Here is a 59,846-nt window from a genome sequence, read left to right as displayed (position 1 = left end):
AGAGCCTAGTCCCCAGCAGCTGGGATCCAAATCTCCAGTGAGTGCTACTTCATCAGTTTCATCACCAACCACAGCTCCATCTAAGCCACAATCACTAACCAAAGCACCTTTGAAGCCTAAATCTCCAGCTCCGGCCACGTCTCCATTGTCATCTCCACTGGCTTCGGGTCCTGTGAAAAAATCGGCGACACCAACTCCATCGAAGCCGACTGCGCCAGCTCCAACGGCTAAACCTTTAGCGTCATGGCCTCTTGCAGCCACTCCATGAGCTTACCACCGGCTCCAATTCCAGTCAGCTCTACGCCTCTACCTGCACCGAAGAAGTCTCCTTCGTCACCTGTGCCGGAGACCGAGTCTAGATCTACAAAAGGTCAAGACTGGAACCAACCGGGTCTGAGTGCACCAAATTTCTCTTAATGGAGGAGGGGCAAAATGGTCTCGATGCAGCCTTAAAATGTTATGTGCAACGCACGTGACCTTGTTTCTATCCAAAGAGATGAACAACATGGACGGAATGTATTATTTACCAAAGTTGGCTAGATTAGGGGGATCTACTACCGATTTTTGAACATTTGACGCCAAAATGCAAATGGGTGGATACTTCAGGGGGGTAAATTGTACTTTCCTCTTTATTTTTAAAGATGATTTTATAGACATGTAACTTTTGTATACAGTACTTATGACTTAGTATGAAGTTAATTTTAAGACTTGTCTGCTTTTATTTTACACGCATGCACACATATATTTATTTAGGTTCGAACCCCCCACCAAAAAATTCTTCGCTCTGCCCCTTTGCGTTCCGAATTTCGGGAGTGTGTCACCCTTTTAACGTAAGAAGCATATTGAAAACAGTCACTTGATGCTTGTCATGTGGTGGACTTAGAGACAAGTCAAATATTTTTCATATAATGGAGTGTTTGAGTGGGTCGTTATGTAGAATGGAGCTTAGGCTTTGGGATTTAAGCAATATATTTATTGTCCCACCAGTTGCTCTGCATTCCCATGTTTGACAAGTTTAAATGGTCGTTAGACACTATGAATATGATTTTGCTAACATTTTTTTTTTCTTGTGAAGCGAATGTTGATGACTCCCGACTCAGAAGCAGTTCGGGGAGGCACCCTTTGGAAAGCTTAAGGGCTTGTTTGGGTATACGATTTTTTTTTGGGGATAATTACATCATTGATCCTTATGGTTGGCCTAAATTATAAACCACTCTATGTGGTACAAAAAGTTTATAGAAGGTCCCTCTAGTAAACTATAATTACGAATCACTCCCTGAACCTGTTTTCCGTCCACCAAGTTAACAGATTCCGTTAGTTTGTCACGTCATACCTAATAGGAAATTGACACGTGTCCACCCCAGGCCTAGGGGAGGCCGTGCGTCACCCCTCAGACATGGCTGGGCCACCCCCGGCAATCACCCCTTTGCTATTTTCTATGTTTTAAAAAAAAAAATAAGTTTTATTTTTTTATATTTTTTATTATAATGGACACATGTCGATTTTTTATTAGGTATGACGTGGCAAACTAACAGAATCTGTTAACTTGGTGGATGAAAACAGGTTCAGGGAGTGATTCGTAATTATAGTTTACCACATGGACCCTCCATGAACTTTTTATACCACAATGAGTGATTTGTAATTTAAGCCAACCCCAAGGACCAATGGTGCAATTATCCCCTCTTTTCTTTGAAAAATATTCAAAATTGTGAATACTGAAAGAATTTGTTTTTTGAAATTATGTTTAGATGATTTAGAAAACCTGAGACAAAATTAGAAAAAGTTGGATAACATTTGAGTAGAATTTAAATTCTAAAAAATAGTATTTGAAAAATGCATGATACCCAAACATGCCCTAAGCATCCAAGTATGAACTTGCTAGGAGAGGGTCTGAGGGAGATTCTCTTGACAAGGTTCTAAATTGTTTTTCACAAAAATGATTTGCGAGTTATTCTTTTAGGAATGTGATCTTCCTTAGAAATTATCCAAGGAAGAGTCCCCATGGAATCTCGGGCCTCTCAGAATGCCATGTCTAATGTGGGCTGACCTTTGATTAGGGTGTTTTGTAGCCTTCTTCGAAGTAGGCATGTACAAGCGGTTACGGTCAGCGGTTATTAGCTCTAACCACTAACCGCAACTGCCTAAGGCGGTTATTGGATTTTAACAACCACAACTTAAGCAGATAGCGGTTATTTTATAACAAGTGGTTAGTGGTTTTTAAAACCTATAACCAACCGTTGATAATCGATTTTCATATATGGGCCTTTTAACCTATTCATGGGCTTTTAGGCTAGTTTTTGAGCTTATTTTAATTTATTTATAAAAATAAAAAATAAAATAAAATAAATAAAGAAGAAAAAGAAAAAAGAAAGGGCTTATTTTGGGCAAGTGTGCAAGAAATAAGGGTTGGAAAAATCAAGCCATTTCCTAAAAGGCTGAAACCAAATTCTAGGTTCTAATTGTAGGAAGCCAAATCCAAATAAACGCCAACATCCAACATTAGGAAATCCAAATACTAATCCAAAATATTACAAATCTAAAATAAATCCAAAAAACACCAACATTTCAAATCCAAACATACAAAAATATAATGCTATGTGAAAGATCAATGTATAGCTTACCATGTTTGGTAGTATTTAATGAATTGCAGTCAAATGGAAAGAAATAGCTAAAGAGAAAGCCTTTGTTTTCTTCTGAGAGAGAACAAATCAGCAAGAGAATGGGTCTGAGCTCTGCATCAAAGAGAGAGAGCCCTTTATCGCCAACCCCAAGCTCGACGACGTTGTACAAGCTCAAAGTGGAAGTAGATATCATCCTCATTGCATCCCTCGAGGTCCCTCTTCGATGGGTCCGAGCTCTGTAAGCACAAATTTTCTAGGCTTTCCGATTTTCTCTACCATTGACGGTCATCAAGTAGGAGGCACGAGAGATCGAGAGAGAGAGAGAGAGAGAGAGAGAGAGAGGGATGAGAGAAGACGAAGTTGAATGGATGGCAACGATGTGGTGAAGAAGAGAATGAGATTTGGAAAATATGATGAAATGAAACCTTATTCTATGTAGTAAATGTTGTGGAAAACCTACATAAAACGAGGTCCTTTTGACATTATTTTTTATATTAAATATTTCTCTTATTTATATATAAGGGTAGGCAGTTGACAGTTATTAATTGCCTACCCTTACTCCTAAAACGGCTAACCGCTTCACCCTAGGCGGTTAGCGATTTTTTATAACAGCATTCAAAAGCGGTTATGTTGTTAGTGAGGGGTACGCAGCCCAACAGTCTTTCATTTCATGGTGCCCAAGGGTAAGCAGCCCAATGGTCTTTCATTTCATAGTGTCAAAGGGTACTTAGCCCAATAGTCTTGTTACATGGTGCCCAGGGGTACACAGCCCAAGAGTCTTTAGTTCAGTGTTTTGTTCCATGTACATGCTTGTGCTTTTGTGACTTACATAATACGTGTTCATGCTCTCTTAAAATACTCTATACCTAGAACTATGAGGAATGTGCCTAAAAAAATGAATCTGAGTGTGACACTTAGATTAATGTCTTAATTGATCAAGTCACACTCATCAACTTGAGACTGGATGAATTACCTTGTTCATCCTCTGAGAACTCTAAAGTCCTTGTCGGTGATGAGAGTTGTTCTCATATGGCTTTACTCTTTTCAATGAGTACAGGGGTGTCAGTGTCAAATTTGGACATGGAAAAAGGTCACGAACCAGTGAAAAGGGCTCTGTTGAAATCAAAGGTCTCTCAGAACTTCGTGAAGTTCTTTATGTCAAAAATCTGAAAGCCTACCTTCTCTACATTAGCTAGATTTGTGATGATTTCTCGATTGTTTAGTTCTCGAAGAAAAAATGCAATATCTTCAACAAAGAAGGAAAATGGATTATTGGTGGCCAAAGGACTTCCGAAAATTGTTATGGCATTGGACTAAATATTTCCTTGAGGTGTAATACTGCTAAACTTGATGAAGTTGAGCTATGGCATCAATGGTTGGGTCACTTAAATTTCAAGGATCTATTTAGAGCTTTCAAGAAGGAACTCATCCTTGGTCTACCCAAAATGGGAAAACTTGAAAAGCCAATTTATAGGCCTTGTCAAGTGAGAAAAGAGTTTGAAAACTCTGCTTTTGAAGAATATTGTGATGATGTTGGAATCAAGGAGGAGTTCTTTGCTCCAATTACTCCTCAAAAAAATGGAGTTGTAGAAAGGAACAATAGAGTGATACAAGATATGGCACGTGCTATGATACATGGGAAGGGTCTGACCACACACGTTTGGGGTGAAGTTGTTAACATTTCCTATTATGTCATTAACCGGGAATACCTAAGATCAAGGAAAGAAAAAATTCCATATGAAATATGGAACAATAAGAAGCCAACAGCAAAGCATTTCCATGTATTTGGAAGCAAATGCTATATTCTTCAAGATAGTGAGAATTTAGGCAAATTTGATATAAAAAGTGATACAGGAATCTTTATGGAGTATTCCATTCCTAATCATGCTTTTAGAGTCTACAACAAAGAAGGGAGATTGTGATGGAATCTGTGAATGTTGTTGTTGATAATGATACCACATAAGCTCACATAAGCTCGCAGCAATGTAGAGGTAGTTGAAGTTGCAGAAGATATGGGAGTAGAATCTGATGCAAAGTCATATAGTAGAGAATCGCCAGCTCCCAAACTAAAAGTATTGTCAAATATAACATGACTTTTAGAATTACCATTGAATCAAAATCAAATAGTGATCCATCTCAAATTTAATGGTAATTTTAAAAGTCATGTCACATTTGGGGGGGATAAAATGGGGATAGGAGTCTGACTCTTACATATAGCATTACTCATTTTTTTTAATCTTGTCCCTATGCACTAAAATTCTAACTTTGCCATTGGTTAAAGGTCTATTCCAACAAAAGCGAGTGGGTCGAGTCGATAAATGAGTGAATGTGCATTTGATTGAGGGAATGGGTAGAACTTTGAATTTGTGGCATATGTTTGTTTGGTTTGATAGTAATTGGAGGCAAGTTATAGGGTGTTTGTTTTGGCGATGATACATTGTGGAGATGGATTATGGGGGTTGACAAAGGGGTTTGGACCAAAATTTCTTACAAACTATGTTGTAGGAAAATTTCTCTAACCTAATATCTAAAAGTGTCATGTGTCCCTTAAAATTTGAGAAACACATAAAATCCAGTTTGTAAGAAATTTTATATCAAGGGGTTTTACTACTAACGACATTAGGGTTCTTTTTTATTTTATCAAACATTGTTCTAGGGTTTTCACAAGGATTGATTGATGATGTTCTAAAAACCCTCTCAAACTAAAACTACCCAAAGTTTGCAATGTACCCCTTTTTGTCCCGCAAAGGACAAAAATGGCCATAAAAATTTTCAATGAGACACAAATGCCCCTCTAAAAAAAAAAACATGTTTGGATCAACGTTACTCGATTCAAAGTCACTGGAATTTCTGTTGACTATTTTGGGCATAGGTGAAATAGATGATATTTCACCCATGTGTATATAGAGCACCACCAATCTTTAAAACTGCTAAACAATCAACCACTCCAAATTGAGGGAAGGGCTACAAAGTTCGAAGTATACAATAAAAAGCGAAGTTATTGGGTATAATCTTTAAACTCTAGCTTTTAATTATTTGCTTATTTAGAATTTTAAATACGCTGTTATAATATCTGCTTAGCTTTTACATAGTGACATAAATTAGTATAGTGTTGTTATAATACATCGGTGCGTTTCTCGGTTTTGGTGAATGGCACCCCTTCTGGTTTTTTTAGCAGCTCTCGTGGTCTTAGACAGGGTGATCCTTTGTCACCTCTCTTATTTGTCATTGTGATGAAGGCCTTTAGTAAGTTGTTCTCTATTACTGTTCAAAGGGGCTTTCTCTCTGGCTTCTCTGTGGGCTCTAGTAGCAATGGAGTGATTAACATTTCTCATCTATTTTTCGCAGACGATACTTTAGTTTTTTGCGGGGCTAGTCCTGATCATCTTCTCTATCTTCGTATGTTATTACTGTCCTTTGAAGCTGTTTCAGGTCTGAAGATTAATTTGGATAAGTCAGTTTTGGTTCCTGTGGGTCTTGTGGATAATATGGATGATCTTGCTGGCATTTTGGGTTGTGGAGTCTCTTCTCTTCCTTTAAAGTACCTTGGTCTTCCGTTGGGGTCCCCTTTTAAGGCTAAGTCTAGCTGGGATGAGGTAGTTGGTAAGATTGAGAGACGGCTGGCTAGCTGGAAGCGGTTGTATTTGTCGAAGGGTGGCAAAGTAACCCTTATAAAAAGCACTCTCTCTAATCTTCCTACGTACTTTCTTTCTCTACTCCCTATTCCTTCCAGTGTTGCTAGTCGTATAGAGAAGTTGCATCGAGATTTCTTGTGGGGTGGCATAGGTGAAGAATTTAAATTTCATCTGGTTAATTGGTCCAAGGTTTGTTCTCCTATTTCAAGTGGTGGTTTGGGCATCAGAATTTGAGGATTTTCAATAAGGTTCTTTTAGGGAAGTGGCTGTGGCGCTATGCCCATGAGAGAGAGGCTTGGTGGAAATCTGTTGTGGATGCAAAGTACGGTTTTACTTGGGATGGTTGGTGTTCTTTAGACCCCCCTGGGTCACAAGGAGTGGGGCTTTGGAAGAATATTAGGAAGGGGTGGAGTTTGCTTTGCAGCCATACCAGACTTATCCTGGGAAATGGATCTAGGATCTGTTTTTGGGATGATGTGTGGTGTGGTGAGGTGCCTATTAAGGAAGCTTTCCCAGTTTTGTATGACATTGTGTGTGACAAGGATGCACATGTTGCAGACCATTTGGTTGTGGTCAGCGGGTCCTATCAGTGGGATGTTAGTTTCTTCCGAGTGGCCCACGACTGGGAGGTGGATGTTTTGGCCTCATTCTTCTCTTTGCTATACTCAACCAGAGTGAATTGTGATGGGGAAGATTAGCTCTGGTGGTCTCCTTCTCACAAAGGGAAATTTGATGTTAGATCTTTCTATAAGGCTCTTGCTTGCAAAAAGGCTATTCATTTTCCCTGGAAAAGTATTTGGCGGACCAAGGTTCCCTTGAAAGTGGCTTTCTTAATTTGTTTGGACGGCAGCGCAAGGAAAGATCCTCACCTTGGACAATCTCAGAAAGAAGCGTGTCATTGTGATTGATAGATGTTGCATGTGCAAAATGAATGGAGAGTCGATGGATCACCTTCTTCTCCATTGCAAGTTGCACGCGCTCTATGAAATGCCATCTTTAGTCGCTTCAGTCTGTCTTGGGTTATGCCTCTTTGGGTGGTAGATTTATTTGCTTACTGGTGGACGGGTGGTCGTCATCGAAGTGCAGCCGTGTGGAAGATGGTCCCTTGTTGCCTTTTGTGGTGCTTGTAGAGGGAACACAATGATAGGCAGTTTGAGGACAAAGAAAGAACCATTGAGGATCTCATTTTCTTTTTCTTTCATTCTTTGTACTCTTGGTCGGTTGCGTTCCTCGCATCTTTAGCGTTTAGTTTTAATGATTTCCTTGTATTGTTTTCTATTTCTTCTTAAATGCCTTTCTTGTATACTTCTTGTGTACTTGATTGCGCTTTGCGCTTTTTTAATGATATTTCTCTTACTTATCAAAAAAAAAATAGTCAAATATTATTATAATGCCATAGTAATACCTATATAAATTCATATGTGAAAAATGCTACATTGTTGTTATAATGCTCAAGTATAATATTTAAATACAAGTAGTTACGCTATAAATATTGTGTTAATATTGTGATAACCACGATATGGATAATATTATTTTGAGTTGTGGTAGGATAGTTTTTGAGGTGTTATTTTATAAAGGAAAAATTGCACCATCGGTCCTTGTGGTTGGCCTAAATTACAAATCACTTCCTCTAGTATTAAAATTAATTCAGATATCTTTGTGGTAGGCTTAATTTAGAAATTGTTCCCTAAAATCAAATTCCGTTAAAAATTTTAACAGATTTCGTTAGGCGTCACATTAGCGCAAATAAAACAAATAAATAAATATATTAAACAAATAAATACATAAAACTTAAAAAACTATTTTTTTTTTAAAAAAAAAATGAAAAGAGAAAAGGGGAGGCTGTCGGTTAGGCAGCCAACCCCAGCCAACGGGGGTGGGATAGGGGTGGCCGTGCGACTACCCCCGCACGCCACCCCAAGATGCTTGAGGGTTGGCCCCGCCCCACCCCCGCAACTACCTCTGGAGGTGGCCAGGCCACCCCTTTTCTATTTTCAATTTTTTAAAATAATAATATTAATAATTTTTTAAGTTTTCTTTATTTATATTTTTTTATTATGATCGTCATCTTATTGGTGCTGACGTGGCGCCTAATAGAATCTGTCAAAATTTTAACGGAATTTGACTCGAGAAAGCGATTTGTAAATTAAGCAACCAAAGAGATCTCTAAATTAATTTTGATACCAGAATGAACGATTTATAATTTACGCCAACCACAGGGACCGATGGTGCAATTTTTCTTTTTGCAAAACTAAGTGAGAAGGGGGTACACATGCAATTTTGTTGTGCAAGTAAACACATCGTTGTGCTGCCAAATCTCTTGCATAGAATATGAGAAATGAAGAGTTTTTTAAGAAACTAGGGTTTCTAAATAAAATATAGGTAGTTCCACTTAAAAAAGTTAAATTTTTACATGCCTAGATGTTTCATAAAGACTATAAAGGACTAAGGAGGGGTTCGGGTAGTGTTAGTAATAAAGTCATAAAGAATTTTTAAGAAAAATGACTTCTCTGCTAGATATCTGTACGGACCTGGTAAGGGACCGTCCGGACGCAATATATTAAAGGACAAAAGTCGTTCGGTACACCCGTCCGGACAAGATGCAACTAGTGTCTCGTTCGGAGTACCATCCAAACGAGCTGCCAGTAAAATGAATAAAAATAAATTGAAGTAGAACAATAGGATTTGCGCATTCTAAGAGTCGAGAATATTATAGACTAATGTGTAAATACGGTAATAACTGCAAAGAGAGTAAGAAATCAAAATATTCATTTCTAGAGATTAAACCAAAGATGTAAGCATAAACTTAATGACCCTTCAGTATTCTATAAAAGCATGTTATATATTATTTCGTTGAATCCTCTTATTTTACAAATGAGTTTATGGTGTAAAAAATAAAAAATAATAATAATAATAATATTTCCGCTACGAGATGTACTGTTATTATTTAGCAGCATCACGTGAAAAAATCAGATATTTTTCACTTGCGACTTGTTTAACACTCGGGATGTTACATCTTTAATAGTCACTGTTTATTCAAGTATTTTGACTCCTGTTCACACAAGCAACATAAAATGATGGTGTATCACTGGTTTCCTTAATTTAAAATACAAATTTACAATACAAAACATTTGTTTGTACATTTCTCTATAAATATTGAAATTTTTTAGTAAACAGGGAGTACAAAAGTGTGAAGCTATACAGAAAATCCTAACAAAAGAAAGAAAGCCGTCCGTCAGCTTCAAGAGTTTCAATCCTAAATCACACATTCTACACAAGAAATCTACAAACCGACAAGAGTACTTTAAGAGGAAGAAGACTGCTCATCAAAAACCAATTTCCGAATGCTGAAGTTGTTTTCAACGAAGGTACCTAGGCCGAAGCCCAGCTGGGAACTCTGATAAATATCATACTAGCAAGCTAAAGCTCCCTACAGTAAGGATGTACTCTTGGGATTTGCAAAGAAATGGTCACGAAAAACAGATTTTGTAATGCTGAGCTTGCTCCCAAGGAGAGTACCAAGAATGGCAGGGGGCGGCGCATCGGATGTTGTTTGATGCATCTTCTTTACATGGAGGTGTTTATCCAGAATCATCAACTCCAACAATTTTCTACAGCTCTGTAAGAAATTTAGTACTTTACATTAGCATTTATTCACAAGGAACGAGCAGGTAGTAGTCCATAGGTAGGCAAATTCACAAAGGGCGAGGGGCTCATGTTTTTTAACATCTATTGCATAATAGGATAGCTTAAGCTCTCTAGACTTTATACTTTCATTGTGCACCTTTAAAAATAAGGAATTCAAAAGTTTACCTGAGGGTTCAATATATCCATCTGACGAATAATGTCATCCTAACAAAATAGATGGAAAAAAACAAAGTGAGAAAACATCAACAGATTGTCTAATGCCTCTCAAAAGAAGCTGCTCAAGCTTGGCAGAACGAGTGAGACCAAAATAGTCTCAATTTCTTAATGGGAGAACTACCTATTTCTAACTTAAACTGCATTTGAAAAATACACCCAACTTCCCAGGAAATGTATGATATGCGGTGGTATACGTGACTAATGTCAGTCATGGCTAAAGCAAACCACCCCCTGAACCGGTGGCTCACTTTTTCTAAGTAATGGGAAAGAGGACCGAAACATGCCACTGAAAGACTACTGAGACAAAGATGGGCTACTTAGATGCTTTCAGCAGTTATCCTCCGAATTCCAGTTGGCCTGACCTTTGCTTTAGCCATGACTCCCATTGTCCACTCAGTCAGCACAGCCACTCAACTCCTTTTGGTTCTTTGTTTTTTTTCCTCTTTGAGGACCAAAGAAATGAAATCCAATAAGCACTGCCAAAGAACCTTATTGCTGCAGCCACAACTCAGCAGCACCATCACAAAGCCTTTTCATTTGAAGCAATTTGCAAAAAAAACAATTTGTTGGGCAAGATTCTTTTGAAATTAAAATTTTTGTGACAACATCATTGCTCCACTCAGCACCTCCACCACAAAGCTCTTTCAAAATTGAAGCAATTTGCAAAAACACAATTTGTTCTGCAAGATACTTTTGAAACTAAAAAGTTTGTAAAAACATCATTTGCTAGTTTAAAACTTTGAAGCTTACTCATAAGCAACCAAATAAAAAATTAAAAATTAAAAAAAAAAAAAAAAAAAAAAAAACTTCACTTATAACCCCTAATCTTTCATCACTTTTGAAAAAACGTCCCCTCTTTAAAAAGTATTAATTTAGAGTATCCATTTTTAAATTTTTTTCAATTTCAACCTTCCGTTAGAATTTCCCGTTAAATCCTATCAAAATTCTCAAAATACCCATGTTTATTTTTATTTTTTAAAAAAAAAAAATTATAAATTTAAAAAGATTCAGGCATAAGTATTTTTGCAAATTCTGTTAAATTCTAACCAACAACTAAATCCTAGCAATTTTTTTCTTTTTTTCCTAAAAAAATGGTGTGGTATTTTGGGAATTTTAACAGAATTTAATGGAAAATTATAACGGATGGTTGAAATTGAAAAAAATTGAAAGATGGATACCCTAAATAGACATTTTTTAAAGTTTGGATACCTTTTTTCAAAACTGATGAAAGTTCAGGAGTTATAAATGAAGTTTTTCCTTAAAAAAAAAAAAAACAAACAAACAAACAAAAAAACCAAGAGCTTTCTGCTGAGTTGAACTATATCTTTTTGTTGGGGCCACCTGTTGAAAGAAAGATTTTGCAAACTACGAAGCATTTTTGAAAAACACATGCATGAATTGAAAAAGGCATGTACCTCTAATATCCCTGGATTTTGCATCACAAGTCCAAGAACACGGCGTCTAAGTCCCTTGTAAACAATTTTGTTAATGGTCCCATCTCCATTTATCCATGGCAATATGGGCATACAAACTTCACCAGAACAGATTAAAAAGGTTTCATCCTCATTATCTCCTGCAGGTAAAACAGTTTTGCCCTGCATACAACCTTCAAGTGAATTGTTTGTTTGATTTTCATTTGAGGGCTCAGAGACCACCTCGGGAAGATTAAGGATTGTAACTTTGTGCAGATTGCCCTCACTCAAGTTAATTTTTCTCTGTGAATTAGCATTATCAATAAGACGATTTTCTGGCAGGAGGATCAAATGGCTGTCATCAGTTCCACCCAAGGACCTCATTGATGAAGGTAGTTTGAGATCTTGAGAAAAATCAGACATCGAGGTCAAAAGATACTTGGAACGATATAGAGAATCAACAACATGAACAGAGTCATAAGCATTGACCTGTATAAAGCAAAAACACATTTGAACCAATTGCAAATACAAGGTTTAACTCAGATATGTGATTAAAGTATCAAAATCTCATGTATGAACATCTTCAGGTAAAACTTCAAATTTGCTAAGCTAACCCTAACATTCCATGTTGAAACTTAAGACTCTAAGAAGTCATTTTCTGACAAAATTCTTCTGATGTTCTACGATTCCTCTTGCACCAAAAAGCTCATAAACGGCTTGCTACTGGAAATAAATTCAACCACACCTAAACAAGAACCATTACTCATAAACTCTAATTTTAGCACCCAGCTGTGAGTGAACTTCCAGTTCTAATAACGTTAAACAGGGCAATAACAAAACATAGAGCACACATGAAATGTCGACATTCAACATGCCATGTGGGGTGTAAGAAGGTAGGATCAAAGCATGAATGTGGCAGTGTATAACAGCACTGCAGGTACACCATCATAGCAGTTTTTCAAGATTAATATATATTTCCAATGGCTAACACATTAGAAAATCTAACCTTGAAGGCTTGGTGAAATGCTTGTAGCACGTCAATGATAAGTTCAGGGATCTTTTTATCTAAAAAGGAACAAGAAGAAAATAATTAATCCAGTGAAACATACACATGAATATCATTCTTCCTGAAACTGAAAGCAGAAACGTACACTCATTAAAACACAAAAGATATAGCATTTCTACCTGGTATATTTATGGATTGGGAAACTTCTTCAATGCTCAAACCTTGGTCACCAGCCTTCTTAATGGCAGCAGAAACAGTCCTAAAAACCTCAGGATGGATGGGACTTACTTGTTCTTGATCAGAAGGTTTTGACATCAAACGTTCAGCAAAGCCTGCCATAGATTCCCAAGGTGACTCACTATGATGCCTGGCTACAGAGACAAAGGCATCTGAATTAAGAATTTCCTTCATATGTTCAGTATGCAGGGAGCTACTGCTCTGACCCAAAGCAATGCTGGATGGATTATTCCTATCAAGAAAAAGTTGTTCACAAGTACTGCTACTCTCATCTTTGAACAATTCTACAGCATCGGCTATCGCAATTGTTGCATGACGTACAGATACTATGATGCCAGGAAAACCTTTTTCCCGGCGAGAAACAATTTCACCCTCACTTGCCACTAAGGTTTTCAGTTTCTTAGCCTTATCACTAACACAAGATTCATTATTATCATGTTTACGTTTCAAGCTTCTCAGGTCTTCAGCCTCTCCAACACCTTCATCTGGCAAGTGTGGAGAAATGGACAGTTCACCTGAAGAAACTAGAGCAAACAAATGGAAAATGTCACCACAATGTAAATCTTCAGGAAGATTTATACCCCTCTCCATAAGATCTTTTTCCTTTTCATGGAGCCAACTAGTAAATTTAGCTGCTCTCTTTCCAGTATCAATTGGAAATTTCGACTTAGAAACACCATGCAAGAACTGTTGTGAAAGTTCAAATGGTTGAGTACTGTTACCCCCGACCTACCAAAATTTGAAAGTTCGGGATAAGAAGGCAATTTACATAGAAATTCATATTAGATGAATAGAACTGTAAGATGGATATAGAAGCTACAAAAAAAGGAAGTCATATGAACAGAACCACTAATTATTTTTATAAGTAATTTAAATTCATTGAAAGCGCAAAGGGGCACAACACTAGTACACAGGAAGTATACAAAAAAAACCCTAAAGAATAGAAAAAGAACAAAATTTCAAAAACTCAAAAAAATTAGAAACAGGCAAACATTCCATTCAACTCTCCATGTATAAAGGGATTGTAACATCAGATAACAGAAGACCAGAAATATAATATAGACCCTCTTATTTAATTTATAAGGCAAGTGAAGAAATAATATACTAAACTCCAATGCTGTTTCCAATATGTGTGAGACAGAACAAAGCAATACACTGCTCTGAAGTAATATGACCCACTAACAACAGATGGACAATTCATTCCACAGAGAAACACATCAACTTCCAACACCTAGAAAACCTTCTTTTTGTAGCTCTCAAACCAGGCATTTAAAGCATCAGCAACAAAGCTTCTTAGAAGCCAATCATTTAGAAAGGAAAAAGCTACTTGAAGACTAGAACTGCAGATCTTACTGATGAAAAGTCTGGAGAATGTGGAGCTTAGAATTAATTTGAGCTGAATGTAGTCCTTTAATTCTATTTCCATTGCAAGTAAAAACCTCGTATAAGAAAAAAAAAATTATAAAAAGGGTCAAGGCTGCAGCATTACATTGTCGACATGATGCTCAAGGAGGTCCAGAACATGGTTGCCTACAATCTCAGTACTGATGTACCAAATGGTTCCAACAATAAATGTTTTTTTTTTTGTTCCAACAATAAATGTTCTAATTACAGAATCAAGTGATTACCAAATCAATAATCATAACAGACTGAATAGCCGACTCAATCAAAGAAAGCATGCATAAAACCCAAGATTATGATGTGTTTGGATATCAGTTGGCAAGGGAACATGTCAACATCAGGACCCCTACACTTAAAGATGGGGGACATCCTAATGACAAAGGTGCAGATCAGCAGGCTATGCCACTGAAAAACCACGTAGCAAACAGGCGGTACTTACGATATTTCAGCTTGAGATGCATTTTATGTGGCAGTTTTCTGGATGTTAAATACCATTGGATGGGTTACATTTTATTGGCATTGGAAGCACATCACATTATCACACAATAATGTTTAACAGTTGATGAATCTTCTGCTTCTATGATGGAATAGTTAGGAGATTATCTGCAAATAAACTCTTCAGAACTTATAAATGGAAATAACCCTTTTGGCATATTGTTTATGAGTTTGGGCGTGGGTAATTATTTCGGCATCTTGTTTCAGCTACTACATCTTTACAAACCAAAATTTGTCTAAGACCAGTGAGTTTATACGACATATATGCAGGTTTATTACACAGTTAGACACAAGTAGTATTGAAACTGTCCGAGATTTTTTATTTTATTGGTAAGTTACGCATGCATCCAGTTGGTTTCATAACCATGACCACACCCTCTTAACTCCTTTCTTATAGGGGAAGCAGTTGTCATTTGAGTAAGAGGTCATTAGCTTGAAACAAATTGAAAGTTGGAATCACATTCTCTTACTTATGAGAACCAGTCTAACCTGGCAGTCGGACCAGCTGAACTCTGAGCTAGACGCTTTCAATTCAATATTCTTACAACCAGATCTATACGTGAACAGTCAAATCCAGGCCTAGCCTGGTTGAAAAGGCAGGTTTGACATTAAACAGGTTACAAACTGATTGGTATGACTGGGGCATCAGAAATCGTGACATGAAGCATGAAGTGCAAGGTTGGTACAGGATGGTGGTGCACATGTCTGCGCTGCCTTCTTTTATTTTACACTTAAATCTTTATTATGCACAACACAAAAATAAATATCTATCAACCAGTGGTTAACTCAGTGATTGGAAAACAACTCCCTTGGCTGATTTAACATCCAATATGGTTTTGATTACTATGCACATCGCATGAATCTAGATTTAAGACACGGACACAGTGGTGCAGGAGTGCTTGATAATAGCCAAATAAGCTACAAGGACAAAAAGAAGACCCAAAAGAACATGAGTTTAATTAAATATATGATTTTAAGAGGATGAGACTGCATGCTTATCTCCCAGTACCACAAAATTGACTTGACAATGTACCATACTAGGACCTGAATCCATTTGCATAGCCAATCACCATGGAATGCATGCAATCAAAGAACTAGAAAAAAAAAAAAAGAACTAACCATGATTTTATTCTCTCTAAGGTAGTTAAAAGCTGCAAAAAGATCATGCTGTGAGTAACGCCGTAAAATTTCTGCCAGCAGATTCGGTACTGCCGATGCTGCTGAGGTGCTCAAAAAGACAAGCTTAAATAGCTCTACAGCATTGGAAACAGCCAATGATTCATATACTCGTCTACTAACATTAACCCCTTCATTCAAAAGCTTAATAAACTTCTGATGAAGGCGATGACGTGATTTTTGGACAAAATTTTTCTGTAGTATCCCACCACGGTTCTGAACATCCTGATGAGTATCTGATGCAACCAATTCAGATTCCTGCAAGAGAAAATATATGTTATAGCCAGTCAGGCATTCAAAAGCACGAATATAAAAAGCATATATTTCATGCTCAGCCCCACCCGGGGAGTGGGTAACTGGCAGATGATAAAACAATATTGCACTTCATCATCAATGTGCACGCACATTATGGTGAGGCTTGATTAATGAGGAGGCTCCTCATAACCTAGTACTTACTGGGGTTAAATTGACAATGACAGAGATTGAGAGAGAACAACCAGTTTGATACATTCAATCACATTGATTGAACACTAGAGCTAATTAATTGCATCAACCTATTCTGAGTCTTGTCTCAAATTAACTTTCTTTCTTTTTTTTCTTTTTTTCTTTTTTATGGCGAGGAACCCCTATAAGGTAGGGTCACTTCGTGTACCCACACCTATTAAGTAAACATCGGACCCGTGTAAAGCGCCCCCTTCACACAGATCAGGTAATACTCCGGTTCCGCCAGCGAGCTAACCCCAAGGAATTGTTTGCACCTAAAGAAATTTGTTTTCTTTTTTCTAAGTAATAATACTAAAAAGAAGCTCCAAATGGGGTGCAATCCAAGTAGTTAGGTTGTACTCTCAAATAAAATATTTCGGAAGTAATAGACACCAAATATTTATGAAAGAGAAAGTTGGGGGCATTTACATATTTTTCATCATTCCTGCTTAGATCCGACCACTCCTCATATGCAGATCCAACTTTTTTGGAGGTCTCCAGCTTAGCCATCCTCTTGTACCAAATAACCTCATCAAGGGCTGTTTTTATGCTTTTGTCATCAATATCATACCATGGCTTTTCCTCCAAACCCATCTCTTGAATATGTTCCTCACCATTGGAAAAATTCCTGTTGAGACCTTCCACCAGTGAACTTCGCACAAGCAGTCTGCAATCATCTTTATTTAGTGAGCTGTTCTGGGCTTTTTCTAGATGTTTAGCATACCGTTCAGTGAGCATGTTACAGAGCCTCATTAGGGCTTTTCTAAATTTTCTGTTGCTGTTCAGTAATGCCATTCTTTTCTTACAGGTACTTGGAGGTGCTGGAAGGTCACCAAGCGAAGCCCAATCTGTGCGATGATATTTTGCCCCAAGAGCTGCACGGTATCTTACATACTGGATCACCAATTGCCTGAAAGAAAGATACTATTTTAGGTGAAATACAAAGTGATAAAAATCAATAACATTCTTTACCGAATAGATCATCGAATAGATCAAATAGACAATCGACCCCAAGCATAGAAGTAAATGTATGGCATACACGCAAAAGATGAAGTTCTACCGTCAGGTAGTTTTGACAAATCAATATAATTATGATGTTCTTAATCTTCCGAACAACTATACTACTTGGCCAACTTGGCATGGAATTTTATAAATGAGCCCGTTATGAAATGATCCCAACGATATTTTGTACATTTTCTTTACCTGTCAGCTTCATCTGTCCATGAAAACCTTCTTTGACGAGTTGGATTATTTTTCGAAAAGGCACACCGACTGATAAAGGAATGATACTCATCGTCACTTGGCCCTGGATCCCCCGTTTCTAGATGATCATCCTCTTGAATTGTTTGCAAATTAATGTCATGCTCTCCTGAATGAGTGGCCAAAAGATTTTTTTCTTCCATAAATTGGTTAACAGTATCAGGTGATCTATCAAATCTCTGCTTGTCCAACTGTTCAGTTTCTGTGTCAACTCTGGTGAGCTTTATTGACCTCACTTTGGGAGATCTTTCCCTGCTACGAGAAGATGAACTGCGTTTTCTTTTGACTGGTTGGAACTCATCCCCTTTACCCTGAAATCTATTAAGACGTTGTTGGCGCTTATCATAATACACACGAAGCACCTGCAAGTGGCATTTAAAGAGGCAAACAGGCTTCATGTTAAAATAAGGGGGGGAAAAATACATGGTATATATTATATTCATATTGGACTAGAAAACCTATCGATCAAAGTGACACAGAAGCAGTGCAAAAACAAGCAAATGAATAGAATAATCAAACTGTGTTTTGTACAAGCACAAGACAGAAAAAGGTGAACTTAGGGTCTGAATAGGGCAAGAACAGAAAGTGCTCAAACTGGAAACCGAAAGAAATTCAGCTGTCTACTAAAAATTCCAGTTATCAAGCAGAATGTAATTCCATTGAACTCCCTCTTTGACATGCCCATCAGTAGGCTAAAAGAGCATGCTCTAAGATATTATGACTATAAATTAGAGTACAATTTTCATTTAAATGATAAATAATGGTAAATATAGTCACATTTGACTTCAATTTATTAAGAACTGCAGGAAGGGCATTCAAAGGGATTGGGATAGGTATCCAGTCCAAATTTTATAGCTGATGACATCAATGAAATGAAATCAAACTTTTAAAAAAAAAATGTTATGCTTTTATATCAAACAACCAAATTTTATACTCTCACATAGTCCCTCTTCCTTCTTATTTTAAATTTTGAAATAGTAAATTGAAGAGAAATTTTATAATCATGCAACCAAACTAGAAGATAATCTAACCTGCTCTAAGGTGAGATTGAGATCCTTTGCAATCTTCTCACAATCTTTATATGAAAGTTTTTCACTTAGATCATCCTGCACCACACGGTTTATGAGCTCAGCACGCTGATCAGCTGTCATTACCCGAACTGAAGCCCATGACCGAAAAAGGAAAGCCTACAAAATAAAGTTGAAATAAATTTACAATTATCTGGACACAAAGCCAACATTACAGTTTTGCACACAGCAGTCTCTTTGATAGGCACTTCATAACCTGACAAATTCCTAAAGACTACAAACAATGCAGACAGCACAAATTGAAGGCTATATAATCACTCTATGATTAAACCAATAATTAACATTCTTAGCTAAAAAATGATAGTACGCATTTTAAAATTTTGCCAATGAACAAAGTCTGAAATCATTGCACATAGACAAACTTAGGAAACATTACCCTGAGAGCATACCTCATGAACAGCAGATCCAGGGAATGCAAGTAAAGCAGATCCAATATCAGCAGCAGCATAGCAATACTCCAAAGTTTGCCAATACTCATCAACGGCTGCTCTACTTGACAGGATAAAGTCATGTCTCATTCGTGGGCGAAGATCAAGAGCACTAAAACTTAAAGATGTTGCATATTTTGAAAGTGGTTCCTCTATGTAAGGCTTAAGCTCCATTGCATGTGTAAAAATGGAATGTGGGACCTCGACTCCTTTAAGATGTCCATTAGTTATCATTCGAATCAACTACATCAAAGAACAAGCTGTCAGAAAAAGAAAACATTAAGGGCAAATTACACCTCGCCCCCCCTTAAATAACACCCCATCTACACTTACACCCATAAATTATGAGTCACTGCAACTCGTTTCCCCAAACTACCATTTTGTTCCAAGTAGCACCTTGGGTCAGATTTGGCTGTTAGTTGTGATGGAAACCGTTGCACGTGAGATTCACGTGATGCAAAGGCGTTTTTTCGTGACATTTACCATTTTAGGGTTAATTACGCATTGCCCCCCAAACTAACACCCCATTTGCACTTACAACCATAAACTATGTCATGTGCAGTGTTTTCCGTCCACATTAATGGCCAAATCTGACTCAAGGTGCTACTCGGAACAAAGTGGTAGTTTGGGGATACGAGGTGTAATGAGTCATAGTTTATGGCTGTAAGTGCAAATGAGGTGTTAGCTTGGGGGGCAAAGTGTAATTAATCCTAACATTAATATACTACAATAAATGTGCAAAACAATACTGTTTTACAAGAGCAGCCCTAATCCACAAGGGGGATGGGGAAGCTGTCCAGAACTACATTTATGGCAGCTAGAGCCGCAAACAAAACAGGTCATGGTCTGAATTCAACCAAACTAAGTTGATTTTTGAATATTTCATTGGAACCAAAACCAAAAAAAAAAATCATTTAGGCATTTGGATCTTGCTAAATCAGCATCCTACCTCTAAATCCTCAAAATAGTTGCATAAACCAGAGAAATACTTACTACAGCACTACAGTGAAAGATGTCAAACTGTAATAGTCCTACACCTAACCAGTATAATGATTAACCACAGTCAAACGAATGACTTCAAGTGAAGATTTCTTACAGATCAGCTTGCAATATCTTTGCCTAATATTCAAATGAAATACAAATGGGTGAGTATTTGCCGAACGGGAGTCCCAATCATATCAAAGCTTCCATACCACAATACTATAGACGATTGGGTTTTCTTTTATGAAAAATAAATACTAAAGACCATTAGTATGAAGAAAAATGTTTCTTTCTTTAATCTAGGCATATTAATATTGATCTGTCAGTTGCATGATTGCTAGCGACACACCCCAACTGGTTAGTTTCTACAGACATCCTTCAAAATAACACGCGGCTTCAGTTAAAATGGATAAGATGCAGCAGATGTTTTGAAACGACGGATAACACTAACACTGAGAAATATTTTAAACATGATCAAGAAATTATACCTTCAACCGTAGTAAAATGTCAATAACCAATGAAAGCCTTCCAGTAGCATGAGTATCCATCAGATGCTTGTACTCCTGAATAGGAAGATCAGAGAGAAGCAATCGCCTCTTACACTTCTCAATCATATCATCAAACTTTTGAATGGATCCCACAACTTGTAAGAACAGCTCGACTGGAATGGCCTTAATTGCTGCTTCTAATGAAAACAGTTTGCAACTACTCTGAGGGTTATTCAGCTCATAGACATGTTTTTCAGATGATGAAGCATCACTAGAACCAGCTGAACTGCTCAGGTAATCCCACAGAAAGCAATGCAGCAGCTTTGCCCGAACCATTTTTGCCAATATAAATCCATTAGCACGCATGGCTTCTGATCTAATAGCTTGGACATCAGAACCTACATGATTCTCAGTCCTCTGAACACCCTTCAATACAGGAACTAATCCCTCATTCTTCCCCCGAGATGAACCCTGACCACGACTTTGCATTTCAAAAGACCTATGTCTATCATGAATTTCACCAAGTAGTTCAGGAGATAAACCTTCAATAGATGGGTGCAGAACCACCTGAGTGATACGGCTACGGCCAAAATTTGTGACAACAGGAGCATTAATGTGTATGCATTTGCAGTGCCCTTGTTGCTGAAGTTTGTTTAGAATTCGGTCAATGGTCTTCCTATCTGTTGTTGTGCACTTGTCCTTCTCAAGACTCACAAGCCATTTATATAGCTCACCTCTCAGAATGAACTTCTCATCCTGAACAAGAATAATGACATGTTGCTTATAGTTATTGAAAATATATAAAGTAAATAAAAAATAAAAATCACTACCCACCCTGTTCCCTCCTCCCAAAATGAAGCCTTCAAGAAGTGGATGGTAACACGAACCTGTAACCGTTCAATTATTCTTTGCTCCCTTCGAGCGCCATCCACAGTCAAAGTCAGACATGGATACCTCTGATATGATCCAGAATTAAGTGGCTTCAAGACAGCAAGAGGTGGTGTTTCTGATGAAGCAACATTTGTTTCCATCCTTGTGCTCACTAAATTAAGTTCTGCAGCAGAAACTGTGTCTCTTGGCTCATGGAATGAGTTGCCAGCACCAAGAAGCATACTATTAGACTCACCATCCCCAGGGATTCCATGAGAAACTTCGGTATTAATTTGACTATTTATCACTTTTCCAGGACTAGCAACATCAACTTCTGAAGCTGATGGATCATAGTCTGAAAGGATTTGAGATGATCTCCTAGAAGCATCTAGATTGCCAACAGGGAGATTGGAAACTATATTTTCCTCAACCAAATTTTTTGATTTATTCAAAAATACATTAGCAGATTCAGAACTCAAATTCCCAGATGTCCAAACTCGATATACCATGCATTTTTTGTGGTTTTCTGCTTGCAGATGCATTCCAAATCTAGAGAACATATTAACCAGCCGGTTATAGTTCTTTTTGTTGTCAATCCCTAGCCTCTTGCATACCTGATTTAGCATATATGAATATGCAAGTGAAATAATGGTTTAGATGCAACATTAATGCATTTGTAGGGATGTATCATACAAAGCAAGCTCTAATAAAAGGAACATTAAAGGGCTATGAAAACAAAAGAAAAATGCACCACCACAGGATTAATTTACAGAAAATCCACCTAAGTCTTGCCATTAGTGACTACTAAACAGACTAAAATTAGGGATGCAATTTTACCTTGCAGGACAATACATGCATAACTTGATTAATTGGAGTATGGCCCTTATGTATCAGGTCAGATTTGGGTGGGTGTCTAGGTGTCATATTCATTCAATCTCCCCAAACCTAGGAAACAAGGACCTAAAATATCAGTAACTAACAGCTTGTTTCATTGCAATGCTTTTCTTTTTTTTTTACAAGTAAACGAATTTCATTAAAAAACCAAATAGCGCACCCAAGTACATAGAAAGTATACAAGAGAAACGCATAACCAGAAAAAAGAAAAAAGATCATAAAATTCATGAAAACCAGAAGTATGGAAACAATCATAGGCTGTCATCCAATAGAAAATGGTATTGAAGAAGAAGGCCTTTAACTCCGCCACCATCCTCTCACTATCTTCAAAGCTTCAATCGTTCCTTTCACTCAAAATACACCACATTATGTAGAGCAGAATCATCTTCCAAACAACTTTACTTTAAGGACTACCAAATTAACATTTCCAACAAGCGAAGAGATCTGTCACTCAACGAGGCATGACCCACATTAAACTGAACAAATCAAAGATAGAGTTCCATAAAGCACTAGCTGTCTCACAATCGAGTAAAAGATGGTGAACGGTTTCCCCACTCTTCTTACACAAACATCATCAATCTACCACAATGATAGGCCGCTTTCCTTTTTTTTATAAGTAATAATTCATTAAAAAGCGCAAAGGAGCGCAACCCTAGTACACAAGAAATATACAAAAGAGCCCCTAATTAGAGGAAATAAACGAACATGAAAGTAAAAAATCAGCAAACGACATACGACCCAGGCTATGTGCCGACACCCACAGATATAACATATTAACATTTCTACAAAGAGCCCCAACTGTAACCTCCACATCCTCAAAAAGCCTAGAATTTCTTTCACGCCACAAGCCCCACAAAATACATAAAGGAATCTGCTTCCAAATACGAATAGCAGAACCACGACCCAGCAAGGTGCCCCAACCACTCAATAAATCCAAGACACTACTAGGCATAACCCACTCCACCCCGAACAAGCTATAAAAATAATTCCAAACAACCCGTGCCACGTCACAATGAAGAAGAAGGTGATCAACGGATTCCCCATGCTTCTTACACATAACACACCACAATACCACGTCTACGTAAATTGTCATGTATTAAAATCTTTCCTAAAACTGCTGTCCAAACAAAGAACGCCACCCGCTTCGGAGCTTTAACATGCCATATACCCTTCCAAGGAAAATAAGCCACCTCGTGACAAACTAATGCTTTATAAAAAGTCATCACTGCAAAATTCCTCTTCTTAGAAAGATTCCACACCACCCTATCAACCTCTTCGTACCGAATCCGAATAGAGTATAACTGTTCATAGAAGGATATCACCATCACCATCTCCACCTCCCAATCCTGAGCATAGCGCGTAAAGAGAACATTCCAATGCTCCACACCTCCTACCACAGACAAATTATCCACCACCCAAGCATCCGAAAAACGAGCAATAGAGTACAAAGCTGGATAGCATAGCTTGAGAGGCATGTTCCCACACCATAAATCATGCCAAAAGCGAATATGAGACCCATCACCCACCTCAAAACGCAAGTACTTGGCTACATTATCCCACCCCCTTCGAATAAACTTCCAAACACTCACACCATAAGACCCCGTCACCGGTAATGAACTCCAACCTCCCCTCACACTCCCATACTTCACCTCAATCACCGATCTCCACAAAGCATCACGTTCCTGCGAAAACCTCCACATCCACTTCCCCAATAAGGCTTGATTAAACTTAATAATATTACAAGCTCCCAGTCCACCAACCTTGATTGGAGAACAAACCCGATGCCAATTGACTAAATGAAATTTAGTCTCATCCCCCATACCACTCCACAAAAACTCCCTTTGAAGCCGCTCCAATTTCTTGGCTACACTCACAGGAATAGGAAACAGAGATAAATAAAAAGTAGGAATGCTGGACAGTGTACTATGAATCAACGTCACCCTACCACCCTTGGATAAATAAAGTTTTTTCCAACTAGCCAACATTCGCTCTACCTTCTCAATAACCCCATTCAAAATAGAAAGAGATTTAAATGATGCCCCCAACAGTAAACCCAAATATGTCATCGGCAGAGACCCAATTCTACAACCTAGAATATGTGCCAAAGACCACATCATCCACCTTACCAATAAGGACCAATTCGGATTTTCCTAAAAAAAATTTTGATAAGTAAGTTTAGTTTTATTGAAAGCGTAAGGCGCCCCTACGTACACTGGAAGTATACAACAGGAAACACCTAACTAAAACAAGAAAAAGAAGCAAGAAAATCAGCAAAGCTGATGGATAAAGGGTACAAAAAAGCCATCGACCAGAGATACAGCGTATGGAGAAACAACTCTAACACCTCCTCAAGGGAGCTTTCTAGGTTCTCAAAACACCTAAGGTTTCTTTCTCTCCCAATACACCAAAATAAGCATATAGGCACCATCTTCCACGTTGTAGCACTCCTTGATCTCCCAAACTTCCACCAACAAGCAACTAGGTCTAGCACACTCTTAGGCATGACCCAGGAAATACCAAAGCGAGAGAAGATGTTGTTCTACAGAGCAGAGGCCACATCACAATGCAGAAGAATATGGTCCACTGATTCCCCATCTCGCTTGCATAGGCAGCATCTATCTACAATGATAATGTGCCTCTTCCTGAGATTGTCCAAAGTAAGGATTTTACCTAGAGCTGCAGACCATGTGAAGAAAGCTGCCCTCGAGGGTGCCTGAGACCGCCACACACTCTTCCAAGGGAACCGAGTTCCACCAGAACACGTCAAGGAACCAAAATAATTCTTAACCTTGAACACACCTTTCTTGGAAGAAACCCAACTAAGGCAGTCTGCCTGATCTCTATTCACCCTAGTAGAGTGCAAAACCTGAAAGAAAGAGGCCAAAACATCTACTTCCCAATCATGCGCCTCTCTTACAAAGTTCACGTTCCAATGAATGGACCCGCCCAAAATCTCCATATTGTCAGCCACTGACGCATCCTTCACTCGAGCAATACCAAAGAGATCAGGAAACACTTCTTTCAGAACCGTATCTCCGCACCACAAGTCATGCCAAAATCTAGTCCTACTCCCATCCCCCACCCCATATCTAAAAAATCTGGAAAAAGTCTCCCATCCTTTCCTTATGTACTTCCACAAGCCTACTCCAAAAGCCCCTGCAAACTCACGGGAGCACCGCCCACCCCGCAAACTACTATACTTGGAGTCCACTGCAACTCTCCACCAAGCATCTCTTTCCAAGCCAAAGCGCCAGAACCATTTTCCTAACAACGCACGGTTGAACAACACCAAATTCCTAATACCAATCCCCCCTTTAGAAATTGGGGTGCAAACCTTCGCCCAATTCACCAAATGGTATTTAAATTCTTCTCCCATTCCACCCAAAGAAAATCTCGTTATAGCTTTCTCAATGCGAGAGGCAACACACACCAAAATAGGGAACAGAGACATGTAGTAGGTAGGTAAGTTGGAGAGAGTACTCTTGATAAGGGTCACCCTCCCTCCCTTGGAGAGGTATAACCTTTTCCAACTAGCCAACCGATTTTCAACCTTCTCGATAACTCCATCCCAAATACAAGTGGACTTGTAGGAAGCCCCCAAAGGAAGACCCATATACTTCACTGGCAAGAAGCAACTTCACACCCTAAAATATCGGCTAGCCTTCCCACTTGAACGACATTCCCCACTGGAATAAGACTAGATTTGGCCAAGTTGACCTTTAAACCCGAAACAGCCTCAAATAAGAGAAAGAGACTCCGCAAATATCGCAACTTGGAGGAGCTACCCCCACTGACCGCCGCTGTAATCATACGACTCAAAGCCTCCATAACAAACACAAACAAAAGAGGAGACAAAGGATCCCCTTGCCTCAAGCCTCGAGAGCTACTGAAAAAGCCCTTGGGCGAGCCATTAACTAGCACCGAAAATTTCGCAGAAGAAATGCATCGAGCTATCCACGAACACCATTTACCCCCGAAGCCGCACCTCCTCAACACATACAGGAGAAAATCCCAATTAACATGATCATAAGCTTTTTCCAAGTCCATCTTGCAAATGACGCCCGGCTCCCTTGATCTAATTCGACTATCAAGACATTCATTAGCAATAAGGATCAGATCGAGAATCTGCCTCCCTTTGACGAAAGCACTCTGGGATTTGGAAATAACCTTTTCCAAAACCGCCTTCAATCTGTTAGCCAAAATTAATCCTCAACCCTGACAACGCTTCAAAACATAAGAAGATACACCTCAAATTTCGAACATGCTCAACCTGTGTCCCACAAAAAATTAATGTATCATCAACAAACAGCAAATGATTCACCACTAAAGCTTCATTATCCCTGATGCCCACCGAGAAACCAAACAACAAGCCTTGGAGCATAGACTCATTCAACATCCTACTAAGCGCTTCCATAACCACCACAAACAGCAAAGGAAAAAGAGGATTACCTTGTCTAATCCCCCTTGAGCTTTGAAAGAAACCTGTTGGCGCACCATTAACCAAAATGGAGAATTTTACAGTAGAAACACAAAATTTAATCCATTTCCTCCACCTCTCCCCAAACCCACACCTCTGAAGCATGTAGAGTAAGAAATCTCAGTTCACGTGATCATATGCTTTCTCCAAATCCAACTTGCATAATAACCTCGCCTCCCCCCACCGCAACTAGCTATTCAGGCATTCATTGGCAATAAGAACTGAGTCCACGATTTGCCAAACGCCAATGAAGACATTCTGAGAGCTCGAAATTAGTTTCTCCAACACCGATTTGAGCCTGTTAGCAAGGACCTTAGAAATCATTTTGTAGACCCCTCCCACCAAACTGATAGGCCTAAAGTCCTTAACCTCCTCTGCATCTGCCTTCTTAGGGATAAGAGAAACGAAAGTTGCATTCAAACTCCTCTCGAACTGGCAATTATTATGAAATTCGGAGAAAACCGCCATAATATCTTGTTTGAGAACAGCCCAACATTTCTGAAAGAAAGCCATAGAGAAACCATCTGGGCCGCCCGAAGCCTTATCCCCGTTCATCTCCCACACCACCTCCCATACCTCCTGCTCCTCAAAGACACGTTCCAACCAGAGACACTCTTCCGCATCAATGGAAGAGAAAGAAATCACATCCACCCAAGGCCTCCACGAACTCTGCTCGGTATACAAAGTGTCATAATAATTGACAATGTGCTCCTTAATCTCCACTAGATCAGTAGACATAGCCCCATTAATCCTCAAAGCTCCCACATGATTGTACCTCCGATGTGAATTTGCCACCCTATGAAAGAATTTAGTGTTATTATCCCCTTCCTTCAACCACAAAGCCCAAGATTTTTGCCTCCAATTAACCTCCTCAAACAGGAGTGTTTTTTCCATCTCCCTGATCATGCCAAACTTCCGTACCTGCTCCTCCTCCACTAGCCCCCGAGACTCCTCTAAACCCTCCAACTCTTTAATACCTTCCAATAACTCCTTCTTCCCCACATCACCGAAAACCTCTTCATTCCACTTCTTCAAGTCCGCCTTTAAAGCTTTTAAGTTTTTCGCCAACACATAACTTGGCAGGCCTTGGAAATCATAAGACTCCCACCACCATTGCACTTGTTCCACAAAACCATCGAATTTGAGCCACATGTTTTCAAATTTAAAATGTCTTTTTTCTTCTCTATGTGTTCCACAATCCAACAGTAAAGGGGAGCGGTCCGATAAAAGTCTAGGCAATCGTCGTTGTGACACATCAGGATAATGTTCTTCCCACTCCGGAGAAAGCAAAAACCTATCAATTTTAGACCATACCCGATTATTGGACCAAGTAAACTGCCCTCCACTTTCTTGATTATCCAAAGTGAGGATCTTACCTAAAAGGGCTGACTAAGTGAAGAAAGCCACTCTCAAAGGGGCCTTACTCTCCCAAATACACCTCCATGGAAAGGGAGTGTTGTCATGGGGGATTAAGACATTATAGAGCGTTCTTCATCAAACAACTGTCTCTTGGGAGAGTTCAAACAAAGCTTGTCTACCCAGTCCTGTTTCAATCTAATGGAATACAACTGATCGAAAAACGAAATAAAGAATTCCAACTCCCAATCATGCACCACTATTATAAAATTAACGTTCCACTAAGGAGAGCCATTAGAAAACAGAAGATGATCTGCCACGAATGCATCCCTAAAGCAAGCAATGCTAAACAACTCCAGAAACGCTACCTTAAGGGGTTGTTCCCCATACCACACGTCATGCCAAAACTAATCTTGGAGCCGTCACCCATCTCAATTCTAGTATATCTAGAAAAATCCTCCCAACCCCTCATAATGAATTTCCATAGACCCACCACATACGACCCATTGACTCCATTAAAGTGCCACCAACCCCACTGACTACCATATTTAAATTCCACGACCAATCTCCACGAAGCCTCTCTCTCATAAGCATTATGCCATAACCACTTCTCTAGAAGAGCTTGGTTGAACATGAGTAAATTTCGAACCGGAGAACACACCTTAGAACAGTTTAGTCGGTGAAAATTGACCTTTTCACCCATAAAGATTTGGCTTTAAAAGAAGCACCCAAAAAAAGACCTAGGTACTTCATGGGTAATGAGGAGACCCTATATCCCAAAATCCTAGCCAAACCTTCTACATTATTGACATGATCAACAAGAACCAATTCAAACCTGAGACAGTTCCAAAACATAAGAACAAACAACACAAATGATGGAGGGTATGGGTCAGCCCCATAAAAAAATTGAAGTTTCATTTGCAGATAAAAAATGAGAGATATCAATCCCACCATCATACCCAGTCCCCACATAAAAACCAGACAACAAACTGATGGCATCGTTGTCGGGGACTGTGTCACAGTTGTTTATGAAGTGTTTAGGAATGCATCTAATTTAATTCTGTCCAAACTGTATAAATCTGTGAAAAAACTGTGTTTTATTTTGTGCATATCTCGGCCTCTGTTAGTTTCTGCATCTTTTTGTTTCTGCAGAATTGCTGTCAATCGAGCGCCAAATTTCTTGGATCGATCGTCTCTTCGATCGAGCGCTAGAGTGCTTCGATCGATCGCCAGAAATTAGGATCGAGCGCCAAAAGTAAACCAGTAGCACTGAGGCTGCTGTTCCAAGGTAGAAACTAATACTTTCTGAAATTTTTTCTTTCATTTTTATTTTTCCTGAGTTATATTTTGTAGATATTGTTACTTGCTTTTGTTATCTTCCAATTCTTTTTTATTTTCTTGTTTTTAGTTTTTTTTTCAGGATAAGTGTTCTTATGTCCAAGTTTGAGGGTATGCTATGAATCATACATCCCCAATGAGGTTTTCCTTTATCCCTTGTTTAAATGCTTCCATTTTATATACACATTGAAGACAATGTGTGATTTAAGTTTGGGGGTATAGAAAGACACTTTGTCCAAATTTTTTCAAAAAAACTTTTGCAAATGTTTATGTTATTCTGTAGAATTTCGTTGATTTGTAATTGTGGTTTGCTTTTCATTGACAAATTCAAAATTTTGAACACATGATCACACAATTAGAAATTATAAATCTGCTTACTTGCTTTTGGCTATGAGAGTTCACTTGTAAAATTTGACAAATCACGAAACACATTGGCATATTGTTTGTAGGATATGAGCCTAAGTTTAATACCTTACATATTTGTTTTTAGTGTCTTTGATGCAATTGGATAAATTGTTAGATTGATGACCTGGGCATTGTCAAAAAAAAAAACTTAAGAGCTTCATTGAGTAACCGGACATCTTGCCTCATTAAGCATTGAGTGTTCGCGTCAAAATATGAGAGTAATTAATAAAATGGCTACTTTGACTTCATAGCCTTTTTTACTTGAGTTATTAAGCCTATTGGGATGTTTTACACATAGTACCTTAAAGCCATTTAGTTTGGAGTCGCTAGCTTAACACTTGTTACATAGGTCAATTAAAAAGCTTAAGGGAGTTAAGCATTGCACAGCCATATAAATGTTGTAAATAATATTAATTATGCCTATGCCTTGGTCATTCTATCTGATAAGAAATATAAAGAATTTTAAGATACTGAAACATGTATGTAGGAAATACTTTGAAGCCCCATAACTATGTGTTAATATCAAATTGCACCAATTTGAACATATGATATCTTAGCCGGCCATTTGCAAGTGATTAGACAAGAATTTCCTAAACTGTCGTGAAGATGGAGTTTGTCAATTTAAGCTTGTTCATGAATTAAAAACCATTGTTTTAATGATACTTCATTTTTAGGGATAACATGACTAATAAAAAAAAAAAATTTGTGGGTAGCATTACTGTTAAACCTTTGCGAGACTTCACTCGTCCACTAGGGAAGCCCTACGGGTTTAAAAGACTTGTTGTATGTGCTAAATGCAATCGCATTTCCCACGAAAGAGGAATTATAGTAGTTGTTTATATTTTGTTTCATTTCATTTCTTGTTGTAATGCCAAGGGACTAGCATTATGTTAGTTTGAAGGTGTGATAAGCGTTGAATGTTTACATTTAAAACCCCTTAATTCACATACCTTAAACCTTAGTTTGTATTGTAATATAATGTTTTATTATGTTTTAGTGTTTTATCTTGTTTTTAGGTCCTAATTGAAAACAAGAGCAAAATCATTGAAGTTAGGCCTAAAAATGCATCAAAGAAAGTTGAAAATCAATCACTGCCAAATTGAAGTCGATCGAGAGCCCATACCTGTTGATCGATCGACTGATCAATCGAGCGCCCAAATATGTAGATCGATCGTCCTTGTGATCGATCGCCAAAGGTGGGGATCGAGCGCCACCTTATCTTCCAGAAGCGTCAAAATATCTGCAAATGATGACATTTTTTGTGTGGCTAGAAATCAAATGTCAGACACTTTCCTATTGTGCAGCTGAAACTCGATTTCCCTTGATGTTTTGTAACTTCTCTTCTCTATAAAAGAGAAGGCAGCCGTGAGATGAAGAGGAGATAGAGAGGATGCAATTTTAGTTTAGTTTTTCCAGAGAGTTTCTTAGTTTATTTTTTTTAGCTTAGTTTTATTTCATGTACAGTTTTAGTTTTATTTTCCAGCAGCTTTAATATATAAGATGCATCCTTTTTAGTTCATTTTCCAAAGATGTACATCGTTAATTTCTTTTTTGTTAGTTTCCGTTCTAGCCTTCTTTAATTTTATTTTTGTTCTGAAAGAAAGCTGAAGCACGACCCATAGTCCCAAAGTGCTCTAGGAAATGGTTTTCTCTTTTTTTATAGGAGATTCCCAAATACCTTATGTGTAACTAATTTTCTATAGGTTCTTGATATAATTCTTTCTAAGTGGCATGGTTGGATTGTGTTTCTTCTATGTTTTTCTGAATTTATATAATGATTGTGTAGCCTAGAGTTTGTTCTTAAAGTTTATATTTATGCATGAAGAAAAGTTTATCTTGTCTATGAGAATTCTTTTTAACTTGAGTAAAATCAAACGTTTCCTTTTTCTGTGATTGAGGGAACGATGACTATACAATGATGCTTTGTGACATAAGTTCAAGTATGCTTATTAGAGTCATTTTATAGGGCATGCTAGGGAACACGAATCACTCCCCATCTTTGTAGTTTAAATGCATTTCATTGTAGTGTAATTTTATGTGGATGATGATTTGTGTGAAACTAAGATGTCTTATCATTATTTACTAACCAAAGTATTTTCTTGAAATATGTATGCTTATTAGGAGGTTTTGTAGTCCATGTTAGGGAGCATAAATCGTTTCACAAGTAGATGCTAGGTGGATGATTAATGTGAAACTAAGATGGGTTATCATTATCTCTTAACTAAAGTATTTTCATGTCGAGGTCTTCGTATGGTTGACAACCACTACGCGCTCGTATTATGCATATAAAGAGAATCCGTGTGAGATACAATCTGCCATTGGTATGCGGTTTGAATGAAATCAATTCCCTATACTTTTCCTTCTACCTTTATCTTTACTTTACTTGTCATTAGTTTAATTTAGTTTTAAAAATAAAATAAAAATAAATAAAAAAAAAAATCTTTTCCGAGTTAAATTGGGTAAAGTTCTGAATACTTCATAATCAAACTACTACGGTCCTTGAGGTTCGACACCCTCCCTATAGTCCTATTCTGCAAAAATTCGTTCTATTACGAGTGGTTATAAATTTAAAATCCACGTTATCGAATTAATTTTCGGTAATCAATTTTTGGCGCCGTTGCCGGGGATCGAACCCAGGTCACCCACGTGATAGGCGAGAATACTTACCACTATACTAGGAGATTGTATCTCACAATCTTGGATTTAAAATTGGGCTACAGGATGCAAGCCTGAAATACTCGCTACAAATGGTGTCTTAGAAGGAAAGAAATCTTCTAGTTGGGCTTCGGCTCAACTACCACAACATTCTTTGGGCCTAGAATACTTCCTAAACCACCTGGGCCCTGGCCCAAATCAATCCACTCAATACAACAAGACAAGTCTGATTTTATGTGAACCAACATCTCTCTTAGGGTGCGAAAATCAAAAATTTCACCCAAAAGTCCCTTGTCCTCCCTCGAGCAAACTCCACCAACAGAGGATTAGGGATCTTCTGAACCCCCAGACGACACCTGCCCAGTCACAATCTGTCCTTTCAGTGCATACACAGTATAATTTCCATATAATGAGGACGATGCCAAAAACTCCCTCCATCCCACAAGTACCTCCGCATACGACCTATTCCCAACCACTTCCACCAGAAATTTCAACAACGCACCAACCCACTTTCGCCCAAGCCAAGCGACAAACAACCGCCGCTACGAACCCCAGCTGGCCCACCACTGTATAATGACTGGAAAAATTGCACTACCGAACGCAACTCAGAGGTGAAAGACCTCCACCCTTTACCACCTCTACCTTCCGACACTAGGATAAATCCCCCGTCTACCTCCACCATACTCCACCATATCAGCCATAACCAAGAAACACTAATGCTTATTAGAGCAACATTGGGCAAAAAGAGCTGGGATACCAACTCTAGAGCATCTCCAGAATTCCTTTGACCCCTCCTCTAGAACCAAAGCCTCTATAGTGGCTAACAACCAAGAGATACTAACTTTACCAAAGCAGATGGATCGAACATTACCCCTACTCCTTTCAAGAATCCGTAACACAGAAGAACTACCGTCCACCACCAATTCAAACGATTTGGATTCAATAAAACGCCACCTCGAAATCCCCATAACATAATAGAAATGCTAGCATGTGCTATCATGCGCCAGCAAAAATTATAGAGGTTGCAAAAAGTACAATTGCAGTTACAAATATTTCTCCTCAAAGGAAAAAAAACAGAACATATCACTCCAACTATTCAACAGTTGTGGAAGTTCTATGCCAATGTCAGAAGATAGAACATCCAAGACCAATTTTAGTATCACAAGGAAAAAAAATATCCATGGCCGAATTCTAGGGCCTTCTTTAGAACAATTTTAAATGCTAAAAGACTTTCCAAACATAGTTATTCAAGCAAGTTTTCAGATGTGGTTCCCACAAAAAACACTTTCCAGTTTTCATTTTCAAAAACACTTTTCAAAACTCAAAAAACCAATTACGAAAAATAAAAAATTTAGAAAACTTCCCCCACTTTCATATAAGAATGTTTTGAAAATAAATGCTCAGCCTTTTAGAAACAAGTGAAAAAATAGGCTTTGAAAAAACAATTCAATCTTCCATGCATAGTAACAGATGGAGGTTGGCCTCCACTTAGGAAAAAAAATAGTGGAGATTGACCTCCACATGATGGGTGTTGCCCTTCATCGGAGGTGACGGAAGTGGGTCTCCCCTCCCCACCTCCCCCATTGACAAGGGGGTGACTCGCAGCCATCCCCACTGACACAAGGGCGGCTCAAAGCCACCTACAATCCCCCTAACCCTTTTTTGGGTTTTCTTGTTATTTTTCTAGAAAAGGGTATAATTGTAATTCTCTTCCGACTTCGTAAAAAAATTGACAGAATCTGTACAAAATTGGATGGAATAATTGATTTAATAATGGGTACAAACTCAAGGTGCTAAAAGATAGAAATAGAAATTCATGGAGTGATTTAGTAATTTTTTTCATTTTTTGTTTCTTAATATTTTGGAAAATTATTTTCAATATTACATCCAAACACTTTTCAGTTTTTTTTCTTTCAGAAACACTTTCCAAACATTGTTATCCAAACAAGTTTTCAGATGTGAGCCTTACAAAAAACTTTTCAATTTTCAAACACTAAAAACATTTTTTAAACCACAAAACAGAAAACACTTCTCAAAAACTAATCCAAACGTACTCGACTTTTCTTGATCTTCACTATAGAAGAAATTATTTCTACGTACCATAGCAAATAAGGCATAAGCACTTTATTTCATGTATCCTATACAAAACCTTTTATCAAACAAGCAACACGCACATCTTTTCATTTGTCAGGACAATTATAACATAGTATAGGAAAGTCCTCATATATTATATTCTCTTCTTAGAAGACCTAAGATACTAAAGTGTGAAAATCAAAATCTTTTAAGTTTGAGATACTCATGATTAGTGTGGCTTTCTCTCTCTCTCTCTCTCTCTCATATCTCTGTCCTAGTGACGGCGCGTGAGAGCGCGTCCAGCTAGGGGTTCGACTTCTCATCCATCCTCTCACATTCTCTATCTCTTTCAGCCTCCTGTCTGGTCCTTTAGCTTTGAATTTCGGTCTTCAGTTTCGTCTGGGTGGTCCTTTGTTCGGCGATGTAGTTTTCTTGGGTTTGGTCGTCATAGTCCCGGGGGTGTTGTTGATGGATAAGGTTTTCTTAGTGGAGTCGAAGGCTTTCACCTTCTCGGTTCTGGGTGGGGCGTTGACGTTGAGGGTGGAGGAGAAGAGGAAAAATTTTCTGGGTGTGGTCTTGTTGAATGTTCAGAGCGCCGAATGGCTTGCGTCGACGTTGGAAGTGTTGTTGGGTCTCCCGACAGAGCAAGTCTTTGTGAAGTCATTTAGAGAAGGTTCGAAGGTTCTAATTGCTCGGAGAGGTGGGAATAAAGCTGGGCGCTATTTAGAGGCGACTATGTTCGGGTTGGGCGGTCGGAAAGGATCCATTGTTATCCCCGAGGGCCGTGGAGGGTGGGGATGGCTTAAATTCTCAGACGAGCTGAGAAAGGTTGTCGATTTTGTCTCAGGTTCGGTGAGTGGCAGGCTCGGCTCCTCATCTACACCGGAGAAGAAGGTTGTGGAGGAAGATCGGCTGACTCTGGGCCTGGCTCCAAAGTGGACGGGGCCTTCTTTTGCGGAGGTTGTGAGGGCGGATTCGACCACTGTTGCGAAGAAGATGCCCATAGTGGGTGATGGTCGGTCCGGGTTAAGGGCTTCGCGGGCGACACCTTGCGAGTTCGATCTTCTTCCGGCGGTGCGGCATGCAGAGGATTTTCCGAGATCGGCGGTGGATTGCTTTTCTTTGGAGGCTCACCGGCTTGATATGTTGGGCAAAGACCAGATTGTATGTCCGCAGGGTAAGGACTCTCATTTGAAATTTGAAACTTCGAGATTGCGGACGTGGCGTAAGTTGGGTTCTAGTTTTTATTTGGCTTTGGGCCGGGCCGTGGGGAGAGTCCTGAGCCGATTTACCGGGTCGGGGATGTTTCGAAAACCTTTAGGTTTTCGTGTGACCCGATTCAAGCGGAAACCTAAAGTTTCCTGTCCGCCGCCAACCTCGCCGGAGACGACATCGGAGATGTCCTCTGGGTTGGTTCTGAATCGGATTCCTCCTGGGGGTTTGGAGGTGTCAGCGTTGGGAGATAAAGTGGGCGTGAGTCCAGCTTCTTCGGCTGATGTCGGGATCTATCCTAGGCCGGAGTCCTCGTCGGCGACAGTTACAAGGACAGATTCAGGAACGGAGTATTTTTCCGGGGGTGAGTCGAGCAGGTCCCAGGTGCCTTCGGCGGTTTCTGGCTCGAGTGTGAATCCAGCCTCTAATAGATTCGGTTTCCCCCCTTCTCCGGCACCGGATCTGGGTTTTCCGGGGGGTTCTGCTTCTACTTCTTTTAAGTTTACTCCTTTGGGGAAGCTTCAATTTCCTAATCCCCTTTCTGCCGCTCCGTCTCTCGCTGGTGCAGCTCTTTTAGGAGAGAAGCTGCGTTCTCCCCTCCCTGTGGTGGCTTCTAAGCCCTTCCAGTTACTACAGAAGGGCAAAAAAATTGAGGGAAAGGCATTCTGTGAAGTGGAATGATGGGCTTCTTTCTGACTCTTTGCAAGCTGTGAAGATGTCAATTGGCTTCGTTGATAAGAGGGTTTCAGGTGGAGTGCCGCCAGCTGAGAAGGCGGCAAAACCTCCTGCTATAAAGAAGGCAATGACGCCAGTGAATCAGGGCATTTTTAGGAAGGGGTTTCTCAATCTTCCCCCGATTTCAGCCCCTACCGTGGCGCTTCAGGAGGTCAACAATGACGGGGTGGTAGGTCCTTCTTCCCCTTCGAGTGGTTGCTTGAATGGTTTCTCCCAAACTCGGAATTGGCCAGTTGGCTTTGATCATAACGGGGAGATTGTGGTGTGGGAGGAGGATGAAGATGATTATTGGGATGGTTTGCCATTAGATTGGGCGATGGATGGGGATTTTGGGGAGGAGGCTTTGGCTATTCGGGATGCCATGGAGGAGGAGTTCCAGTTTTTTGCGCGCCAAAAGTCTAAAGGGAAAAAGGAGCTTCTAAATTTGCATAGTTCCATTAACTATGGTGACGCGAATTACCCCTCTAGGCGTAGGAAAGGCAAGGCACATATGTTGTAGGTCTGTTGTGCCTTGACGGGTAGTGGGTTTTATTGTTCTTAGTTGGGTTCTTTTGTATCTTGTTTGGTTCTTTTTTGTTCTGGGGTATTGGTGTTGTGGGTTTTTTTTGGGTTAGCTTTGGTTGTTCCTGTGTATACTTCCTGTGTACCTAGGGGCGCCTTACGCTTTTTTATAAAAGTTCTTCTTACTTATCAAAAAAAAGAGATACTCATGATTAAATCAAAGCATGACACCAATTTAACTCAAGGAGAGAGGTGGATTTAGACATACATGGGAATGTCAAAAAACTTTTTTTTTGATAAGTATTGAGGAAATATAACCAAAATAAAGTAAAATAAACTTTAGGAGCAACACCAATATGAATTAAGCAAAGAAAAGAAATTATTGCACCCACCTCCATCACAGTCAAGCCCTCTGATCCAGCTGCATCAATCATATCATATATTTGATGCTCAATGGGAAGCTCTACAAGTTGATCAGTGATTTGACATTTCTTTCCAAAGTCCACTTGCTGTTCTTCCTCAAAATCATCATCTCCACGTCCAAGAGTTTTTGGTTCAAAGTTTTTTGGAGAAAAACTTTTGAGCAAACGCAGGCAAGACTCAATCTAACGAAAGCAAATTGACCATAGTCATTCCAAAGAATGCAAACAGTCCAAACTCGTCATTTAGAAAACCACATACTTTGTAAACAAAAACAATACTGACTGTAATCAACAAAGAAAAAGCAATTGTTTTCAGAAAAAGATGCATAAACTAGTATCAGAAATAGATTTAAAATGGAGACAAACAGACTAACGGGAATACAATATTGGAACGTGCAATCAAGTAGACACAGTATTTGTAAACAAAATTTATAAACCTACCTTCCCATTCACTTTAGCATCAAACTGCTCAACAATGTGGGCATCTTTCAACCTGTCACAAATCTGGTAGCACATTGTGCAGGGAACAAAATGGTTAAAACAATCACAGGTACCAAAAAATAAAAAATAGCTAATCCAAAAGGCAGATAAACGGTTTAGTTAAGATTTACTTTTCTCCAATCTTTATGCCCTGAAGGAGCTCCACAATAACCGAGATCCTTTTTTATATCTGAGACAACAAGAACCTTCAATAAAAGAATGGCATGAAACAAAATCAGCATAAGTGGTATAAAGTAATCGGAGAGGCCAGACAATTTTGAATAAGATTGACCTTGTCATTGGCTTCTTCGAGTTTATCACAGACAACTTTCATTGCCGGTAGATAATCCTTTACATGCACATCCTCTTTTACACATTTTCCGGAAACACCATCTCTATTTGTGGCACTTTCATCGGCTTTCCCTACATTTCCTATAGTCCATTCTTCCTTGGTAATCTCAATTTTTTGTTGGGAGCCCAATGATTTTGCATAGCGATACAAGTACATTAAATTGGTAGTCACACTCTGACTGTTTTTTGGCTCCCCTTCATTGCCAGCTTCTTTCGTCCTTACAACTGCAGATTGCCTCACAATCAACCCTTGACATTCAAGGTTCCTCACTACATAAAACAAGTTCTTCCCTTCAATGCCAAATTCCTTGCCCAGTTGACTTTGTGTAATCCCATTTGTTCTGCAAGTACCCAATCTGTTAATGATCGTTCATAGACCTACTTAACCAACTCAACATTGTTCTATCATTTTAATAAAACAAAAATAAAAGTCAAGTAGAACCACGGTTCTCAAAGTGAATTGCTATAATTCAAAGTTTTCTATTCAAAATAGAGTGGCAAACAGGCACACACGGATCCACACATACACATTGAGAGAGAATCCCGGTTCTACTTCAACCCAATCCTAATATATCATGAAAAGAGGATTGAGATAATTGAAAAGTTGAAATTTTCTGGAAAATTACACACAAATTTGTCACCGGAACCACACCATTCCACAAAAACTGACTTCTTCACAAGTGTGTTAGCACAGCAAAAAAAATCCCATTTCATTATAAACACACACATAATCTAATTGAGCTCCATTCAATATACCCACTTCATATACAAGCATATATTCAACAAAATCATAATCTTGTATGTAGCTAAGTCGACCTCACCTAGCGATGGCGAGGCGTTCAAGGGCGCGTCTTTGTGGGGAGGACATGTTGGCATTGGCGGACTGGACGTTGTAGAGCCCAACAAAGTTGTCCCTCAAATGCTCTTTGGCAACAATCTTCAAGTTCAGCTTCTGGGCCTCTTCGAAAGACTGAATCGAAGGGTCAGAGGGACTGTGTGAGACATTTTGGGCTTGGAATTGGAGGGTCGGAACGCTTAAAAGTCCGCCCCAGATGGCCTTCTTGACGCCGGGGGAGAGGTCCAGGTTCGAGGACGAGAGAACTGGTCGGAGCCGGGTCCAGAGGGTCGGGAGAGCGACGCCGTTCTGCCCCTGTGAACAGATTTCCTCGAGTGCTGAGTTGATGATTGTGTCCATGGAAAAGCATAGTAGAGGACTCACTTTATTTCGATAACGGATTTTGTATTCTAAGGTGCTTTTAGTGTGTGTATGTGTATGTTAATGCCTAATGGGGGAGAGAGATACGTTGAGAATTGAGGTTTATTGTGGGGGCCGGTAATGGCGATTGGCGGGACGACAGGAGAATGATGAGGCTGAGCAAACGGAGGAGAGACGAAAAGATTCTAGGGGGGGGTGTTTGGGGGAACGATACGAGTTTGGGCTTGCCTTTGGGTTGGGATGGTTTCGGGATAATTGGGCCTTTGGCAAAGTTGTTGCAGTTTATGGAGTCGTGGGGCTAACTGTATGGATGTAAATAGACAGATCTGTTTGCGAGCAGGATCGGGTTCGGTTCGGATAATTTCAACTCGAGATCAATTCATTTATTAAATGAGCTAAGTTTGAATAAAAAATTATCCTCATTTATTGAACGAACCAAATTCGTATAAACTCATAAACATTTCATTTTTGTTATTTTTAACTTTGCAATGAGAACATGTTAAGCAATTAAAATGATAAAAATGAATTATTTTCTTAATGTAATAGATATCTTAAATTATTGTAATTGTGAGTCTTAATATAAAGGGAAAACTTCAATTTACCATCATGAAGTTGTCACCGATTTGCAATTTTATCATCAATGTTTCAATTTTGTTAATTGCACCCCTTTAAGTTTCAGAAATTTTCAATTTAGGGATTTCGTCCAATTGATCCGTTTAAAGATATGGAAGTGACCCCACATGCCTCACACGTGCCTTTTTTTAAAAAAAAGAAGTTGACAAAAATGCGCTCATTTGTTACAAAAACGCATCGTTTTGATAAAATACCAAAAAAAACTCAACTCCACGTACGTTGTTGTCTTCTTCATCCAACCTCCATGCAAACTCACCACCGTCCATTCTCCACACGTCTCCTGGATCGCTGACAGCTCATCACTCATAGGAGGTGTTGTTGGCTGCATATGTTAGCCATTTTTGCTATTTGTTTCTTTGCTTACCGGCGAAATACAAGGGTGACGGACTCTGGCTCTACTACTAGCAAGCCTAGGTCCTCATGGGTCCCATTCTCCAAGAGATCATGTTCTACAACACGTGTTCGCTGTTTTGCTCAAACCACAGGTTCTTATAATAAGGTCGGTGCATGGTGCAACAATTACGTCATGCAGCCAAACCCCATATCCAGAAGCTTGCAATCACTTCATTAACACATCCTCCATCAACACTAGATGATAGAACTCCGACCATTTCTTTTGATTCAAACACAGGTTTCTCCCAAGCATCCGTTTAAGGTCCCAGTGTAACCTTTCATCTCGTGAAGACACAAAATTTTCAGTTGTTCTGCCATCATTGTCACTAGAAAGGTAGTTGGAGATTAATTTCTTAGAAGGATTTTTTTTTTTTTTTTTCCCGCTTGGAAACGAATTATTTACCTGTCAAGGAGTTTGCATCAGTCTCGTTTGTTTTCGCTTAAAGCAACCGCAAGAAGAAATTAACGGTACGATATGGGATCTTCATCGAAAGCATGTATCCGTCGTTGTTGTTGGACATATTTGTGTTTGTCATCTCCTTTGTATCAAAACAAATTATATATTTGCATGCTAGACATATTTGCTCAAAAGGAAGCAAGCATCATCCGGACAAAATCACCACTGTAATGCGCTTTGTTCACCCCTGTCATACATAACTAAAACAGAGGTTTCTGGTCTAAATACATGGGTTGTTGCATGAACAGAGGCTCAACCAATATGTTAGTTTCCCACTTGCACTGTCTGTGTGCGTCATGCTCCCAATGTTTGCATCCAACCTTATATAATTATTTATAAATTAAGACTACTCAACTTGCATCATCATTATACGTGCATGCAGTTCATGAAGGCAACAAAAATATATATATTTATTAGTATAATGGTGACACAAAAAAGTTAGAGATTAGTGAAAAGTAGGCGTAAAAGAGTTGACTTTAGTGATAAAACCTCAAAAAAAGAAGAAAAAAAAAATATTAATTAACTTAAAACCTTGTAAGCTAATGAATTTGAGCTTAATTGTGTTCCAACCAATGTTAGTTTCGCACTTGCAGTACTGTTTGTGTGGTCAGCCCGAGAAATTGCCACGTCTTGCTTTGTTAGCGTTAGCATGGGAATTAAATGAGAGAGGTCGGATCGATGAGTAGTAACGTATGAAATAAATTTGGACTTTAGTCAGACATCCAGCGGAACATGGATTTGGGAGCCTTCATTGTAACGATAAATCACAAAAATATTTGAAGAAAGAAAGGCACTACATGTCGTTTTTGGTTTGAGCAAAACAACGAACACATGATGTGCCCATAAAGCAGGACACAGCACGTAACCTATTTTCCCACTTCATTTTTTCGCTTGCATCCAAAAACAACCCAACAGTAGTATTTTTCTCCAGGAAAGAACAAATTTTCCCACTTCCACCATGGCGTGAAGAAGGAAGATGAGCCCTTCCAGTTACTAGAGAAGAGGGAAGACGAGCCATGCTCCACCTCCGCCTACCTCGGTCCAGTCACTGACTTCAACCTTTGATTGTAGCTCCAGGAGCGGAACGTCGCTGTAGTTGGAGGCGAGCGGGTCTCCACGCAGCGGAGGCCAGCATGGAGGCCTCCTGGCAGCGGCACGGCTTCTCTTACTTGGCGGCTTCCTTCTTGGCCTCTTTCTTGCTCTGCTCTTGTTGCGGCGGCTCAACCCCGGAATCGGAGGAAAGGGTTTGAGATTCTTCGGAGGACATGGTTGAACGCGTTTGAGGAGTACAAGGTCGTTGCTATGTGAGTTGAAGGCAATTTTGTCACCTTCTTTATAAACGAAACGCTGCGTTTTAAAGATGACAATTTTGCCAAGTTATGTCCAAAAAGAGCAGGTGCGCAGCACGTGGGTCAAATTCCGTTAAGTCTGACAGATCAATTCGACGGAATCCCTAAATTGAAAATTTCTGAAACTTAAAGGGGTGCAATTAACAAAATTGAAGCATTGGTGATAGAATTGCAAATCGATGACAATTTCATGAGAGTAAATTGAAGTTTTCCCTAATATAAATATATGTGTGTATTTGTTTGTATATGAGTGGGTTTATGTGTGTGTAATGAATGCATGTACATACTATAAAATAAACATATAAACTCAAGATTAGATTGTGTAGCGCCCCAGCATTCTAAGCAAGCCATAAGTGTAATTATTTAAAATTACACGTAACACTACTACATAAAATAGTAGCAGACCTTTTTTTTTTAAAGATCAGAGTTTTCCTCAAAAGTATAATTGTAATCTAATTAAAATTTCACATATTATATATATATATATATATATATATATATATATATATATATATTATATATATATCAACAACTAAGAACTTAGTTTTCAAAAACTGCTATAGCCAGCAGGCTACATCTTTTACAAAGTTATTAACGATACACTATAGATCACACATCTAATACTACAAGTATTTTTACTATTGACTTCATATATATATATCAACAACTAAGAACTTAGTTTTTCAAAACTGCTACATGCAGCAAGTTACATCTTTTAGAAAGTTATTAACAACACACTGTAGATCAGAAGTTGCCATAAGTGGCATACTAAAATACACACATCTAACACTTCAAGTATTTTCACTATTGACCACAAGTATGTCAGTCTTTCCAAAATATATCTCAACAACTAAGAACTTAGTTTTCCAAAACTGCTACAGGCTACATCTTTTACAAAGTTATTAACAACACACTGTAAATCAGAAGTTGCTATAAGTGACATACTAAAATACACACATCTAATACTACAAGTATTTTTCACTATTGACTTCAAATATGTCAATCTTTCCAAAAACTGAGTCTCCTAGTCAGCCTCTCTCATCATAAATCGAATACTTAAACAAGTCCGGGTCTTCTTCTTCCTTCTCCTCAACCGCATCTATAAAAATTATAAGTAGACGAGTGAGTCCACGACTCAGCAAGTTCAAGCAAACTAACCATTTATAATATGAATCATCAGTTGTTTATAAAATATATCATCACTAGTGTTTACTCGACAGCCATGTGTGCAGGGTTTTCACAAAAGAGTTTTCAATAAAGTACGGCTAACTAGGAAACCATGTGATAGACAATTTGATACATAGTAATAAAACATAAATATATTTCTTTGCATTTTCTTACTACATAATTAACTACACATTTCATAATATGAAGAAATAAAAGAGTTCTTAACATGATGAGAAAAACATCAGTTAAAATCAATATACTTTAAGCACATAACATTGCAGAATATAACATATCATCATAACAATAACTGAATTTATACTCTCACTTATCTTCAGGAGTTTATTAAGTACTACCTCACTTAACCGCAAGGTTGTTAATAATTTATCAATTTTATAACTTCGAGGTATTAAGCGTGTGAACCCACTTAATCGCTAGGTTATTAGGCAACTTTGTTTCCTCATTCCTAACATCGAGGTATTAGGTGCATAATCCTCACATAACCGCTAGGCCTTTGCATGCATTCATACATAATTTCATATAATATTATCATTTTTGCAAGTCACATTTTTTCTTCCAAAACTCAATCTATTTTCATAAATCATTTCATTTGAAAATACATTTTCATTTAACACATGTAAGACATCTCAAAATATGTTCCTACATGTAATCAAAATAACATGACTCAATAAAACATATATAATATGTTTTTGTAAAATAATGTAGGGTTAGTAAGTTTGAACTTACTGTTTAGGCTTATAATCTTTAGATGATTTTTCTGGGTCTTCGTATACTTCATGCATTGATATTGTACCTTCATATTAGCCTATATTCTTTATTTCTCATTCCTAAACCTTATTTTAAATCCTAAAAATTCAGGCAGTATAACGACATGTTTACAATGTCATAATACAATTTGGGCATCATAACGACATATGTAATGATCCCGATATTCCTTTAGGGAGATTTTTTGTAATTTTAGTAATCATGGAGAATTATATATTTTTAAAAGAAAACAAGATCTTAACTCACATTAATTTTTCTCAAAATATTGGCCAATGAATAATGAAATGACAAAGAAAAATTCTAGAAGCTACATTTACGGAGTTTTAATAAGGTCTCACAATTTTATTTTATTTTATTGTCCAAATCTATAAAGAGACAATATTCGTTTTAAAATAAATAAATAATTTGGCACTTACGGAATTCTATCAATTATTATTATTTTATTTTCACTATATTAAAACTACACCTCACTGCAAGTAATAAAACCCTAGTTTTATAAATATGTATTTTTGCCGTCACCTTCTCCTCACCTCAACTATTTTTCAAGCTGTCTCTCTCTCTCACTTGTGCAAGGTATGGACTAATGGTCTTTAACCCTTCTTTGCCTTTTTGTTTTTTTATTATTATTATTTCTCTGTAGTAGACCATGCACATAGCATGACAAATTTTTCTTCTTTTACCTTTATATGTTGCCACAACCATGAGTGGTTGGAATATTGTACTGTTTTGCATGTTATTTCTTTTTCTCTCTCTTCCCTTTTCTTTCTCTAGACACCGTCACATGCACTCTTTTGCTTTGTTTCTTTCTCCCTTCTCCCTCATAGTCAAAGTACTACATATAACTCTCTTTAATTCTCTCATTTTCATTGTCCTTTTCTCTGACAACATTGACTATTTAGTTTTTTCTTTTTTTTTGTTCCTCTATTTCAAGTCTTACACGAACTGCATTGTTATCCTAGTTTGTTTGTTTATTTTCTCTTACTTCTATTCCATGTACGACATCATGTGTTACCCTCTCCCTATTCCTTTTCTTTTCTCTGTTAATTGTTGCAACATGACTAGTTTTTATTGTCTCTTTTTCTTCTCTTTTGTCCTTTCACTACAAAAATTTTCGATTTTAGTAAACTGTAGTAACGTGAAATCAGTGGCGTGATTTTCACGTTCCTAATCCCATAGTTACTAAAATAATTTTAGTAACGTCCAAATGGACATCACGTTACTGCATAGTAACGCAGAAAAATTGCACGTTAGTAAATATATAGTAACGTGCAAATAAGACGCCAGTAAACATAGTAACGTGATAATTTACATTGAACGAATTTTTAATTTAGTAAAGTGCAAAGTGTTGCACGTCACTAAAATTAGTAACGTGATAAAATTATCACATCACTAATTGTAGTGGCGTGTAACACTTTTGCACGTTACTAAATTAAAAATTAAAAATTAAAAAAAAACGTTACTAATATATATAAAAATTAAAAATTAAAAAATTATTATTTTTAGTAACGTGTGTTAGCACGTTACTAAAATTATGTAAAAAAAAATGTTAACCCCAACGCATAGGGCTTCATCCGAATCATCTGTCCCTCCAGCTCGAATCCATCCATTTTTTCAAGACTTCAAGCTAAAAATCTTGAAACCAATATTCAAGGCTTCAAGCAATGCACTGCACTCCATTAAAGAATATTCATTAATTACCTCTCATGAAACCACTGCACTCCATGCCATATTCTACAAACCCCAATTAATATGAATTAAACACTCTCACCCATAAGAACAAACACACTACATAGGCACAGAAAGGAACATAGAGAGAAAGATACCATGGCAGAGGAAAACAAGAGCTTTTGGAGAAGAAAAAGGCAACCATTTGCAAGCAAAGAGCTCCACTCCTCTTGAATTCATTCTGTATTCCTGATATTGTTTCACAAATATCAAAAATATATCTCAACACCATAACAAAAAGACAAAACCCAATATATATAGCTGAAGGAAGAAGAAGAAGAAATGAAAGACTTACTTGTTGATATTCAAAAATAAAGAAATAAAAACAGTTATGAACCCATCAGATCTGTTACCCATCACAAAAACAGTTTTGTGAATAATTGTTAATAATTGGAACAAAAAGGAAAGAGAAAAAAAGGCCAGGGAAATAACAAGAGAAGAAAGCCAAAAGTTGTAACCAAGGGAAGGAGAGAGAGAGAGTACCTAGTGGGAGAAAGCAAGGAAGTTTGGAACACATGGGAAGAAAAAATGGCTGGAAAAAGGTGTTTTAAAAGATCCAAAAAGACTGGAAAAAAAAATACAATTTTTTTTGAACTTTCAGGGGGTGGCGCTCGCAGGACATGAAAATTTCCTGTCAAAATTTAGATTTTAGTAACATGCAAAACCCTTTCGCACGTTACTAAAGCATAGTAACCTTACTTAAGTCACGTGATTTTCAGTTACTAAAATAATTTTAGTAACGTGAAAATCGTCACCACATTACTATTTAGTAACGTGGAAAAATTTGCACGTTACTAAAATTTTAGGGAAAAAAAAAAACTTTTGGGTGAGGCGCGCACAGGACACGAAATTTTCATGCCCCGCGTGCACCCCAGTTCCCCCCAAAAGGCTCAATCATGAGCTTTTCTGTTTTTTAATTAACTTTATATATATATATATATATATATATATATATATATATATATATATATATATATATATATATATATATATATATATATATATATATATATATATATATATATATATATATATATATATATATATATATATATATATATATATTTTTAAAGAAAAATTATTTTTCTTTTTCTTTTTCTTTTTCTTTTTCTTTTTTTTTAAAAAAAATAATAATAATAATAAACAGGTTTTTCTTTCTTATTTTTCGTTTGTTTTCTTTTTTCCAAAAAATATTGTTTTCATAATTATTAATTATTTTTTTCGTTTGTTCTTTTAAATAAAATTCTTTTTCGTTTTTTCGTTTTTCTTTAATTTGTTTTTTGTAAATAACTTTTTTTAAAATTTTTTTTTTTGGAAAAATTGGTTTTTTTTTTTTTTTTTTATTTTTTTTTTTTTTTTATTTAAGTTAATTTTGGGTTTTTTTTTTTTTTGTTGAATTTGTTTTCTTTTCATTTTTTCTTTAATTTTTTTTTTTAATTTTAATTTCGTGATTTTTTTTTTATTTTTTTTCTTCGAATTTATAGATATTTTTATTGAAAAAAATACATTTTTGCCTTATATAGTATGTTAAACTAACATATTAATTAGTTATTAATACTTACTATATAACATATATCCTATAGCTAGTATATAACTAACTATAAAATATAGTTTACTTACAAAAAAAAAAAAAAATAGTTATATATATATATATATATATATATATATATAAACACACATATATCACATTACTCATGATTTACCGACCAGATTGGAGCAATACGCTTTAATCGATCAGATATTCTATCGATCCTATGATCATGTCATGATCGATCGGACGTTCGATCGAACCTTCACTGTGTCAAGTATGATTGATCAAACTCTATCACGATCGAGAGATCATCCGATCAATCATGATAGATCTATAGGATCAATAGATCATCCGATCGATCATGATAGATTAATAGGATCGATATATCATCCGATCAATCATGGTAGATCATCCGATCGATCATGGTAGATCCATAGGATCGATAGATCATTTGATCAATCATGGTAGATCATCTAATCGATCATGATAGATCAATAGGATTGATATATCATCTGATCGATCATGATAGATCAATAGGATCAATAGATCATCCGATCAATTATGATAAATCATCCGATCGATCATGATAGATCAACAGGATCGATAGATTATCCAATCAATCATGATAGATCATCCGATCGATCATGATAAATCATCTGATCAATCATGATAGATCATCCGATCGATCATGATAAATCATCTGATCGATCATGATAGATTAATAGGATCGATAGATCATCCGATCAATCATGGTAGATCATCCAATCGATCATGATAGATAAATAAGATCGATAGATCATCCAATCATTCATGGTAGATCATTCGATCGATCATGATAGATCGATAGGATCGATAGATCATCCGATCGATCATGATAGATCAATATGATCGATAGATCATCTAATCCATCATGATAGATCATCTAATCGATCATGATAGATCATTAGGAGCGATAGATCATCCGATCAATCATGATAGATCAATAAGATCAATAGATCATCCGATCAATCTTGGTAGATCATCCGATCGATCATGATAGATCAATATGATCGATAGATCATCCGATCAATCTTGGTAGATCATCCGATCGATCATGATAGATCAATATGATCGATAGATCATCCGATCAATCATGGTAGATCATCCAATTGATCATGATAGATCTATAGGATCGATAGATCATCAAATTGATCAGATTTATAGGATCGATAGATCATCCGATCGATTATGATAGATCAATAGGATCGATAGATTATCCAATCAATCATGGTAGATTATCCGATCGATTATGATAAATCATTTGATCGATCATGATAGATCATCCGATTGATCATGATAAATCAATAGATGGTAGATTATGATCGATCATGATAGATCATTATTATTTAGTGAGGTGTTAAATTTGACACGTCATTAATAATTTTAAATTTTAATTTTTTTTTTATACCAAATAAAAAATCCGGGATGCGCAATAAGTAGAGATTGAAAATCCGGGATGCGTTAGGTCCGATTCTTATTAGGATTTGCATTCTAGCCTAGAGCTGACGTAGTTAAGTTTTATCGATACAAGTGGATAATATTTCATATCGGCGTTTTAAGAGCAGTATCGAGGTAAGGGAATCATCTACCCCTTCTAAAATTGTTTCGTATTATACTATTTTATGCATTCTTTCTAGCAGATTTATGTATAAATATCATCTTTATATGTTGCCAATTTTATTGCTTGCATGAGAAATTTTTAATACTTTTTGAAGTGAAATTATTAATGAAAACTGATATTCTTGGAATTATATTGTTGAAAAATCTTAATCATGAAATACATTCCAGTTATAGTAAATTAGTCTTTGTTTAAAAGTTCCCGAAATAGGGAAGTCACTATATTTAGAAAGTGAAGAAAATGAGAATTGTATAAATGAAAAACCCTTATACACGTTGCCTTAAGGTGTACCAAAAGAAGTGAAAAAAAAATAAGAAAATGTTTTATAAAAGAGGCACGTGTGTGGAGGAGGTTATTTTTGGCCCTAGAGATATTCACAGAGGTTAAGCTCGGTACCGTTACTTGGATGGAAGCGCAACCGCTGAAGGACTCGAGAAAGCGGTAATTCATCCCTATGTCATGCTAAGTACACTTTGATTAATTATCAGACAAGGCAGGCCTGCGGCCACAGTTCCTTGCCGTGGTCATGAGGACCGCGCAATCCTAGTACACAGGTCGTAATAGTGTGCATGGGCCATAAAAATGAGAAGTTTTAATTATCAGCAAGTATCTTTACGTTTAAGCAAAATGCTGAACTTATATTTTATGTCTTCCGAAAATTTAAAGTATAAGTGTGTTTTAAGTACAGTTTTAAAGAAAATGATTTTTAACTCAACCGTTTTATGGTTGAAGGTTATCTTATTGAGCATTTCTCGCTCCCCCTTACTTTGTTTTTGTTTTCAGGATATGAGCAGAGAAATTTAGGCCCCCGGAATGGAGATTAGGCTAGCGATATGAGCATTGCATGACAATTACCCTAATAAGTGCACTAGCACAAGAATTTAAGTTTTACTTTGAGTTTTATTTATTCAACCAAACATAAAATGTTATTTAGAGATACTCGTTTCCTCATTTATTGAAGTTTTGAATTTAAAACTATTTTATAGTATTTTAATAATTCAGCATATTAGCTAGATTATCTGTCAAACCTTATGATTTTTTGCGGCTCTGTATAAGAAAATAGATTAACCTAGCCCTAACGGTTTGGGGGCGTAACAATATATCTAAATATCTTAATATTATTTGGGCATCATAACAAAATATCTAATATATCTTAGTATTGTTTGGGCATCATAACGATTATGTAGCATTTCCATGTATTTTTCATATGGGCATTACTACGGCATTAGTATAATATTTATTTAAACCTCTAATATTACTTGAGCATTACAATAGCGCTATTGTAAAATACCTAATAATATGGGGTAATTATCTTTTCCCCCATTAACTACCAGCCATTGTCAACATGCCACTACGAACTGACACATCGATTAAAAGAGAGCATGGAACTACCATTTTCATACCGTTACCCCCCTTCCATCAGTCAAATTCGTGAAAAGACTCAAATAACCTAACTTAAAATTAAAATTTACATAAAATACCCTCAAAATTAAACAAATAAAAATAAGAAATAATAATAATAATAAAAATAAATAAATAAAAAAAGAAAAAAAGAAAGAAAGAAAGGGAGTGGCTGCCACCAAGGGGGAGGGGGGTGGCCTATGAGCCACCTCCAGAGGTGGCGCCAACCACCTCTGGGGTGGTTTTGGGGTGGCTGCGCACCACCCCTCCACCCCCTTTCTTTTTCTTTTTCTTTTTTTAAAAAAATAATATATATATATATATTAGGTTTAATATTTTTTTTATTAAATTATTGTTTGAAGACATTTCGATCTTTAAACAAAATTTAACGTCTAAAAATAGAATATTCCATCTGATTTAATGAGATTCCCTAACGGAATAAGGGTAATGGTATGAAAATGGTAGTTTCATGCTCTCTTTTGGTCTAGGTGTCAATTCGTGGTGGCATGTTAACAATGGTCGGTAGTTGATAGGGGAAAATATAATTACCCCTAATAATATTTAGGCAGCATAATGACGCATTTGTAACTTTAAAAAAATGATCGAATATTCATTCACTTTCCCCAGCAATTTAGACATTATATTGACATAATTTAAATTATAATAACTAGAATATATGGACATAAACTAAGGATAAAAGAATTATACTTAGCACTCTCACTTCAAGTAGCTCCAAAGCATAATTTTTACTCTTAAATATTTTTCACTTCCCCTTCTTTTCTTTTTCTTTTTTAACTCCTGCATGTTATACGTGACAAAGAGAGAGGACAAAATATTTGAATGAAAATAAGAGCTCTAATCCAACCTATTTATAGGCAAAGTTTTGGGTACATAACTAGTATTTTGGTAAAAGAATCAAACGATAGACATTTTATAGAGTAATTCTAGGAGTACATTAAATGTCCATCAAGTGTCCATAAAAAATGAGGTGGCTTTTAAAACTACAACTTAATCAAAATCATCATTTGATCGATTACACGCCCAATGGTGATTTTAATCGATCAAATGATGATTTTAAAAAGCCACCTCATTTTTTGATGGACACTTAATGTACATGTAGAATTACTCAATTTTATAATATTCTTTCTAAAGTTTACAAGTGTCATGCAGCAATGTTACGTGTCAAAGGTTGGCGTGAATACTCTTACGATTTACTTCAATTTTTTTGTAGAAAGCTTGAAACAAAGCTTTGTATAACACTTTAGAATGCTTTAGAATCTAGTGTAAGTACTGTGTAAGATTTCTCCAAATTTTTTTTTTAACATTCACGTAAACAAGCTAAAACAAATTAAATATCTAGAATCTATTAGAACTAGCTGTAGAATATGACCTCTCATTTATTGTCCCTTTTTTTTTTTTTTTTAACAATATTAGCTTTTACTCCAAGAAACAAATTTCCCAAACTTACTATATGCAAATTCGTACTTCATGAACCAAGCACATATGAATGTATATATATTTATCTATTTATTTTTAAGTCTCATTATTCAAATCTTGAATGTCAAATTATCCATAATGCGAATCAGAACCTAGTTTAAACTGTCCAATTGCCAGTTCAAACTGATGATATAAAATTAAACATCAAATAATCTACCCCTGGTGGATGTGGCTGGGGGAGGAATGAGAGTATAACAAAAAGCATTATAATATAACCGACATGGAGTACCTGACACTGGATGACCTGCTTGTTGGTCTGCCAGTATACTGCGCAAACGCGAAGTTAGAGGACATTGGTGATGATAAGGACCTGACATTTTTTATGTAGGACAAGGTCGATTAGAAGATGACAATGATGATATGGGGTTTGGGGTGTTGACGAGCTCGAAGGTCCTATCTACAATAATTGGGAGGAGATTTCTTAGGAGCCCATAGAGAATGATATATTCGAAGACCTGCCCAAATCTATGGATCACATTATTGCAGCTATTGGTTCTACATCCTTTCATTTAGATTATTAAGTTTTAAAATTTGAGGATGAAATTTTTGTAAGAAGAATAGGATGTAACATCCAGAATAAATAAATGTTAAAGGACAATAGAAAATTAAGATTTAATAAATAAAATATAGGATTTAATGTATCTTTGATGGAATTAGTTTAAGCATAGTGAAGCTCAAAGGTGTTCTATAAAAAAGGGGCATAAAATCCTAAGTTAGAAGTTTTAGAATTCGAATCAGAGGCATGGAGTTGGAATGGTGCTCGACGCGTTCGAAGGTAAAGGAATCTCCATGTGGCGTAAAGGCGCGCGCGGGGGAAAAGCTTGGACGTCCAGGATTAAATCATAGGCAAGCGCGTTCGAACGAGAAAAATATTTCTTTTGAACGAAACGACATCTCCACGTATCACCATGCGTTTGATGGAGTTAAAGTTTGGATTTACACAGCTGAATCCCTAATCCTTTGCTTTTTGTGCAGTTTAGTGTTTTTATATTTTAGGGTTTGTATTTGAGTGAAGAGTTGTGATCGTGAGGTTAAGTTGGAGGTTCGTAAGGTGTACATTTTGATTTTGGTGTTTAAGTAGTGACATCATATTTATGATTGTTGTTTTGGTTGTAATTTTGTGTGATTTTAGAGAGAGAAATGGAGAATCGGGGTTTTGGAGAAAATGATGGATTTTTATGGTTGATTTGGGCTTTGGTTGGTGCATATTAAATTGCTTTGATGTTTTTAAGATGAAGGAGAGATTTGGGAGTGTTGAAAATTGAGTTTGAAGGAATTTTACGTAGTAATTTAATGTTATATGTGTTGTCATTTGAACAACATGGGTGTCGTTGCAATGAACTAGCCTTAGAATGTTTCGATCGCAATCACGATTGAAACCTGTTCAAGCGAGGTTTGGTTCGAATGATTGAGGCAATTTCAAAATGCCTCAGTAGTAACCTTGATCGTAAGGCGCTCGAATGAGTGAGGCACGGAATATCTGGTTCTAACCCGTTGGCAAGCTGTTCGAACGATACTCGTTGGGTTAGGGAAAAACTAGGGTAGGGAAATAAGAGCTTTAGAGTTTAAGAAAAAACGTCTAGGGTTTTAGTAAATGGAAAACCCTAACCAATTCATACAATAAATTGCAGACGTATGCGTGAACGGATCAGGAACATTTAGACAAAAAATTCTAGGCGAAAGTTGTAAGTAAATCCCTTTACTAATAGCAATAAATATGTTTTACATGCAACATATTTTAACATGTATATGCAAGTAAGTAGAAAAAAACATGTATTATTTTTAAAACAAAGGATAGAGAAGTTTTTTCAAAACAGGGAGGGCTCACACCACACACACCTGTTTGTTTGGGGTTTATACTTACAGAGTTGTGGACTCATAGTTCCACCTGTAAAATTGTTTAGAAAAAATTACAATTTAGCCCCAAAACTGCCAGCCGTTTTGGAAGTAGCCTTCCGAACTACCAATGATTAGACTCTGGCCCCTCAAACTACCAATTTTTTTTTTTAAATGTCCATTTTGTCGAAATATACCTATAATGCCCATGCCACATGTCATTTTCAATTAAAAATTGAAAAACTAAAAAAAACTAAAATTTTATTTTTTAAAAAAGAAAAAAAAAATTGGTGTTTTGAGGATGGCTCGCGGCCACCCCCTAGGGCCTTGGGGTGGCTTTTGGGCCACCCCTAGATTCATTTCAAGGTGGCCCAAAGGCCACCCCTAGCCATTAGAGGCTGGCCGCAAGGCTACCCCTGGCTCCAGGGGGGGGCCGCACCCCTAGATCCATTTTGGGGTGGCCGCGTCACTACGAGCCATCCCCCTCCCCAAGGGGGTAGTTGCCACCAGCAACCACCCCCTAAACACTCATTTCTTATTTTTTTTTAGTTTTTAATTTTTCTTATTTTTTTAATTGAAAAATGACACGTGGCAGATGTATTATTGGTATATTTCAACAAAATTGGCATTTTTGAAACTTTTTGATTGTTTGGGGGGCCAAAGTCCAAGCGTTGGTAGTTCAAGGGGCTACTTCCAAAACGGCTAACAATTTGAGGAATTAAACTATAATTTTTTCAATTGTTTAATTTTAGATTTATAGCAGGGCTAGATGCAAATGTGCTCAAGGGGTATGTGTAGTATGATCCATAGTGTTTTGGAGTTATAACTTTTAGAGACCTGTGAAGAGGACACAACTTGGGTATTTTCAGTTTGGTTCAAGTTGGCTTAAAGCCATTTTTTATGAAGTGTATAGCGTGAGACATATGAATATAAATTGTGTATAAGTTATAGACAAATGTAAGTTATGTTCCAGCTTAGAGCTTTTGTAGTATTCTTACGTTATATAGTTCAATTGATGTTGAAAAAAAAAAAATACAAAATTTCCATTCGGCTGTTTATCAAGAAGTAATAGTAGTGTCATGTGGATAATGTAAATTAATACATTTATCCTGGCAGAGCATTATAAGTTGGTATTAGATTGAATCTATACCAGAGCATAGGTTATGATCAGGTAGGTAAGAGATGAGTATGATAGGAGAAGTCTAGCGATAAGGTAAGGTCGTGAGTGAGAGTTTGAGAGCTTTCCATAGGCTGGAACTAACAACCACTTCATTGTATAAAATGTCGCCAAGACTACGACTTCAAGCCTTGGGAGCTGGGAACGGTGGAGAGGGGAACGTGAACGTTAAGGAGCCCGTCCTGAATAATCGGGAGTATTTGGACACCATGCAAGTCCTACAGTTAGTAAACTAGTTGGCCACTGTAATGGAAAGGGGCCGAGGAGGGGCCATAATGAGTTAAGAGGTTGCTGCTTTAGAGACTTCTGTGCCCATCATTACCGTTACTTTGATGGGGTTTGAGACTTGGTGGACATCGATAATTGTTTGGTGGATATTGAGAAACTGTTGTCTGTTGAAGGTTACAAGCTGCACAAAAGCGTAGAAGGTGAAGAGGTTGGGTGGTAGTTGTAGTCCAAGAAGGAAATATGGTACCAGAGCTGGGGAGTGAAGGTGCCATCATTTAGGCATGATTTAAGGACTAATTCTATGATCAGTACTTCCCCGAAGGTGCTAAAAGAGGCAAAGGCGCGTGAGTTTATGGACTTAGTACATGGCAGTATGACGGTGGCCCAGTATGCAGCAAAGTTCACAGAGTTGTCCCGTTTTGCTATGTACTTGATACTGGGCGAGGAAAAAAAGGTTCGAAAGTTTGAGAAGGGCCTTAACCAGAGAATACAGAACCAAGTGGTGTCCCTTGAGGTTAATAAGTTTGTTGACGTGGTGAACAAGGCATCCTTTGTAGACGAATGGGTCCAGAAAAGCTTAGCTCTAGCAACGAATGAGAGGAAGAAGCAGTTTTCCCAAGTCTCGCAACTGGGATGAGGATAGGAGTCATCCAAAAGAGTGGCCTACTCAAAGGCTGGGACAAGCACACCTTGCCCATGCATACGCATCTTTTCCAAGGGCCCTATGTCCTAAGTGCAACATGCAACATCCCGAGGAATTTATATTGAGTTTAGATGCATGCTACTATTGCAGGCTGCAGGGGCATTATGCCAGAGAGTGCCGATGAAAGCTCAAAACTGCATAAAGGCGACAATCAGTGGAACTAGAGACAATTGACTTTGGTGTGGGTCTACACGATCAAGCCAGGAGAAGCGCGCTGACATAGATCGAGGCTAAATATTCTAGGGTATTGATCGATAGGTAAAATTCCTCTCTTCAGTGGTCGTGCTAGCGTGTTATTTGATTCTGGAGCTATTCACTTGTTCATATCATCCACTTATGCAAAAATGTGTAGAATTTATAAAGAACCCTAAGCCTAGACATCTTGGTAGTTACGCACGTAGAAAGTATAGTCCTTTGTAGGCGAGTAGTATGGGATTATCCCATCAGCATCAAGGGAAGGACGCTCCATGCGGATCTGGTCATGTATGTTCAAAATGCTTGGGTTCAAAATGATCCTCGGTATGGATTGGATGTCGAGGCACTACATGAGCATTGATTGTTATCAGAAGGAAGTGGTGTTCGATCTGAATGACAGGCAGCGAGGAGTTCAAATTCGTTGGGGCACGCCTCTCCTATCGGCATTGCAAGAAAGAAGGTGGATATGAGAAAATTGTCAAGCTTTCTTGGCCTGCGTAGTCATGGAACCCAAATTCATGGCGTTACAAGAAATTTTGGAGCTAAGGAGTTTCCTGACGTATTTCCCGAGGACTTGTTAGGATTGCCTCTAGAGCGAGAGATAGTCGTCTGCATCAAATTGAAGTTGGGTAGTGTTCCAGTATATAAGGCACCGTATAGGCTAGGATGGCGCCAGCCAAGTTGAAAGAGTTGAAGTCGCAACTGCAAGAAGTGTTTAACAAGGTTTTTATCTGTCCTAGTGTGTCTCCATAGGGAGCACTAGTTTTTTTTTTTTTTTTTTTTTTAAAAAAAGGACAAATCGATGTGGATGTGCATCAACTATCAAGAGCTGAAATGGATTACTGTGAAGAACAAGTACCCCTTACAGTGAATATATGTTTTGTTTGACAAGTTGCAAGGCACTAACGTCTTTTCCAAGATAGATTTTTGGTCGGGGTACCATCAATTGAGAATTAAGAATGAAGATATATAGAAGACAACGTTCAGAACTTGTTATGGTCAGTTCGAGTTTTTGGTTATATTGTTCGGATTAGCCAACGCCCCTATAGTCTTTATAGACCTGATGAATTAGGTGTTCCGAGATTACCTATACTAGTTCGTAGTGGTATTCATAGATGACATCCTGGTGTCCTTAAAGAGTCATGAGTAGCACGAAGGTCACTTATATATGGACAATGTTGTAGGTGCTCACTTTGGGAGAAAATTAAGGTTGTACGCCAAGCTCAAGAAGTGTGAGATTTGGCTGGGGAAGGTCTTGCTCCTTGGGCATTTGGTGTTTGAGGAAGATGTGTTAGCGGATCAAGCAAGATCAAGGTCATCGTCAATTGGGAAACACCAACCAAGATGCAAGAAGTCAAAATATTTTATGGGTCTAGTCGATTACTACATGAAGTTTGTATAAGGGTTTTCTAAGATTTTCCTAAAAAGGAAGAATGCTCGATATGAGTGGGCTGAAGCTTATGAGAAAAGATTCCAATAGATTAAGCATATATATATAGGTTAGTTACAGCCCCAGTACTCACCCTCACTATGGAATCAAAATGATTTGTGGTGTATAATGATACGTCCAAGAAAGGATTTTGGTACATCCTTATGCAAAACAGAAAGGTAGTGACATAAGTGTCACGACAATTAGAGGAATATGAGCAGAACTACTCCACTCATAATTTGGAGTTGGCATCTACAGTTTTTGCTCTCAAGATTTGGGAACAGTACTACTTATACGGAAAGAAGTTATATGACATGCATGAATTTTATCAGTTTTTGTATGAGTCCTACCATTACATAGTTAATCTTATGACAAAGATATGTTGAAACACTACAAAAATAGTGTGATTTGCCACGTGCAGTTTGACACGTGTACAGTGTCGTACACATGTCAAACAGTTTGACACGTTCATTTTGACACGCGTGAGACGCGTGTCAAATGTGCAAGTCATTAACTGCACAATTTGACACGTGTATTGGAATACACGTGTCAAAACAGTTTGACACGAGTATATTAATACACGTGTCAAATAGAATTTTTTTTAAAAAAAAAATCCAAATCGAATTTTTTATTTAAATAAAATTTAATTTATTTAATTGTATTTTTAAATTAAATTAAAAATACAATTAAATAATTAAATAAAAAATTTAATTAAATAAAAAACTAAATTTGGATATTTTTTTTTATATTTAATTTTGTTATTTTTTTTTAAAAATTTATTTGGGTTAATTAATTTTTTATTTTTTTTTTCAAGTTTTATAATTTCCGACCACAAATAACGCAATATTTATTTTACCCAAAAACAGCACAAAATCATATTACACAAACCAATAGTTAGTAACGTATTCGTTAACAAGCAAATATTTACGAACAAAAAATAATTACACAAAATATCTACAAATCTGAAGGGCGTCCCTGCGAATCACGAGGTACCGTCCCAGGCGTGTTCTCACCAACCGGCGATTGCTGCGCAATGAATGGTGTAGCGGGCGAAGGTGTAGCGACAGTGGAGTGCTGGCTCAGCTGTCGTCCAACAGACGACAACGTACCAACCGTTGTCGAATTACCTGCAAATAATATAGACAATTAAAGTATATAATATTACTTGCAAAATTAAAGTGGTAATGAAAACAAATTGAAATTAATTTTGTCCTATACACAATATAAATCATACCTGCAGATGCACTACTAACAGACGACGTACTACCTACATGTGCAGGTGAAGACTGAGTACCAAGACATGGTGCTGATACTCCCATAGAGGACATGAAGATCTCAAACTGTCGCATGCGCTGCTCCATGGCGTCGAACTGTTGCACACGCTGCTCCATGGCGTCGAACTGTTGCACGCGTTGCTCCAACCGGTCATTCCTCACTCGCTCAACCTGTAGCTCCGCTTGGATCTCTTCCATCTTCCGAGCGTGTTCGGCCCAATCCCGAGACGTGCCCTGAGATGGTCCCCCTTGTGACCGAGGCCTATATGAGAAACATGTCCCCTGAACAGGTGTGACGTTCGGCCCAACCTGCCGAACCCTCCCTGCATACTCAGGCCTCCCAACCGCCTGTTCGTAAGCGTCGTTCGGTGCCCAACGCACCGTGTCTGCGGAGACGCTTTGCGTGGCAGCTGGATCACTGGATAAACTCTGTGTCATCCTCTCCTGTACGTCGTCAACATGAAAAAGTCATATATTGAATAATGACATATCACACAAAATTTAAAAATATTAGTAAATTAAATCAGTAGCATACGCATAGGACCCGTGTACGTTCGTTCACGTAAGTGCCGTCCTTCCTTGTGTGGGTCTTCACGAACGACGCGGCGCGAGTGGGGGGCGTGCCAGATGTACATGTCTGTTGTCATGCAGTTGACATATATTTTAAACAGATAGCGATAAAAATATTATAAAGAAAAGGAAAAACAATTAGCAACAAATATTAAAAACATAAACATATATATTTTTATACCTCCTCGTGATTAAATCTAGCATAAATTTTAGATCCCGTACAATGGGGAAGGTCATTCTGCTCCCGCAGCCTCTTCATCCGTTCAGAGGTTGCCTACGCA

The 59,846-nt window shown here is 37.7% G+C and overlaps 1 protein-coding gene across 3 annotated transcripts; it reads right to left on the bottom strand.

The window, feature by feature from the left end:
* Positions 1–9,331: 9,331 nt before the first annotated feature.
* Positions 9,332–39,736, bottom strand: LOC133864661 (uncharacterized). 3 transcript variants are annotated; one of them, XM_062301060.1, is made up of 17 exons: positions 39,166–39,736; positions 38,286–38,685; positions 38,125–38,199; positions 37,955–38,017; positions 37,484–37,696; positions 21,463–22,059; positions 20,576–21,331; positions 19,068–19,349; positions 18,622–18,777; positions 17,534–17,952; positions 16,760–17,240; positions 15,791–16,105; positions 12,718–13,504; positions 12,539–12,597; positions 11,536–12,021; positions 10,070–10,108; positions 9,332–9,875 (listed from the first exon to the last, which is right to left on the bottom strand). In XM_062301060.1, exons 1-17 carry the CDS (start codon positions 39,537–39,539, stop codon positions 9,687–9,689), a joined length of 5,691 nt encoding a protein of 1,896 aa, XP_062157044.1. In that variant the 5' UTR covers positions 39,540–39,736; the 3' UTR covers positions 9,332–9,686. The 3 variants fall into 3 exon arrangements, with proteins under 3 accessions (XP_062157044.1, XP_062157045.1, XP_062157047.1); XM_062301061.1 differs by lacking the exon at positions 37,484–37,696 and having other exon boundaries at positions 39,166–39,735; XM_062301063.1 differs by lacking the exons at positions 37,484–37,696; positions 37,955–38,017; positions 38,125–38,199; positions 38,286–38,685; positions 39,166–39,736 and adding an exon at positions 31,039–31,057.
* Positions 39,737–59,846: the final 20,110 nt, after the last annotated feature.

The sequence above is a fragment of the Alnus glutinosa genome, chromosome 3 (assembly GCF_958979055.1).
Source record: "Alnus glutinosa chromosome 3, dhAlnGlut1.1, whole genome shotgun sequence".
Lineage (NCBI taxonomy): Eukaryota > Viridiplantae > Streptophyta > Magnoliopsida > Fagales > Betulaceae > Alnus > Alnus glutinosa.
Note: the sequence above shows the minus strand (reverse complement) of the source record. Positions and strands in the feature narration are given on the sequence as shown.

What these genes read in the sequence shown, in the direction of transcription:
- LOC133864661 (XM_062301060.1), bottom strand. Translation starts at nt 39,539, where the DNA reads ATGGACACAATCATCAACTCAGCACTCGAGGAAATCTGTTCACAGGGG. An exon ending in GGCATAAAGATTGGAGAAAA is followed by an intron (nt 38,018 to 38,124) that starts GTAAATCTTAAC and finishes ATGTGCTACCAG; the next exon opens with ATTTGTGACAGGTTGAAAGA. An exon ending in GCAGGAATGATGAAAAATAT is followed by an intron (nt 16,106 to 16,759) that starts GTAAATGCCCCC and finishes TTTCTCTTGCAG; the next exon opens with GAATCTGAATTGGTTGCATC.